A 70274-nucleotide genomic window follows, 5' to 3' on the forward strand; every position below is an offset into this window, starting at 1 on the left:
TTCTTGTGCACATACATTTGTGGGTCTTTCCAGTGAAGGGCCAGATCTCTTCCCCTTGAGTGAAATCTCCACATACTCTCCCTCTCTACATGTGAACTGTTTAATTATTCGGTGAAGCTCCTGTAAATCTTCACACTATGACCTTTCCCCTCAGCAATGCCTCCAACTCTCAGCAGGTAACCCATGTGCTCCCTCTGACTCCAAATCCCAGAGGATTTTTCTGTTTTCCTGATTTTACCAGTACCTGAAATGTGAGTGGAGGCAGTGAGCTCTGGTCTGGGATTAGGGCCAAGTCTGTTGACGGGGATTATGAGATCCTGCCCTAAAGGTCAGGGAGGAGCGAAGGAGGAAGAGAGAAGTTAGTTCTGGCAGACAGTGACTGGGGTAGCAGCATCATGAGCTCTCTGCTCTCCTTTGCCTGGTTCCCAGGCAATGCATCTTGGTTTGTCCACATCTCTTTTCTGCTGGTTTTGGGCCTGCTGGTGCTAAAGGTGGTCCAACTGTACATGCATAGACAGAGGCTGCTTCGAGAATTCCGGAGTTTCCCAGGGCCTCCTGCCCACTGGCTCTATGGGAATGTCTTGGAGGTAGGTGATGTCCTGGGAAGAGGGAGAGTGGCTATGATTAGGTGTAAGGTCTGTCTGCTCATCTATGGAAGGTCCAGAAGAGGCATGGTTGCTTGGACCAGTCCTCTGGAAAACTCCCTTGAAGTCTCAGCCACAGAGTCTGAGGTGGGAGGCCCCTCAGAGTCTAGCCAACCAAGTCTAGCCAATACTTCAGCAGTGTTGTCCTCCACAACTCCCCGGACCATGGTCATTGAGCCCCCACCAGAAAAGGAATAGATATGGCTAAAATCCTATACTTGGGAGCCCAATAGGAGAGGGATCTGCACTCCGCAGCCTTCTAGGTCACTTTCAGTTCCAGTTTTGTGATTTTAGTATCTAGTGTGGGGAACCTGCAGCCTTGAGACCACACGTGGCCTTCTAGGTCCTTGGGTGTGGCCTTTTGACTGAGTCCAAGTTTTGCAGAACAATAGTTTTATTAAGGGGGTTTGTTCTGTGCAGTTTGGATTCAGTCAAAGGGCAGCATCTGAGGAACTAGAGGACCACATGTGGCCTTGAGGTTGCAAATTCTCCACCCTTGATAGTCCAATTTCTCCATCTGATAGATGAAGACAACAAGGACCATATCTGCCAATCAGTCAAAGAGCATTTCTCAAGCAGCTACTGTGCTGGGCGTTGGTAAAGCTGACTTTCTCAAATCATACAACTCTACAGACAGAACTAGGGTTAGAATCCAGATGATCTGTTTCCTAGTGAAATGTTGGGAAAGAACATTTGCCCTACAGTTGCACTGTCTTTAAATACTTCTAGTGATGGGGAGCTCACTACCTTCCAGGTAATGTAGTACCTTGTCACCTCTCATAGTTATAATGCTTGACCAGACATTGAACCAGAAAAGGACTCTTTGTAATTAAAGTCCTGATTGTCCCTCTGGGGCCACATAGTCCCTCTCCTATATGATAGCCCTCTAAGTATTGGAAGAGACCAGTCATGTGTCCCCTGAGTCTTGTTTTCTTAGTGAGATGTCATCTTTTCTTTCACCAAATTCTCAGGCTTCGTTGTCTGTACCTCCCCTGAGGTCCTGATCTCATCAGTCCTTTGGACTATAACTCCCTTGGTGATTGTCTTATCTCTACCATCAGAACACTGAGATCCACAAGGGAGCCAACTATATCTCTGTCATCTGTACTTTCTACCTTCTTCTGCCACCAGTTCCAAACACTAAGCTCTCATTAGTATCATAGGTTGCCAAAGTGGTTGATACCAACCTCTGGGGGCTGCTGGACCAATCCAGGGGGTGGTAGTAGCCTGAGGTGTAACTGGGGGGCATTGAATAAAAGTAAGGGGGTGGTGGAAGCATAAGGAAAGAAGACAAGAAAATTTTGAAAAAACATTTGTACATGTTTCATCTGTTATGTAACAGTTAAAGTCATAGTGATTACATTATTTTCCACATACACACTCGATGTACAAGTTATAAGTAATCTGTGGTTAAATCCATTTACAATTCTTAAGAAGCAAGTATTGTCTGGCAAGCATCTTGTACATTGTTGGGAAACTCAGCATATATCTACAGGAATCTGTAATGACTGTAATGTGCATGTAATGACTTTTTTACAATAATATATTATATGGTTATATGATACAATATTGCCCCATCAAAATTTCAATGCAGGAAAAACCCCACAAATTTACAATAAGTTATTAAATTTAAGATGAGCCATTAAAATGTATATTTTTTGAAATGATGCAAATAAAAAACATTAAAGGGTTAAAGAAAGTAAATTTCTGGGGGGCACTGAGTAATTTTTTTTTGAAAAGGGAGCAGAAGGCCAAATAAGTTTGGGAACCTCTGCACTAAGTGCTTAATGAATGTTGAGGGCTCACTCTGCTCCTCCTTCCAGGGGATAGGGTGGTCTTTCAAAGAGAAGTTTATAGAGGCTAATGTTCATCCAAAAGAAATAAGTCATGAATGATGAAGTTCCAAAGCCAAAGGGTAGGAATTTTCAGCTTGAGGGCCATCCAAATACCCTTCAGATTTCATAAACCACTCCCAAATCCTGGAAGAAAAGGCTGCCTATATTGCTGCCAGGTTGTTCCTACCTAACTGGACTTGGTTCCACTCTGTTGCCATAAACATTACCAACCTACTAAGGACAAGAATCCCAGATAGGCAGCTCTGTTTCCTGAAGCAATGAGAGAAGCTCTGCCAAGGATAAAGTACCAAGAATTGTCAGTCTGTCTGATACCAAAGGGATTTTGGTAGATATTCAGCAGACAGATTTTAATAGCCAAATGATTACTCCAAAGTATCTGGAAACAAGGTGCCAGGGAGTTGTTTTACCCTCAAGATGGAGACTTGAGATCAGTGAGATTTTTTTTGCTTTCACTAGACCTATGATTTCACCAGTGCAGAGAGCTCTCAATAAGAGCCTCCCTCTACCAAAAGAAATCAGTGCTTTCTCTATAACTCCTAGATTTATAAAATTGCCTGGGAAATGGTAAAAGAGGTACAAAAAGTCAATGAGGAGAAGAACCTTCTTAAAAAGTAAAATTGGCCAATTGGAAAAGGAGATCCAAAATACCACTTAAGAAAGTAATTCCTTACAAGTTAGAATTGAGCAAATGGAAGCCAATTACTTATGAGCAAACAAGAAACAAAACCAAAAGAATGAAAAAATAGAAGACAATGTGAAATATCTCATTGGAAAAATAACTGACCTGGAAAATAGATCCAGGAGAGATAGTTTAAAAATTATTGAACTACCTGAAAGCCACAATAAAAAGAGAGCCTAGACACCATCTTTCAAGAACTTATCAAGGAAAATTGCCTTGATATTCTAGAACCACAGAGTAAAATAGAAATGGAAAGAATCCACCAATTACCTCCTGAAAGAGATCTCAAAATGAAAACTCCCAGGAATGTCATAGCCCATTTCCAGTGCTCCCAAGTCAAGGAGAAAATATTGTAAGCAGTCAGAAAGAAACAATTCAAGTATTGTGAAACCACAATCAGGAAAACACAAGATTTAGTAGCTTCTTCATCAAAGAATCAGAGGGCTTGGAATGTAATATTCCAGAGGTCAAAAGAGCTAGGATTACAACTAAGAATCATCTACCCAGAAAAACTAAGTATAATCCTTCAGGGGAAAAATGGATATTCAACAAAATAGAGGAATTTTAAATATTCTCAATGAATAGACCAGAGTTGAATAAAAAAATTTGACTTTCAAATATAAGACTCAAGAGAAGCGTAAAAAGGTCAACAAGAAAGAAAAATCATAAGGGACTTAATAAGGTGAAACTGTTGATATTCCTACATAGGATTATGATACTTGAAACTCATAAGAACTTTCTCATTATTAAGATGGTTAGAAAGAGTGGGCACAGAGGGCACAGGTGTGAGTTGAATAGGAAGTGATGATATCTAAAAAAATGAAATTAAAGGGTGAGAGAGGAATGTACTGGGAGAAAGGGAAAGGGAGAGGTAGAATGGTGCAAAAAAGAGGCAAGAACAAGCTTTTACAGTGGAGGAGAAGAGGGGGAGGTGAGGGAGAATGAGTGAATAACATACACACTCAATTTGGTATAGACATTTATCTTACCCCATAGGAAATGAGGAAGGGAAGGAGACAAAAGAAGGGGGTGGGGTGATAGAAGGAAGAGAAAATTATGGCAGGGGGTAGTCAGAAGCAAAACACTTTTGAGGAGGAACACGGTGAAAGGAGAGAGAGAATAGAATAAACAGGTCAGGGGAAATGGAGTGAAGGAAAATACAGCTAGCAGTAGTAACTGTGAAAAAATTTTAAAGTAATTTTCACTGATGAAGACCTCATTTCTCAAACATATAAAGAATTGAGTCAGATTTATAAAAATAAGAACCATTCCCCAAAAGATAAATGATCAAAAGATATGATCAGTTTTTAAACGAAATAATCAAAGCTATCTATAGCTATATAAAAAAATGCCCTAAATCACTATTGATTGGAGAAATGCAAATTAAAACAATTCTGAGGTGCTACCTCATACCTATTAGGTTAGCTAATAGGAAAGAAAAGGAAAATGTCAAATGTTGGAGAAGTTGTGGGAAAAAATGAGACATTAACACATTATTGGTGGAATTGTGAACTGATTCAAATTCTGTAGAGCAATTTTTAGGTAATACTACTGCTAGGTCTGTATCCCAAAAGAGATAAAAAGCAAAAGGAAAAGGATCTATGTGTACAAAAATATTTATAGCAGCTCTTTTCCAGTGGCAAAGAATTGGCAATTGAGGGGATGCCCATCAATTAGGGAATGACTGAACAAATTGTGGTATATGATTATGATGGAATACTCTTATGCTATGAGAAATGATAAGCTGGATGCTCTAGAAAAATCTGGAAAGACTTGCATAAGCTGGTGCAAAGTGAAGTGTACTGTATACAAAGTAATAGCAATATTTACAATCAGCTGTGAATGAGCTGACTAGTCTTGACAATACAATGATCCAAGACAACCCTGAAGGACTTATGAAAAAATGCTGTCTCCAGACAAAGAACTGATGATGTCTGAATACTGATTGAAGCCTACTTTTAAAAAACTTTATTTTTCTTGAGTTTTTTGTTTACGTTTTCTTTCACAACACCACTAATAGGGAAATGTATTGCATTTCTACACATGGATAACCTATACTGAATTGCTTGCCTTCTCACTGTGGGGAGACAGGAAGGGAGAGAATTTGGAACTCAAAGTTTTAAAACAAATGTTAAAAGTTGTTTTTACTTTTAATTGGGGAAAAATAAAATAATAAATAAATTTTAAGAAAAAGAAAAAAAGAAAATTGTTTGGGAGCCTTAAGAAATGAAGGGAGTTCTCCAGGGTCAGTCAACATGGATTGTGATGATAGAAAGACCAACATCCAAGTATTCCTGTCTCTAAGACCAGTTTTCCAACTATAAAGTCACATTAGCTGTCAGAGAGGTTTTAAGAGACTAACTGCCCAGTCTCTGAACTGTATCCAAAGAATATCCCAATACAAGTGACTCAAACTTAACCACACTTAAAGTTCTTGGTTTACAACACTCTGTTGCAGATGGCAGGGCAGGTAGGTGGCACAGTGGATAGAATACCTGACCTGGAGTCAGAAAGACTCATCTTCATGGGTTCAAATCCAGCCCCTGTGCAACCTTGGGCAAGTCACTTTACCCTTTTTGCTTCAGTTTCCTCATCTGTAAAATGAATTAGAAGAGGAAATGGAAAAGCACTCCAGTATCTTTGCCAAGAAAACACCAAATGGGGTCACAGAGAGTCAGACATGATTAAGACAATTGAACAAGAAGTTGCAGATGACATCTCATTTCATGATCATGAAGATGCTCAGGCCATATCAGGGCAGGAATGATTATTTCCATTTTACAAATAAGACAGTTGAGGTTTACAGATGAGATAATTGAAAGTCAAGTTACTTACTCAGCCCTTAAAATCATAGAATTTCAGAATTGGAAGTCATCATTTTCTAAAATTAATTTTTTTTAAAACAAATGTCTGCCTTCTCTCTCCTTCACCTTTCTTTCCTTCTCCCTTTTCTTGAGAAAGTAGTAAACATGCATAGTCAAGAAAAACGAATTCCTATATTGGCCACATACCAAAAAAGTTTCAGTTTGTAACCTGAGTCTATCAACTCTTCATCAGGAGGTGATGTCTCATCATAGGTCTCTGGAATTGTGTTTGGTCATTGTGCTGACAAGAGTTCCTCAGACTTTCAAAATTAGTTGTGTTTGCAATGTTGTTGCTATCCACTGTTCTCCTATTTCTCTTCACTTTGCTTTGTATCAGTTCATCCATATCTTCCCAGGTGTTCCTGAGATAATCTCTTTCTTGTTTCTTGTATTCCGATAGTATAATTGAACATCATCTAATCCAGCCTCTATATGAAATATGAATAACTTGTGTAATCATCTGTGCTCAGCAACTGATCAGCCTCTGCTTAAATTCTTTCAGGGATGGGGAACTTACTATGCAATTTTCAGGAGGCATTAATTTCTGTACCTCCCTCTGCTTGGTTCTCTAGGACTTCTCTACGTAGTCACACAGAACAAACCTGATTCTTCTTCCACATGACGTGTGTCAATTCTCTGAAGTATCTCTAATTTCACCAGTAGGCCTCTAACAATGCCAACTCAGCATGATAGGGGAGCCACAGGATGGCTTGGGCTTCAGGATTTCTTGGCCCTAAAGTGGGGCCTGAGTTAGACATGACAATGTCCAAAGAAGCAGGGGCCTGGCTCCACAGGTGACACATTGTTCAGAGAAGACTGAGAAGAAACTAGGTTAGGTCAATGGTCCCCATGGTCTCTCCCCCCTCCCCCCATATCTCTGGAGTGCACTCTCCCACAAATGCATGCAGAATCCAAGGGAGGTGGAGTTATTCAACAAACATTATTCCTTTCCAAATAGTCCATGATCTCAAGGACCTCACCATTTAATGGGGGAGACAAATGTGTACAAAATGTAAATAGGGCAGATGGAAGTCATCTCAGAGGGAAAGGTACCAGCATCTGGAGGATGATAGAAGGCGTGATGTGAGCTGAGACTTGAAGGAAGAGAGGGAATCTAGAGCCAAGATGAGGAGGGAGAATATTTCATTTCAGGTACAGATGGCAGACATGACAAAGATATGGAAATAGGGAAGGGAGTTTTGGGTATGAGAAACAGCAAGTAGTTGAATATGACTGTGTCTTGGAATTTGTGGAGAGAAATAAAGTCCAAGAAGTTTGGAGAGGTGGTAGAGGCCAAAATAGAGGGGAAAGAGGTTGGAAAGGATCTAGGACAGGACCCTGAAGGACACCTACAGTTAGAGGGGATGATCTGGATGAAGGTTCAGCCAAGGAGACATAGATGGAGTGGTCAGAGGGGTAGGAGGAGAATCAGGAGAGAGAGGGGGTGCTGTCCTGAAAATCTAGAAAGAGAGAGTATTAAGTTGGAGAAAGTGATCAATAGTGTTGAAGTTTTCAGAGAGGTCAAGAAGGATGACAATTGAGAAAAGGCCATTGGATCTGGCAACTAAGAGATTGCTGGTAATTTTAGAGAGAGAAGTTTTGGTGGAATGATGAGTCAGATTGAGGAGGCTTAAAAATATATTGACAGAATAGGGACTAGAGCTGATCACAATACTTCAGAGGAGGTCTGGCAAGGGAATGGGATGGTAGGACCACCACTTCCTTATTTTTGGAAGCTGTGCCCTTCCTAATGGAATTGAAGATCACATTAACACTTTTGGCTGCCAAATCATACTGATGACTCATGTTGGCTTGACTTCCATATGAAATTATTAGAGCTAGTTTTGGTGTCATTTTTGTTGTCCCTGTCTCATTTTTAGATTTGCATGTTTGATTTTCAATTGCTTATTTAAATAGTTTAGGTTTAAGTTGAAGGAAGGGAAGATACCAAAGGTATAGGGGAAAAAAAATCTCACATGCCTTATTAATACCAAAAAATGGCTAATGGGAGAACAACAGTGAGGAAGATCTCCAGCATATTGGGTATTTCCTTTAATGGGGAACTTTTGGAGGACCCATGAGTTACACAAGATGGGTAATGGCTTGTATTGTTGAAGACACTCCTGAGTAGTAGATGAGATCCTTTTGAGAATTTGAGAGTATCTCTCCTTCCCTTTCCTCTCTCTCTCTCTCTCTCTCTCTCTCTCTCTCTCTCTCTCTCTCTCTCTCTCTCTCTCTCTCTCTCTCTCTCTCCTCCTCCTCCTCCTCCTCCTCCTCCTCTCTCTCTCTCCCCCACCTCCCTTTACCTCCACTCCTCTAAGGAGCTGGGACCTAGCCTAACTTTGCCACCGTGGGACCTTAGATTTCCGTGTCTTATTAGGTGATGTCTGAAGTCAGTTTCTGCATAAATGTTCCATGTCTCTATGAGCCAATTATTTGGACACACTCCTTGAGGAGTTCATGTTTCTTTCAGGGTCTGGGACAAATATTAGGAATCTAAAATGTTGTTGTAGCAGAATGCTGTGGTTGGATGTAAGCCTAGGCTGAAGGCTCCCTCCCTGCTCAGTGGCTGCTTCAAAGGAGTCCCGAACCTGGAGCCAAGTCCCACCTCACACAAACCCCTGCTCTTCATGCTCCTTCAAGCCTCATCTCCTCTCTCTCCATTTGTTTATTTGCCTCTTGCTTTCAGTTTCCAGTGGAAGAGGAGCTCCGTAAAACGGTTTCTTTGGCAGAGAAATTCCCATGTGCCTTTCCCAGGTGGTTCTCAGGCTCCTGGAATATTCTCCAAGTCTATGACCCCGACTACATGAAGATAATATTGAGCAAGAGAGGTAAGAAAGCCCTCAGTGGTTTTGGGGCTGGAAGATAGCCCCTTCCCCTATTGAATCCCACCCCCCCCACCTTAGTCAATAAACCAGCCCCCAGAATTTAAACAATGACTGGTCAGCTATTCGCCAACAATTTAGCCAGTAGGGTAGAGGACGGGGCAGCCAGAAGCCAGACCAATAATGCCACAAAAAGTCTACAAGTCAGACAACAGGCTGGCCCAAGGTGTGCAGAAGCGGGCCAAAGGAGAGGCCAGGGTGTAATCAGGCCTGTCCTAAAACTTGCCATCTCGGTCAGGAATTGAGATGACACTGTGCACATTAGCTCAGCACCCTTGGTGCTGTGGAGCTGAGCAGTCAGGGCATCTAGGGAAAGGACTGGATCTGGTGCTGGCACGTGCTTGTTTACTGGCCTGGCTTTGGTTCAGCATCTCCCACTCACCTGGCTCCCAGAGAATGAAGCAAGGGGAGGGGAACTTCTGGCAGTGTTGGCCTTTGACCTGATGTTTTAAAACTCTTTTTTCTTAACTGATTTCTTTGCCTTATGTTATGATGCTCAGATCAACATTACTAGGAATGCAGGATTTAGAATCAGAAGGGAGTCTAGATATTATCTAATAATAGCAATAGTTAACATGTACATAGGACTTTCAAAACACTTAACATATGTTATTTCATTGGATCTTCACAACCCTGAGAGGTAGGTGCTCTTATCATGCCCATTTTATGAATGAGGAAACTGAGGCAGAGGTTAAGTGACTTGCTTAAGGTCACATAGTTAGAAAGTGTCCGAAGCCAGATTTGAACTCACACCTTCCTTACTCTATGCTTAGTGCTCTATCCATTGAGCCACTTAACAAGTTTGAGCCCTCTCATTTTACAAGGAAGGAAATAGCCCCAGAAAGAAGGGATTTGCTAAGGTCACACAGCTATTAAGGGGCAGACCCTGGGTTCCAGCCCAGGTTTCCTGACTTTTGCTATCCCAAGTTAGTCTTTACTGAGTTTGTACCAATTGCCAGTCAGCATGTGTCCTGGAGACAGAGGCCCTGAGGCCCATCTGGTGCAGGGGTGGAGCCATGGCATTGGGTCACTAGGCACACTGTGGCTATTCAGAAATGTACATGCATCTGACAGCCCAGAGCAGGTGCTTTTGGGGTCACTGAAAATTTATGGATCACAGTCTGGCTTCTCAGAAAAGATCTGGGCTTTTTGGGGGACCACAAACTTATTATATGTTGAAAGTGTGAGGTAGCTGCCAAAAAAGCTACTGAGAGCTTGGGCTACATTGAGAAGGGAAGAACTTATAGGACCAGGGATAGTCCTGCTGTCCTTTGTCCTCATCTGGCCTCATTTGGAGGACTGTGGTCAGTTTTGGACACTATGATCTAAGAACATTGCCAAGCTGGAGAGGGAAACCAGGCTGGTGAAGGGATGAGTCCATGTCACATGAGGATAAACTGATAGATGCGTAGGGATGTTTAGGGAGTTAGAGAAGAGAACATGCTGCTGGAGGGAGTGGAGAATGGGGAGGAGATCAGTACCTTGAACTCTCCTATGATAGTCTCTCTAGAGCTGGTTGGCCTGCGCAAGGCTGAGGGGTGCAGGGGCCCAGGTCTTCTCTAGGTCACTATCCTTCTGCCCTCCCACTCCTGTGTCATCCTCACCAGGCTTCCCTATGGACTTCCTTGGAGAGATGGCAGAAAAAAGCTGCAAGGAGCTTGGGTCTGGCATCTCAGAGCCTCCTAGTCCCACAGACACACACAAAAAAACCCTCTCCCCCCCACCATGGGCAGCGCCCACATTGATGCTGAGGGAGGGATGGAGAAACATCATCAGACTCTGCCCCAGTGAGGCTCCGTCTAGAGGGGCTGGGCTATGAACTGGTAGAGCTCTTTATCTCTTGGCTCAATCAATACATCAAGGAAGGCAGGTTCAGAGCTGAGAGAGGTGGGGGTGGGGGTGGGGTCATCTTTGTAAGTGGGGCTGCATCCTCACTCTGCTCCCAATCTATTTGGCTAATCTGGGTCCAGACCCCTCCTCTCTCTGGGCCTCAATAACCTCTGTCAAATGAGGGGATTGCACTAGATGGGCTCCAAAGCCCCTCTCAGCTCTGATAACCCTTTGTGTTTCTTCAGGTCTTCCCATTAGATTTATCTTTGTGCTTCCAATGAAACCTCATCTGCCCCCAGGGAACCTTGTGTGAGTGTGTGTGTGTGTGTAATGTGCAATGTGTGGTATGTGTGTGATATGTGTACATGTATGCTTGTGTGTGCGAACATGGTATATGTGAGAGTGTGGGTGTGTATTATATGTGTATGTGTGTATGTGAGTATGTATATAGTGTGTATGTGAGTATGTATATGTGTAAGTATGTTGTATGTGTATGTGTGAGTGTGTGCATGTGCAAGTGGTATGTGTATATGTAGTGTGTATGAGTTTTTGTTGTATGTATATGTGTGAGTATGAATGTGTGCATGTATATAAGGTGTGTGTGTGTGTGTGTGTGTGTGTGTGTGTGTGTGTGTGTGTGTGTGTGTGTAGGATGTAGGCTGGTGGAGATGGGAAATCTCTCTGTTCCCTTTGGTAACCGGCTCTTTCCTGGCTCTCATTTCAGATTCAAAGTCACATGATGTCTACAAATTTCTTATCCCCTGGATTGGTACGTCTTTCTCACCTCGGCTTAGGCCCTTAGAAGCTCAGAAAATGCAGGATGAATGAAGGGATGCAGGGTGAATGAAGGAATGCAGGGTGAATGAAGGAATGCAGGGTGAATGAAGGGATGCAGGGTGAATGAAGGGCTGCAGGGTGAATGAAGGGATGCAGGATGAATGAAGGGATGCAGGGTGAATGAAGGGATGCAGGGTGAATGAAGGGATGCAGGGTGAATGAAGGGATGCAGGGTGAATGAAGGGATGCAGGATGAATGAAGGGATGCAGGATGCCTGGCACACTGGGGAGGCTTGCAGCTTCCCACATGTAGGCTGATGGGTAGATATGCCCAGGAAAGGAGGCTGACACTCCTAGACCAGCTAGCTAAGGCTGATCTCTGAGCTCCTATAGAGGTATAGATTTAGAGGCACCCAGTGTGCTCTCTTACTCAGTCCTTCTGTGCCCAGGACCACTATTTACCCAGGGATATAGAACCCCCTACGGGTACAGTGAGGTTCCCTCTTTAGTGTAGACAGAGAGCACAGGACTATCTCAAGTGACTTTCCCTTGGCTTCACATGTCCAAGGTTAAGGTAAGTAATAGCTGCTGTCTAGTTGTACAACCACCTCCTGAACTTGACCCATCAAAGGCCCCGTCAGACAGGCTTCTTATCCCACAGACCCAGGTCTGGGGCCCTCTGTGCCCCTTCCTACCCTCCTAACTCTGATTGTCTAATTCTTGGGGCTCAGGGAAAGGGCTACTGGTCCTTAATGGGTCAGTCTGGTTCCAGCACCGGCGGCTGCTGACACCTGCCTTCCACAATGACATCCTGAAGCCTTATGTGGGGCTGATGGCTGACTCTGCCCGAGTGATGCTGGTAAGTTTCATACATGAGTGCTCACACGGACACATGTGTTCACTCACATGATACATGCATGTGCCTATATATTCCACTGTGTATGCAAACTTATACACACACACATAAGTACCCACTGATGTATATCCACACACAGATTTGTGGACACACATATTAACAGCTAGCATTTACATCACTCTTAAAGGTTTGAAAGTACTTTGTAAATATCTCATTTTGATCCTCACAACCTCACTTGAAGGTAGGTGCTATTGTCATCCCCATTTTATGGATGAGAAAACGAGAAAAGCAAGCAGGGTACGTGACTTGCCTAGGGTCTCACAGCTAGTTAACGTCCAGTACTGGATTAGAACTCAAGTCTTCCTTACCCCAGGCCCACTTTGTCACCTAGTTGCTAAATTACAAGCAATATAATTTACACAGACACACATGCGTGCTCATGGACACACACATACATGCGCTCACACACTGATATACAGAGGCAAGATGAGGACAAAACCTTAGGCACAGATGCACATTTTTGTGGACACAGGGACAGACTCCTCATGGGGAGGGTTTCCGGGCTTCCTGGGTCTGTTTCAAGTTTTTCCCCACTGGCGACCTTCATTGTAGGGAGATGATCTCCTTCTATTTAAGGATTTGACCAGGAGAGTCTCACTTTGGGATGATTTTGTAGAGCAGGAGAACAAGGGAAGATGAAGGGAAGGGAGCAATTATTTATTAAGCACCTACTACATGCCTGTTTCATAACTGTTATCTCATTAGATCCTCACAACAACCCTGAAAGGTAGATATTGTTATGATCCCCATTTTACAGATGAGGAAACTGAGGCAATCCAAGTGAAGTGACTTGCCCAGGGTCATGCAACTACTAAGTGTCTGAAGGAGAATCTGAACTCAGATCTTCCTGACTCTAGGACTTCCTGACTTTCTTTTCTAGCTGAGTGACTAGATTGTTAGATGAAGGCAAAGCTGTTGAAATGGTTTCCTTTAATTTAAGGAAAGCATTTGATGAAGTTTGTTTCCATCCTCATTTTATATTACCTCCTCTCCCACATTTGATGATCCAGCCAAATTAGTTTTCTCTATGTACCACAACTGCTGTTCTCCACCTCCCATTTCTGTGCCTTGTCATTTCTCTCCCCTCTCCCCCATGCTGGGAATGCACTCCCTCTTCACATCTACCTCACAGAATTCCTTTCTTCTCTTAAGATGCAGACCAAGTACCACCTTCTACCACCTGAAGCTCTTCCCAATTGCCTCATCTTTGAGCGCCCTTCATAGTTAACCACTTTGTATTTATGTAGGGATGGTTCTGGACTCATGGCAAGACACATCTTCCCTTAGGGCTTTAGGGATACCTTTGGCGGGCTAGGGTGATTTTCTCTTATGCGATTGTCCCCATTCTGATGTTTCCTCCACTATTAGCTACCAGTGATTAGCATCAGTTCCATCTAACCATTAATATCAATCGGATTGCACAAAGCAATATTTACTCTGAAGATACAACAAGCACAGGAGCATGAATATTTCCCAACCCCATCTCCTAGGGGGGCACAGTCTCCCATGTACCCCCTTAGTCCCTGGAGAGAGTGGGCTTAGAAAAAGTTTCCACAGAGCATTTGTTCCCTCAGTTCACTTCCAATGTGGCAGAGTCAATGCATGAACAAGTTGACATCTCTATGATGGCTGGTCTGGGCAGGGCAGGTTGTTCAGAACTTTGTTGTTCATTAACTAGCTTTGATCAAATCCTGCCATGGACTCTACTCCCAGAATTCTGAGCTTTCTTCTCACTCTCCTGGCCTTTCACAGCTCACAAGGTGTTCATGACCCCCAACCAACCTCCTTCACCTAAAATCAAGAAAGAAAAGACGACAGAGACAGAAACAATGGGAAGGCCATATGTGTGGTCCTGGCGCCAAGACTTAGTCCTTGTCTCCTCCACTGAACACATTAATCAGGAAAAAGCCAGAGGCAAGAGTCTGGCCCTAGATGACTGGTGCCTTGGGAAAGTACCCCTGTTCTGGCTCCAGAACCAGCTCTGGAACTTATGCCTATGTTCCCAATTATGGAGCAGAAGATGCCCATCATGCGTTCTTACACCTAGCCAGAAACAACCTCCCCAGGCTCTTCCAAATGGGTCACTGCACTGGCCACTTTCCCTTGTTAAATTCACTTATGTTTATTTAGCGATTATGTAGAGTTGTCTTTGCTGTCTTTCCCATTAGAATGGCAGCCTTTGTTTCACTCTCTGTATTTATGTCTCCAGAGTGTAGTCATGTGCCTGGCATGTTGTATGGGCTTAATAATGGCTTATTGATTCATTAGAAAAGATGAAGAAATGTGAACTAGATAATACACTTACATAAATTAGCAGCTACTTGAAAGGCTTAGCTCTAAGAAAGGCCATCAATGGTTCATCAATGTCAACCTGCAGGAAGACCTCTTGTGGGTGCAAGGGGGTATCTATCCTGAGTTCTGTGTTGTTTAAAGGATGGAGGCCTAGATGATGCAAAGCTGTCGGGGATGGCTCCCAATAGCCTCCTGGATAAAACACAAAATTGTGTTTGACATTCAACATCCTAACCTCCCTCTCTCACTTTTTCTGTCTTCTTCTTCTTATACCTTATATGTCCCATACTCTGGTCCAGGGACACTAACCTCTTTTCTCTTCCTTGAATAAGATACTCCCTCTCCTAACTGGGCATTTCTCCTGGTTGTGTGCCATGCCCGCAGCTTTTTCACTACCCATCTCCACTTCCTGGCTAGTTCCTAGTTAAAATTCCACCTCCTAGGAATCCTTTCCAAATCTCTGCTAGTGCTTTCTCTCTGAGGTTATCTCCCATTTATCCTGTCTACACCTTATTGGTACATAGTTGTTCGCATGGTTTCTTCCCATTAGATGCTGAGCCCCCTGAAAGCAGAGATTTTTGTCTTTCTTTGTGTCTCCAGCACAGTTCCAGCAAACAATAAATGTTTGTTGACTAATATATTGGAGGACAGTCAGAATGCAAAAAGATCTTGAAATGTATGTCCATGTATTCCGTATCTATCACCGTGTCTGTAGACCAAGTCAACAGATAAATAAATAGAAGGTCTATACAAAATTAATGCAGAATGATTTTGGTGGTGGTGGCTAAACTGGTGAAATCTCGAGAGAAGCGATATTTGAGCTGAGCCTTGAAGGGAACAAGAGATGCCAAGAGAGGGCATTGAGGATTAGGGTGTTCCAGGGGTGGGAGACAGGGGATGTCCTTTAGAGAGACAGGAATGGAACGTCATCTACAAAGAGGATCAAGTAGTTTAGTTTGGCCAGAGTGTAGAGACCAGGAAGGGGAGCAGTGCACAGTTTGGAAAGATGCTGGGGCTCTGGATAGGGAAGGGTTTAAGCACTAAACAGAGGACTGGCATTTTCTCCTAAAAGCAAGGGGGTGATTTACAGGGCGGAGGGTCCACTGCTCACACAAAGCTGGTGGACAATTTCTGGGTTATGTGGCAAAAGGAGATTATCCCTGAGAAGTTCAAGGGGAATCTGTCTTGTCCATCTTGCCAGAGTCCTCCTTAATAGGCTGGTCTTTCTTTCACCTGGAAGATGATCTACCTGAGAGTCCATATGGCTTCAGAAAGGGCTGAAGAATGTTGATACAGAGCACAACAACTCCAGGAGAAATGTCGGAAACTGTACAGATTGTACATTGTACGCAACGTTTGTTGATCTGACCTAGGCATTTGATACTGTCAGTCATGACGGCTTGTGGAAAATTATGGCAAAATTTGTGGTCCAGAGAAGTTCATCAGTATTGTACATCATACAATATTGCATATGATGGCATGCTGGCACAGATTCTGGATTCTGGATGATGGTCTCACGCTTCCCTAGTCACCAGTGGATTGAAGCAGGGTTGTGTGTTTGCTCCCATGCTTTTTAGCATAATGTTTTCAGCCATGTTGTCAGATGCCTTCAGTGAGGATGAAAACAGCATTAAGGTTATCTAGTGCACTGATGGTAAATGATTTAACTTGAAAAGGCTACAAGTCAAGATTAAAGTGGAGGGAGAGTTGGTGCATGACTTCTTGTTTTCAGTTAATAGTATACTCAATGTAGCTTCTGAGGCCAAGGTGCAACAAGGAGTGGATTGATTCTCTGCTGCTTGTGCTAATTTTGGTCCAACAAGTAATACCAAGAAAACAGAGATTCTTCATCAGCTCACTCCACACCACCCATACATGGAACCATCAGTTACAGCAAATGGAGAAATATTGAATATTATGGGTAAGTTCACTTACCTTGTCAGTATACTTTCCAGAGATGTATGTTTAGCTGATGATGCCAACACATGAATTGCCAGAGCTAACTCAGTATTTGGGAGACTCTGAAGGAAATTATGAGAGTGAAGTATAAGGCTACCTACCAAACTGAAGGTCTGCAGGGCCATTATGCTGATCTTGTCGTATGCTTATGAAACCTGGACAGTCTCCCAGCACCATGCCAGGAAACTGAATTGTTTTCATCTGAATTGCCTTAGGAAGATTCTGCAGATCACCTGGCAAGATAAGGTACCAGACTCTGAGGTCCTTTCTCAAGCTGACCTGTCAAGAATTGAAACTCTACCATGGAGAGTGCAACTCCAATAGGCTGGTCACATTGTTTGAATGCCAAACACACACTTACCTAAAGAACTATTTTATGGAGAACTTATACAAGACAAGCACTCACACAGAGATCAGAAGAAGCAATACAGGACATTCTCAAGGTCTCTCTGAAGAACTTTGGAATCAATTGCACAACAAAGAAGACACTGGCAAAGGACCAATCAGCACGGCATGCCTGCATCAAAGAAGGTGCTGTGTTCTGTCATAGAAACAGTTGCAGTAGCTCCAAAGAAATGTGGGATGTGCAAATTTAAAGATAACTTCATTGCAATTGCTCAAGTGGACTTTTTGTGCCCAACCTGTGATAGGCATTCCAAGCTCATCTTGGTCTGATCAGCCACAGTTAAATATCATTTTGGTCCTTTTCAGGAGCAAAGGACAATAACCGCTATGTGTCAGTCATTGTGATAAGAGCTTTTACAAATATTATCTCAGTGCATAGAAGGTTAAATATAAACCAATAGGTCATAACCTTGTTATCCTCTGTCTGGGTCAGAACATGTCAGGAATACAGTGTTCAGTTCTAAAGAACATATTCTACGGAAGACATTGAAGACCTGAAGAGGGTCTAAGGGGACGTTAGATAGAGTGGCAAGGAAACTTTCTGAATCTATGTCACAAGGATCGGTTGAAGGAGCTCAATGCTGAGCCTGGAGAGAAGACTCAAGGTGGGGGGCAGGAGAACTGCCATCAAGTATCTAGAGGGCTGTTACATAGAAAAAGGATTAGTCTTGTTCTGTTTGTCTCCTGAGAGAAGAATCAGGGTCAATGAGGGAAATCTGTAAAGAAGCAGATTTAGTCTGGATGTCAGGAAGACATCTAATAATGAAAACCATCCCAAAATGGAGAAGATTGTCCCAGGGACCGATGGAGTTGCACTCAGTGGCTGTTCTGCTCAGTTCCAAGCAGAGGCTGCATGACCACTAATCAGTAATATTGCAGAGGGGACTTTTTCTGGAATCTTCCTCATATTTTGGGCCAGGCTCAGACCATTCAGTCTCTGTGACTTGATCTGAAGGGTTACAGTTGAACTCATGAGTCTGAAGTCTAATAGAATAAGACTCATTGATATTTCTGGGACTCTTACAAGTTAATGTGTCACCCACGGGATCTCATTTGATCTGTGCAACAATCCTGTGAGGTAGGGGCCACTATACCTCATGATATAGAAGACAAAATGGAGTTTCAGGGAGGTGAAGGGACTGATTTACCTAGGCAACACACTGATTCTGTGTCAGAGGTGGAGATCTGAATCTAGGTTTCCTTGACTCCAAGTTCAACTCTTTGTCCTCTATACCAGCCCTCTTTTCAGTTTGTTGCCCTTTTGGGTATTCAGGTAACATTTAGTCACCCTCATCTCCTTAGCACTGAAGGGCTTCCTGGAAGAGGAGGTTTTGATTGGGATTATCATTCTTTTTCTATTTTAGGACAAATTGGAGAAGCTCAGTCACCAGGGCTCAAGTCTGGAGATCTTTGAGCATGTCAGTCTAATGACCTTAGACTCCCTCATGAAATGTGCCTTCAGCCATCAGAGTAACTGCCAGATGGATAGGTTAGTGGATGCACCTTTGAGAGAACTGTCCATTCTAAAGAGTTGGCAAAATGTGCTGGTAATAATGCCAGGTATTCTGAGACCTTGCTACGGCCCCAGACTGAGGCCTGATCCCCATAACAGACTAAGTCCTGATTCTAAGTGGAAACTGTGAAGTCTGACCCAAAACTGGTCCCTATCCCTGGGCAATCTCATCCTTATGCCTGTCCCATGACCTTGCAAAAGCAAGTGAAGTTGAAACCAAGTAAGTGTGTTGATAGAGCAGAGCAGCTCATTTCTTCTCCTGAGGATATAGCTCTGAGCCCAAGTCTGGTCTTTCCAGGGATAGAAACATGATCTTGATATGCAGGATGTCCCAAAAGTCTTAGTGTAGGCATAAGCTTCAACAACTTGTCATAGCCTAGTATAATCATCATTCATTCATTCATTCATTCAACAAGTAAACCCACTCAGAAGGAGTTCACAAACTAGCAGGCAGGCAAGAAATAAACATAAATAACTGCCCTCAAGCAGCAGAATAGAATATTCTTATTGCCTGAGTGGATATGAGGTTGAAAAAAAGTGCTGATGTTGTCTGATCACTATACTAGCAAATGACAAGAGCAGGGAGCATAACACCCTGAGTACATCACTCAAGGGCTCCCCCAGCCCTTGCATATTCCCCAACTTTATCTGCAAAGAGAATACTGTTCCTTTTTGAATTTTAAGTTAGTTTCCCTTTAGAAATGGGTTGGGTCTTTGGCAAAGGGGACGTGGGATTTAGTGCTGTTTTGGACTGGATAGTTAGGGAAAGACTGATAATAGTTTCTCATTCAGATTAGACCAACGACTTTAGATTAAAGTGTTGTCCTATTATTGTTTTGTAATATGGAACCTGAAGAAGGAAGGGTTAGAAAGGGGTTATGTCAGTATACAAAGAAAACAGGGGGCAAATTGTCTGACTGAACGAGCTAGCCAAGGGAGAATATGGAGAGGAGAGAAAAAGGCCAAGGAAAACTCACATGGAGGGACCAGGAAAAAGGCAGAGAAATAGGAGAATATTGACTACAAGCTATGCAAAGCAAGGGCTCATTTCATTTTTGTTTACGGCCAGCACCATCATACTACATGGAATGCAGAAAGCACGTAATGTTTGTTGAATGGGAAGGAGAACCAGGAGAAGATGGTGTCTCTGAAAGCAAGGGAGGAGATTGTGTTTGTGTGTGTGTGTGTTTGTGTGTGTGTGCGTGTATGTGTGTGTGAGCAGACACTGCACAAAGGTCTAAGAAAATGAGGACTTAAAAAGAAAACTAGTTATAGTTGAGAGGGCGTTTTCAGCAGATGTGGAGACAGAAGCCAGATCTGCAGGTTGTGGGTGGAGGGGAACAAAGGATGGAGAGTGTAGATGGCTTTTTAAATTTGGAAGTGAAGAGGTGGAAGGTGATGGGAAGGTTGAAGAGCTGACAGGGCTGAGGGAAAGCTTTTATGTGACAGGGGATCTTAGCATGCTTCTAAGGATAAGGGGAAGAGTGAATGGATAGTGAAAGAAGAGAGATATATAGAGAGAGAAATGGAAAGAGATAGAGATAGACAAAGAGATAGTGAGAAAAACACACACATACAAAGACAGAGAGAGACAGACAGAGAGAGGCAGAAAGGCAGAGAGGAAAGGAAAGACGCACACAGAGACAGAGACACAGAAAGAGACAGAGACATAGAGAGGGAGAGAGAGACACACAGAGACAGAGAAAGGCAGAAAGACAGGGGGAAGGAGAGACACACAGAGAGACATAGAGAGATGGAGAGAGATAAAAATGAGACAGAGGGAGAGACAAAAAGATGCAGAGAGATAGAGAGGGAGAGAGACAGAGAAAGCAAGAGAGACAGAGAAAGAAGAAGTAGGGGAAATAAGGGAGGGAGGAAAGGATACCGGAAGATGGAGAGGTATAAGAGACAATGAGTGACAGAGTGAAAGGAGAGATAGGAGATAGGAGAGAGAGGAAGGGAGACATGGGAAAGGAAGAAGGGAGAGAGAGAGAGAAAAGAGATAATGCTAGAGCACAACACTGAAGGATATAGGAGGTGCCATGAGAGCAAAGATTTCAGGTGGGAAGGTACTTTATAGTATGTAGCCTAATCTTCTCATTTTGATAGATGCGGAAACTGCGACACAGAGTCACACAGTTAATAGGTATCAGAGCCAGAACTTGGGCTGAGCTCCTCAGATTCCCAAGCCAGGACTTTCCATTTCCTAGTTGGGTGCCTTGAGAACCAACTGAGTAGTGGGTCCCTAGAAGATGGTGATGAGTCAGTTAGCCATCCATGCAAGAAATACTGCTGTTAACTTTGTCTCTTTCCCCTCTCATACTATTCAAAATCAGTCACCAGGCTCTGCTGACTCCTCTTGAGTCATAGGCCTGTAGTCACTAGACTTTTTTCTATGGGGTTGTGATGCCCACCTCTGAGAGGTCTGTGGTGGAATACTCTAGCGATGTGCCCTTGGCCTCATTCAGTTCAAGACATACAGATTAGGACCTATGACTCCAGAGTTGATGGAGTGAGGCCTGAAGAAGACAGTCAGGAGGGAAGGAGGAAACAGGAGGAAGGTATGCAGGGGACTCCAGGTGTGGAGGGAGCTCACTTCTCCTGAGTGAAGGTGGAGGCCACTTCCTTTCTTCTCTGTGTGAAGGTGGAGGCCACTTCCTTTCTCCTCTGTCTCTCTTTCCCTTCAGGCACTCAAACTCCTACATCCAAGCTGTTCATGACCTAACCTACTTGTTGACTTCTCGTATACGGAATGTCTTACACCACAATGCTGTCATCTACTGGTTCAGCTCTGCGGGCCGCAGAACACGTCAGGCTGCACAAAGGGCCCATCAGTACACAGGTATTGCCTACCTGGATAGGTCTGTCTTGGTGATCTCAGCACATTATCAATACCCCAGGAGTCCATAGACTCCCAGAAGGAAGGTTTGTCAGACCTAGGATAATAGAACAGGTCTTAGACATCACTGAGTCCTTTGGAGATCAAAGAAGTGATTTTCCCAAGTTCATACCAATGGTAGGTAGTAGAGTCAGGATTTATGACCAGATCTTCTGACTCCAAATCCAGTGCTCTATCCAGTATACTGTGACACACTCACACATTCCTTCTATCTCTTTTCCTTCCCATCCATTTTATCTCCCCATATCATACAGTTCATTCCCTTTATCCCCTTTGTATATCCCAACCACTCCCTTCACATCCTCCACTCCATTCTTTGATCTCTTCCTTCCTATTCCCTCAAATTCCTCTTTCTCCATCCCTTCCTCATTCTCTCATTCCCCCTTCACTCTCTCCATCCCCTTTAGCATACTCTCCACCCCATCCCCCACCTTGAGTCAGACTCATTCATTCACACAGGAGTTTTACAAAAAATTTGAAGCTAAGTCAACACAAGGAATCCACCCCCAGTTTTCACCCTCTCACCTAAACACACACGCTGTGAGATACCCAGAGATAACACTGGAGCTGGGGTGTTGAGGAGGACCTCCCTCATACCAAAGCACAGAGAAATATATATCTCCGTACAAACTGAAGCAGGCATATAGGTGTGGTCAGGCTTTCCCATGTATTCATAGACATGCGTGTGCAGCTCAGGGGATGGGATAGGAAGCAGCAGACATTTAGGATCTTCATTTCTGGTACAAGGAGTCCCTCATCCACCAAGGAGTAAGACAGCACTTCCTGAAAACGAATGCAGTCCATGGCTTCTACCAAGGATTTCCCCATACTCTACCCAGGCAACTCCCCTTTCTGCTGCTGAGGTCAGGGCTTTGGGTCATCATTCTCACCCCCAGGCAATATAAAAGGGCACAGGAAGAAAAGAAAGGAGGCAGAAAGGAAGGAAGGGAGGAAGAAAACTAAAACTTAAGCATGCATTATGTGCCAAGGACTGTACTAAGTGCTGGGGATATAAATACAAGCAAAGAGAAAGATAGCTCTTGAACTCGAGAAATTTACATTTTTATGGGGAAAGACAATACACAAAAGGTAGCTGAACAGCTGGGGAAGGAGGAGGAGGGGGTGATGAAGGTACTTGGTGTGGGAGCATGATTTTAAAGTCTGGAAAGTGAGGAACAGAAGAGGAATGAAGGCTAGGCAGCCTGGGCCTTTCCATAAAATGAATGTGTCAGAAGAAACTAACCATTGGGAGAACAGGGCAAACTTGGTGGAGGGATATTCCACTATGAGAAGGCCACAGGGGAGGGTAGATGTTCCAGGATAAGGAGGTCCTAAGTGCTAAGGGAAGTTCCAGGAGAATATAGCTGCAGAGACATGGGTTTGAAGTCTGGAAAGCTAAGGGCTATGAAGGATTTTTGAGGGCTTCTAGTCAACCCACCCATTTTATGTAGCAATCTTTGTTTCTTCAGGGAGGATAATCCAGGCTCTACTTAAACATATCTAGGAATAGGGGTATTGTTCCAACTTAGCACCCTGCTTGCTCTCTAGGGATTTCTCCTGCTGATTTCAGTTTTAGTTCTCTGATGCTCCAAGGAGCAGTTGCCCTATTCTTCTGTCAGGCAGCTTGGGGCACAGCAAAGATCCTTGGACAGTCATGGCTGTCTCCCAGGGGTTTGAGGATTCCTGCTCCATGACTACCGTCTGTTTTCCTGGAGCAGATCAGGTAATTCAGAGGAGAAGGCTGCAACTGGAGGAGGAAGGAGGGTTGGAGGCCATCTCCAAAAAGAGACACTTGGATTTCCTGGACATTCTCCTCTGTGCCAGGGTGAGCATTACAGGGCCTTAGGGCTCATCCCGTGGGGAGGGTGGATAGGTGCAGAACTTGTTTGTGCCTTATTAACATAATTATGAACATTTATCTCTAGTTTTTATAGCATCTCAGAATTGGAAGGAACCTGAGAGAGCACCTGCCCTACCCTCATTCGCAATGTACCAACTTCCTCTAGAGCAAGACTTCTTAATCTGGGGTCTTAACTTATTGGGGAAAAATGACTTCTTTATTTTCACTCATATTTGGTTTCCTTTAGAACCTCTCTATTTTATTTTGCCCATTCTGAGAAGGGGTCTATAGGTTTCACCAGACTGTCAAAGGAATCATGACACAAAGACAGATTCAAGATCCCTGTTCTTCAGTCTTCCAGACAAGTTGTAATTTTACCCTCTATACTAAAACCTTTTAATGGGGGGGGGGTCCTTCCTCAAACAGCCTGTTCCATTGTTGGACAGCTCTTATTGTTAGGAGTTTTATTCTTTTCTCAAGTCAAAATGTTTCTCTGTGACCCCCACCCACTGGTCCTTGTTCTGGCCTCTGAGGCTAAACAGAGTGATTTATATTCTCCTGCATGATAACCTTTCAAATATTAGAAGAAGGTGACCACACTCCTAGTCTTCTCAGGGGTGAACATTCCTAGCTCCTTTAAACCTGATATTGTGTATTTCAGGTCCCCCAAGTCTCCTGATTGCTCTTCTTTGAACTTTCTCTAGGTAACCGGTGATACCCATAACTGAATACAGTACTCTAGATGGAGTTTTATCAGGGCAGAAGCAATAGGACAATGGTGTCTCTTGCTCTGCATGTTAGACTTCCAGAGATGTCCTTAGACTGGACATACCCATTTAATCCTATTAGGTAGCAGGTCACCTTGAGGCTCTCAAAGATGACTGACAAGAATGGCTTTTCTTTATCCAGACAGAGAGTGGGGACAGCTTATCAGATGAGGAGCTGAGAGCCGAGGTAGACACATTCATGTTTGAGGGCCATGACACCACAGCCAGTGGCATTTCCTGGATCCTGTATGCCTTGGCCACACATCCTGAGGATCAGCAGAAATGTCGGGAGGAGATCAGGGGAGTCCTGGGAGATGGGGTCTCCATCACCTGGTAAGTACTCAGGAAAGAGAAGGAAAGGGGTCTCTTCTTTTTTTCTAACTTTAACTAAATATATTTATTTTCAGTTTTCAACATTCACTTCCACAAAATTTTGAGTTTCAAATTTTCTCCCTATTTCTCCCCTTCCCTAATCCCAGGACAGCATCTATTCTGATTATCCCTTCCTCCAATCTCCCCTCCCTTCTATCACCCCTCCCATCCCCTTCCCTTCTATTTTTTATAGGGCAAGATAAATTTCTATACCCTATTGCTTATATATCTTATTTCCCAGTTGCATATAAAAACAATTTTTAACAATATTTTCAAAGCCTTGAGTTCCATATTCTCTTTCTTCCCTCCTCCCCACCCACTGTCACTGAGAAGGCAAACAATTCAATATAGGTTATACATGTGTAGTAATGCAAAACACTTCAATAACAGTTATGTTGTGAAAGACTAACTATATTTCCCTGTATCCTGTCCCTCCCTCCATTTATTCTATTCTTTCCTTTGACCTATCCCTCCACAAAAGTGTTTACTTCAGATTACCCAAAGAGGTTCTTTCTTACAGAACCTCCTCTGTCTGCCCATTGACTCCATACCAAAAAAACTTGGCTTTTGTGACTGTTGTGGGACAGGACAAAAACCTGGTATGTTGGATTTCGCTGACTTTTGAGATGATTGGAATGCTACCTGCTCCTGTCTGCATTTCCTTGATTCTCCCCTGGGATGAATCAATCAGTCAATTAACATGTTTTTATTACCAACCTCCCATGTACCAGGCATTGTTCTAAGTACTGTGGATAAAAAATCAAAAATTAGGACAGTCCCTGACCTCAAGGAGCTTACATTGTAAATAATAATGAAAAAGAGTAGGTGGGAATATAGTCTTTCCTCTCACATAGCTACCACCCCACCCTGGTTCAGAGTCTTGTCACCTCTGTCCTGGACTACTACAATGGCTTTCTAATTGATCCCACCTATCCTCTGCTATTGTCTTCCACTAAGCTACCAAAGTAATCTTTCTGAAGCAGGGATATGACCATGCTACCCCCTCCCCAGTCTCAATAAATTCTAGTAGTTCTCTATTATTTTCATGATCAAATATAAAATTTTCTGGTATTTCAAGCCTTTCACAACATTACCTTTCTTACCTTTCCAGATTTTTTATGTCTTAATCCTCTCCATGTATTCTATGACCAAGCTATACTGTGGGGAATTATAATAACTGAGGAGACAGATTCTGAGCTATGCAATTTATTAGCAGATAAACATAACAAACTGGGTCAAAGGACCCTCAGCAGGAACAAAGACTCTGAATATAGATTTTGCACAGATTTTTATACATTAAAAGAAAACAATACACAAGATACAAAACATGATATAGAACTAGCTATTCTGATTTTGTATTGGAGGAAAGATTAGAGTGAGTAGAATTTCCCCAAATCAGGTGATTTTCAGGAAAACAACAAAATGGAGGCTGTTCACAAAATGGGGTCAGTGTTTGTTCTCCCAATTCTCCCCTTTGATACTCCAGTCCATGGATCAATGTCTGTGAGTCAAATTTAAAAAGTCTTTTTTTATATGTTCCTTTATCAGTATTATACACCAAGAAAACAACACTGGGAAGGCCCCTTTCAAATAGTTTAGAATAACAACTGACATAGAGTATAAGAACCATAATGATGTATAAAACAAAGACAGCCTATTTTCTTTTTCTTTCTTTTTTTTAAAATTTATTTATTTAACTTTTAACACTCATTTCCACAAAACTTTGGGTTCCAAATTTTCTCCCCGTTTTGTCCCCTCCCCCCACCCCCAAAAACCAAGCATTCTAATTGCCCCTATCACCAATCTGCTCTCTCTTCTATCATCCCTCCCTTCCCTTGTCCCCATCTTCTCTTTTGTCCTGTAGGGCCAGATAACTTTCTATACCCCATTACCTGTATTTCTTATTTCCTAGTAGCAAGAACAGTACTCTACAGTTGTTCCTAAAACTTTGAGTTCCAACTTCTCTTCATCCCTCCCTCCCCATCCATTCCCTTTGGAAGGCAAGCAATTCAATACAGGCCATATCTGTGTAGTTTTGCAAATGACTTCCATAATAGTCCTGTTGTATAAGACTAACTATATTTATTTCCCTCCATCCTATCCTGCCCTCCATTTCTTCTGTTCTCTCTTTTGACCTTGTCCCTGCCCAAGAGTGTTGACTTCTAATTGCTCCCTACTTGCATTGTCCTCCCTTCCATCATCCCCCCTCTCCCTGCTTATCCCCTTCTCCCCCACTTTCTTGTATTGTAAAATAGGTTTTCATACCAAAATGAGTGTGCATTTTATTCCTTCCTTTAGTGGAATGTGATGAGAGTAAACTTCATGTTTTTCTCTCACTTCCCCTCTTTTTCCTTCTACTAAAAAGTCTTTTGCTTGCCTCTTTTATGAAAGATAATTTCCCCCATTTCATTTCTCCCTTTCTCCTCCCAATATATTTCTCTCTCACCGCTTAATTTCATTTTTTTAAGATATGATCCCATCTTATTCAATTCACTCTGTGCTCTCTGTCTCTGTCTCTGTCTCTGTCTCTGTCTCTCTCTCTCTCTCTCTCTCTCTCTCTCTCTCTCTCTCTCTCTCTCTGTGTGTGTGTGTGTGTAATCCCACCCAGTACCCAGATACTGAAAAGTTTCAAGAGTTACAAATATTGTCTTTCCATGTAGGAATGTAAGCAGTTCAACTTTAGTAAGTCCCTTATGATTTCTCTTTCCTGTTTACCTTTTCATGCTTCTCTTCATTCTTGTGTTTGAAAGTCAAATTTTCTTTTCAGCTATAGTCTTTTCATCAAGAATGCTTGAAAGTCCTCTATTTCATTGAAAGACCATTTTTTCCCCTGAAGTATTATACTCAGTTTTGCTGGGTAGGTGATTCTTGGTTTTAGTCCTAGTTCCTTTGACTTCTGGAATATGATATTCCACTCCCTTTGATCCCTTAATGTAGAAGCTGCTGGATCTTGTATTATCCTGATTATATTTCCACAATACTTGAATTGTTTCTTTCTAGCTACTTGCAATATTTTCTCCTTGACCTGGGAACTCTGGAATTTGGCCACAATGTTCCTAGGAGTTTCTCTTTTTGGATCTCTTTCAGGAGATGATTTGTGGATTCTTTCAATATTTATTTTGCCCTCTGGTTCTAGAATCTCAGGGCAGTTTTCTTTGATAATTTCATGAAAGATGATATCTAGGCTCTTTTTTTGATCATGGCTTTCAGGTAGTCCTATAATTTTTAAATTTTCTCTCCTGGATCTATTTTCCAGGTCAGTTGTTTTTCTAATAAGATGTTTCACATTATCTTCCATTTTTTCATTCTTTTGGTTTTGTTTTGTGATTTCTTGGTTTCTCATGAAGTCATTAGCCTCCATCTGTTCCATTCTAATTTTGAAAGAACTATTTTCTTCAGTGAGCTTTTGAACCTCCTTTTCCATTTGGCTAATTCTGCTTTTGAAAGCATTCTTCTCCTCATTGGCTTTTTGAACCTCTTTTGCCAATTGAGTTAGCTTATTTTTCAAGGTATTATTTTCTTCAGCATATTTTGGGTCTCCTTTAGCAAAGTGTTGACCCGCTTTTCATGCTTTTCTTGCATCTCTTTCATTTCTCTTCCCTGTTTTTCCTCCACCTCTCTAACTTGATTTTCAAAATCCTTTTTGAGCTCTTCCATGGCCTGAGCCCATTGAATATTTATTTTGGATGTTTGGGATACAGAAGCCTTGATTTCTGTGTCTTTCCCTGATGGTAAGCATTGTTCTTCCTCATCCTAAAGGAAGGGAGGAGATATCTGTTCACCAAGAAAGTAACCTTCTATGATCTTATTTTTTTTCCCTTTTCTGGGCATTTCCCAGCTAGTTACTTGACTTCTGAGTGTCCTCTCCACACCCACCTTGCCTGCAGTTCTTCCCAGCCAGCCCTTGGGGTCTGAGATTCAAATGCTCCTTCCCAGCCTTAGGGCTTTTGGTGGAGGCAGGACTGCTATTCAGTGTGAGATTAAGTTCAGGTGGTCAGGTGGGGGCAGGGCCACCTCATGGGGCTCAGTTCCCTCCGGGGGTTTATGCAGAGACCTTTAACAATGGATCTGAGCTCCTGCCTGCTTTGGGAGCCCCTGTCTACTGCTGCCTCCGCCGCTGCTCCCCCCCCAGGGGGTCTGAGCCAGGGGACACCTTGCTCCCCTCTCAGGGAGCCAAAAAGACCCTGTCACTGACCCCCGGCACCCGTGGGCAGAGCGACCTGTGTGCCTGCTGGAGATTCTGTCCCTGAAGCCTGCTCGGATTTGCTCCTCTCAGTGCCACGCAGCCAAGACACGGCTGGGCTCTGCTCTGGGTCTGGGGTGCGACAAATCTTTTGGGTCAGTTTTTCAGGTCTCTCTGGAACAGAAATCTCCTCTGCTCCATTGTTCTGTGGCTTCTGCTGTTCCTGAATTCGTTGGGAGCTCTTCCCCACAGGCATTTTATGGGCTGTGGGTTCAGAGCTTGCATATGCGTATCTTTCTACTCTGCCATCTTGGCTCCTCCGACAGCCTGTTTTCTAATGGTGACTAATATACCATTCCCCTACAACCAAGTGAACCATGAGGAAGGATTCCACCAGGGGTCACTTGGTTTAGGCAGTTGTATTTCTGCTAGAACCTGCTGGATTTTATGAAGGCTTGTCATGATTTTTTCTGATCAGTTAATGTAGGAACAAGAAGATTGATTGATCATAACACAGGCCCCTCCCTGTAAGACCATACGATTTTGTAAGACCATTTGTGCTCAGGAATTGACTTCTATTTGGAGGGTGAAGATGGACATACTTTTGAGTTTCTCAGTGTCAAGTGAGAGGTTTCTACTAGCCTACTCTAGGGCTGTAATCCCTTTAAATGGAAATAGGGACCAGGAGATCTTCATCCCAAGCCCATATTCTTTCACAGTGTTTTGGATTGTATTCACATCTCCATTAGCTAAGGTCTCTTCTCTTTTTTGTTATTTGAACCACCATGCTCCCAAGTTTCTTGTAGTTATCCTTGCCACCAGTATTATGGTATGATTAAAGACTAAGACTGGTGGGGTAAAATAGGCAATTCCACACATCCCAAATAAACATCACTGCCACAAACAAGGAATTGTTCAGGGGCTACTAGTCCCCAAGGAACTTGAGAAGGGGGGATATTTAATTCCTCCAAAAGTTCAATTATTCTTGTAGTATAAATTTGTAGTGAAGGTTGCATCATTCTTGCTCCAGATAGAGTCATTATAAGCAAGGCTGGTCAAAGAAATACATTGAGGTTTCTTGTCTTTAATGCCATCAAAAAGGCAGGTTTTAGCACAAGTAAAGGGGTCTCATTTTGGTAATATCAAGAAAAGCAAAAGTCAGTCTTCATATCTCCTGAATCTACACCTGGCTTCTTGGAGACACAGAAATGAAAACTCAGAAGGGGAGTGGCAGTCCTAAGTGATACAGATTTACATTTGATGGGTCCCATCAAATTTAAAAATAGCTTGTTTGCTATAAAGATGGGTCAATGATATTGGTCTTGACTTGTTATCGTCCATTTTCCTTCCTGGGGCATAAATACCACACGTGGCTAAAATAAAACATGCAAAAACCCCTTTCAAAGATGGTATTTTAGGATGTTCAGAGTCAATGGGTATGGGAGAATTTCATTTTCAGTAACAAGGGATACTATCCATCCATCATCTATAGGGCCTAGTTGCTCTAAGATGATGCAAAGCATGTTCTCCATCATCATAAAATTTACTAAGAGTATTGAGTCTTTTCCAATCCTCTTAGGAGGAATGGATTTTGAAAAAGCAATCAGTAAGAACGCTGGAATTAAATAATAACAAGGAAATGAGAAAGAGGTAAAGCATATGAGTACAACTGTAAGGCATCAAGCAGATGGGATTGTAAAAAGTATTCATTTTCCCATAGTTGACAATTTTTTTATTTTCTAGATGATCTGGGGAAGGAGAAACACTAGGTGTTACTATTAAGATAAAGCTAGACAAAAAAGATTTTTTGATACATTCCTCTCAGACAGTAAGGAGCAGATTTTATGTGAGTACAATGTATCCAAGAGTGTTTTTCTCTGATCTTGATTGCATTTGGGATGGTCAGTGATACTTTGAATGGGCCTGTTCAGGCAGATTGAGTGCCACTAATCCTCTGGAAATTCTAGATGTAGACCTTAACTTTAGGGTGGAAATCATGTAGTGCAAAGTCCAAGGGTCCAGTCTGTACCACAACTCCCAAGCCGTGAAGTTCTCTCAGTCTGTTTTGTAATTGCTGTATGTAAGAAGCAAGAGAAGTATGTCTCCTTGGTAAAGATGAATATACCAAGGAGAAAGATTTGGCCTTTATAGGGGGATGACCAAAAACATTTCAAAAGGAAAACAATATAATGCTCCCCTTGGTCTGCTTCACAGATGACCCAGAGCAAGGGGGATTGCTGGTGTTCAGTTAGTTGTATGACCCCATTTGGGCTTTTCTTGGCAAAGATACTGGAGTGATTTGCCATTTCATTCTCCAGCTCATTTAACGGATGAGAAAACTGAGGCAAACCAGGTTAAGTGATGTGCCTAGGGTCACGTAGTAAGTGTCTGAGGCTGGATTTGAACTCAGGTGTTCTTAACTCCAGGTCTGGTGCTCTATCCACTGTGCTACCTAGCTGCCCCCAAAGGCAGTACTTTGGGTCATGTAAGTGCACACTTTGCAAGTTATGATGATAAGCTCTTTATTCATATGTTTAATGTGACCAGAACTCTGGGGGAGATAAAGGTACAAAACCTAGGAGTTATTTCAAGACAAGAATAAATTTGGGAGAGAATTGTGTCAGTGAATAGAGACCCTCTCTCTGCATCAGTCTGTGCAGGAGGGCCAAAGCAGGACACAATCTTTTTTAGAACAATTTTAGCAATGAAGTTGGCTGTGGCCTTGGAACCAGGAAATGCTTTGACTCAAAGCACTGACTCAAAGAATGAGCTAATCAATGACAACAAAGCAGATCTTATTTCATATACTTGAAAGAAATATATGGTAGGGGCAGCTGCTGAAAGTGATGACATAGAATACATGTCGATTAAATGCCAGGATGTCAGAAAGGGCATTGTAAGTTCTCGTGGCTATGCCAACCACAGAGGAACAATCATGAAGAGGTTCTCCCGAAGCAGGTATATCAGGCGGTAATGTGAACAGTGCTTTAGAGTCACATATCTTTTTCTTTGCCCAATGAAGTCATTTCATATCTAGAAAGTCTTTGATCAGAGAAAACTTGAGTGCAGTGTGTCAACAAGAGATATTCAACCTCATGAGATCACTGTATTGCAACTGGGGCCCCTAAAACCAAATTACATGGCTTTTCAACTAAAAGAATGGTGGCAATTTTAGCTTACAAGTAGAGCAGAGCCCCTGTAGCCACTGAATCTAGCTGACTGGAGTAACGTACTACAGGGTGAAGAGGGTCTGAGGGGACCCCTGAAGCCACCCCCATTTGTGGACAGAAAGAGAAAAAGTTTACTCTACCTGGAAGTCCCAGTGGTGGAGCTGATAACAGGGCCCTCTTGAAGTCTACAAGGGCAGTAAGATGTTTTGATTCAAGTTGCAAATGTTTTGAAATGGTATCTTTGGTTCGAAGAACCAGAGGTTTAGTGATCTCACCCAAGGATAGAATCCAGCGATGGCAACTCCTCAGATAGTATGTAGCTGTCTTTTGGTTATGGAAACTGCCAATTGTTGAGGAACCTGCGTGCACTTTTAGGAAACAGAGAAGTGTCAGAAGACAGGATGACACCAAGGAACACAACCAGGGGAAGCACCGCTGCTCCTTGGATTTATAAACTTCTGGAACCCTCCAATGTAGCTGGAGAAGAAGATGGCAGCTGTTGTTTCAAGAGATCCCAACACTGGCTGCTGTTGGCAGGAGAACCTCAACACACTGAATCAGAGAGGAGCCTGGGAAAATGATGGAAACCTAGTCTAGTAGCAAGATTTGAGAGAACAAGGTGGGACTTTCTATAAACCCTTGAGGCAAACAAGTCTATATCCATTGTGTATTCTTCCATGTGAAGGCAAACAGGTACTGAGCATCTAGGTGAATGAAAATACTAATAAAAAACTGGCAAAGATCTGTCACAGTAAAACAGGTAGACTCACAAGGAGTTGAGGAAACAATGGTAGCAGGATTGGACACTACTGAGTGCCTGGATATAACATAAGCATGAAGAGTGCACAAGTCTTGTACAAAGTGATAAACCAATTTACCATTAGGCCCTGGCTTGGATTTTTTTTTTTATCATGGAGGATTGAAATGTTACAAGGGATTTTTTTTCTCCTCCAGATTTATTTATTTGTTTTCAATTTTCAACAATCACTTCTATAAGTTTTAAATTTTCTCCCCCTCCTTCCCCAAGATGGCATGCAATCTTTTATGGGTTCTACACATACATTCTTATTAAACATATTTTCACATTAGTCATGTTGAATAGAAGAATTAAAATGATGGGAGAAAGTATGAGAAAAACTAAACAAAACCAAACACAACACAAGAGAAAATAGTCTGCTTCATTTTGCATTCCGACTCCATAGTTCTTTCTCTGGATGTGGATGGCATTTTCATCAACAGTCCTTTGGAAATGTTTTAGGTGTACAAGGGAATTTATTTGAAACAATAATACCTTGACCCATCAGAGAGTCAATAATGTAATGGGTATAAAACCTTCAATAGCCTCCCTGTAGAAAGGGTACTGAGGAAAGGATGGCGGGGTCAAAGACTCTCCCTTGGTCTGGATGGTGGCAGAGGCAGTGGATTTTCACAACCCTACATCTAAGGGTGAAATTACCCTCAGGGATGTCAGATGGAATCCCTGAATCAACACAGGGGAGAAAAAGAGAGAGAAAGAGAGAGAGAGAGAGAGAGAGAGAGAGAGAGAGAGAGAGAGAGAGAGAGAGAGAGAGAGAGAGGAAAAGAAGAAGAAAAAGAAGAAGAAGAAGAAGGAGAAGAAGAAGGAGAAGAAGAAGAAGGAGAAGAAGAAGATGACTACGAAAAAAGAAGAAGAAGAAGGAGGAGGGAGGGAGAGAGTCCGCAGAAGTTGCAAGGACAGAGATTCATTGTGGGAGCAGGAAATAGTGATTCTAATTTTACAAAGGACATCATAGCCTAACAGGTTGAGAGGAGAATTGGACATGAGGAGAAAAGAATACTCTGTTGAGAAAAAACCCAACAGTTACCATAAGGGGAGATAGTGTGGGAATGCTTTGAGGCTTCCCTGAGATCCCAGGAACATTTAGAGATCCAATAGAAGTACACTCAGAATCTGATTTGCTTCTCAAAAATGCATGAGAAGCTAAGCAATCATAAATCATGTCATCACCTTTGAAGGAAACCATTCACTGGTGTGGGGAGAGGAAGACTGGGATAGTTAGGGCAAAGACATCAATACCAGGAAAAAATGAAAAGATCCTCATCAGAATCTATGGTTCTTGCCCCTCCCCTGCACTCTCATGCCAAAGACACTCCAAGAATCCTTCCAGGGCCCCCACTAATTTTTTTTTATAACACCGGTATTGGAGGACAGTACTATCACAGTACAATGGATAGAATGCTGGTCCTGGAGTCAGAAAGATGTGAGTTCAAATCCAACTTCAGATATTTACTAGCTGGGTGATTGGGCAAGTCACCTACCTTCTGTTTGCCTTCATTTCCTTAACTGTAAAATGGTGATAATAACAGTATCTCCCTCACAGAGCTGTTGTGAAGATCAGATTAGATATTTGTAAAGCACTAGCACAGTGCCTGACACATAGTAGTTGCTATATAAATGCTTATCCCTTTCTCTACCTTCTGTTTGATTTCAGGCACCACCTGGACCAGCTTCCATATACCACGATGTGCATCAAGGAAGCCCTGCGTCTCTATCCTCCTGTGCCATCCATTGGCAGGGATGTCAAAGAGACCATCACCTTTCCGGATGGACGCTTCTTAAGAGCAGGTACCAAGTCTCTTGCCTTTACTCATACAGGATATTTGTGGGTCACCTGCTGGAAGGGTGGAAGGTTGGAGTAGATGACTTCTGAGCTCCTGCCCTCTTCTGAGAAGAGATCATTTGAGGGCTAAGATTATAAAATTATCTGTTTTTCTGCTCAACCTTGAGATATATGCTCCACTGTAGTTTCAAATGAGAATATATCCTATGCAAGACTTTATTTTTAAATCCTGCCAGGCAGGCTAGTTTCCCTCTTGCTCTTGAGAAGGGACCAGTCATCTGTCTTGTTTTCTGCTTAGACCTGTCACACTTGGGTCAGTGATGTTCTGTTTACTCTTCACTTCAAACGGTATCTCGAGGTCAAAGGGAGTTCCCAGAGAGGTTATTTGTACTGCACAGGGTTCAATCAAAGTACAGAAAAAAAGGATTGTAGTATTCAAGAAAATGACACTCACTAGCTGTGTGACCTTGAGCAAGTCACTTAACCCCAACTGCCTCATCCTGGGTCATCTCCAGTCATCCTGATGAATATCTGGTCACTGGATTCAGATGGCTCTGGAGGAGAAGTGAGGCTGGTGACCTGCACAGCCCTGCCTCCCTCAAAACAAAGTCAAGTGCAAGTCATGTCATTATTTCTCTGATGGCATGGTCTTCTTTGGCAACAAAGGATGAACACACAACAGTCAAAGTGAGAACTCAGAAAGACCTTGGCTCCACTGCATCTGGGGCCATCTTCAGTTGTGCTTATCTACATCTGGACATTGGACCCAGATGGCTCTGGAGGAAAAAGTGAGGTTGGTGACTTTGCACAGCCCTCCCTCACTCAAATCCAATTCAATCACAAGTCATGGCATCCTGATATCATGGTCTTCAAGAACAAAGGACAAACCACACAGCCTCACAGTCAAAATGACTCTGAAAGCTGAAGCTTCAGAGCTGGAAGTGACTATAAAAATTATCTTGTTGGATCTTCCTATTTTTTAGGTAGGGAAAAAGGGGAAGGGAATTGTTCAAGGGACTGGTCCATGTCACAAACATGTCCCACAGTTATCCCCCCAGTCCCTCTTAGCTCTTTATGCTTCTTCCTTTCTAATCCAGAGATTAAACTTCATGGCAGAGAAAATAAAAGTGAAATAAGAGTTGAAATCCATTACAGCCAACCATCTGAAGTCTTTTTTTCTTTTCCTCAATAGAAAGACCTTTTAGGGTATGGGAAGGACTTGGATCTCCTTCCCCTCCTCCCAACTCCCCGACTCAATTGTTTATGGCTCCTTCTGAAAGCCCCAGAGCAACCATGACCAGTAAGACAATGGAAAGAAGGCTGGACTTGCTGTCCAGAGACCTGGGTTCTAATCATGCTTCAGTGGTTTGTTAAAGTGCAAACCTCTCTTTCCTTCTCTGTGGGATGGAGATGATACTGTGGTACTTGCTTCGCAGGGCTGTTAACAGTTAAGTAATACAGTGTGTACAATAACATTTGTGAATCTCAAAGCCCTGCACTGATAGCAATGATTCTTATTTCCCTCTGCCATGCTGGGGCCCTCAGTGAGGGAGCTAAGGGGGCTGGTGGAACAGTGGATAGATCACTGTCCTGGAATCAGGAAGACATGAGTTCAAATTTGGCCTTAGACATTTACTAGCTGTGTGAACTTGGGCAAATAATCTCTGCCTCAGTTTCCTCAACTGTAAAAGTTACTGTGAGAATCTAATGATTTGATATTTGTAAACAAACAAACAAACAAAAGCATTCAGCACAAAGCTAGCAAATAGGAGGTGTTACGTAAATACTTATTTCCTTCCCTTCCCCTAACCCCCAAAACTTCACTTGTTCCGTCTGTAGGTAGCATGAGTCTCACCAGATTCTAGGAGTCCTACCCACCCCAGGCTCAGTGGGGTGTTTGTGGGTAAAAAATCATGCAAATACTAATCGAACCCCTGTCCAGTGCATCCTTAGGACTAAACTGGGCAGGAACAACCTGCTAGAGCTGTAACCCACAATTCTTCGTCTTGTGGAGGTGCTGGAGGAGGTATCAGTATTCGCACTCTCTTTTGGGTCTTCCTGCTCAGTCACGATTTGGAGACTAATAGACATCTTTTAGCTCTCTTGTTAGCAAGCTGGAGAAAGAAATGACCAACCACTCCAGTATCTTGGCCAAGAAAATCCCAAACGGGGTCATGAAATGTCAGACATGACTGAAAGACGACTGAACTGCAAAAGTTCTGGGTCAGGTCAATTGTCTTGAACTTTCAATTAGTCTCACGGAGGCACTTGATAATCCTGAAAAGGCAATGGCAGAGCTGGCAACCTCTGCCTTCTATTCCTGCCCTCTGCTGCCATTCCCGAGGTCACTGTTTACCTTACAAAGTTTTTTTTTCTTTTTCTCTCTCTAGGAAACACAGTTTCACTGAACATATATACTCTTCACCACAACCCCAGGGTGTGGGCAGATCCAGAAGTATGTTGGCCCCATGATGGTGATGGGGCCCAGGGTGGGTGGTGTGGATGTGTGTGGACTTTTTAGGGAACTGGGGGAGCAACCTCCAAAGCCTGAGAGATGAAGCCTATCTGGCACTGTTAGCTCCTGAATCCTGTCTTTATTGGTTGCTATCCTAAGAGTTGACCAGTTAAAGACAGTATGAATCAGTGTGGTGTGTGTGTGTGTGTGTGTGTGTGTGTGTGTGTGTGTGTGTGTGTGTGTGATGAACAGCTCCCAGACCAACTCCACTGGTCTGGGGAGAACAGTGAAGAGCCCCTAGCTGTAACACCAATGTGATACCCATAGCAGCAACTATGACATTTCTCCCTGTCAAGTTCTAGGCAAATTCTTCCCTCTGCCTGTTTCTCTTTCTGCCTGTTTCTCTGTCTGTTTTTCTCTCTGCCTGTTTCTCTGTCTGTCTGCCTCTCTCTCCATCTACACATTTCCCTCTGAGCAATACAATGTATACTGTTTCCAATCAAAGACTTAGCACTTGATTGGCTTAGAGCCCAGAAGCTTGGAAATCAGCACTTAATTGGAAAGGTGTGGTAATTCCTGTGGCCCAGAGCCTAATTGGCTCTGTAGCAGGGCCCCATGTGAGACCTATTAATGGGTAGGGAAGTCTTATATCCCATTAACCTTACTTTAGTCCAACTCCACTGATGGGGGATGGTGGAGATGCTGTACATAGCTCCCAGCTAGATTGGAGTGTATGTGAACAGCCCCCAGCCCAATCCACTGACCCAGGGGTCCTCTTTGCAGGTGTTCAATCCTCTCCGCTTCTCCCCTGAGAACTTGTCCCTCCAGCATTCCCATGCCTTCCTGCCCTTCTCTGCAGGACCCAGGTGAGTCAATGTTACCAGCATGAGTTCCTTCTGAGTAAATAAGTGTTGAATGAATAAACGAGCAATGAATGAATGAAGTAAATGAATGAATGAAATAGTCAATAAATGACCCTTAGAGCCAGACACAGAAGGTAGGGGTTAGTGTAGGTTACCTTCCAGATCCTTCATGGAAGAGGAACCAGTAAGGGAAGCTATACCAAGTCTGCAAAGACTAAGATTGTACAGTAGATAGAATTCTGAACCTGGAGTTAGGAAGACCTGAGTTCAAGGCAGGTTTCAGACACTTAATATTTATGTGACTTCTGTCTACCTCACTTTTCTCAATTGTAAAATTGGGATAATATTAGTACCTATCTCATAAGGTTGTTGTGAAGATCAAATGAGATGCTATTTTTAAAACACTTAGCACAGTGTCCAGCCCATAGTAGGTGCTTAATAAAGGCTTGTTACCTTTGTACCAGTTTGTTTCTGTCAGAGCTCATCTGAACAGGAGTCATGGATAATTGGTAGGTTTCATCCAGTCTTTCTTAGTCTAGAGAGGACCTGGCCATGAATGTTTTCACCCCTCCATCCTTTCACACCCCAAAACCCAAAGCAAAAGGCTGGTGTTTCACCCCCCCCCCCCAAATTAATGTTTCTTTGAGGAGCTTGTTCTCAATATCTGCTATGGTTACAGTGGATTGGATCCTAGTGGGGAATCCATGCTCTGAGCAGCCCCTTTCCCACAACATATTAGCTTCTCTTCAACACAGATGCTTCTCATTCCTGGTTGGATTTGCTTGCATGTCTCTGGTGAAATGATCTTTTGTTTCTAATGTATATGATTGATATTTTTACTCTCTCTTTCCAGAGCTCAGCTCTAAAGGCTGACTAAGGCTTAAAGCATTTCTTTGATTATACTGAGTGCCACTCACTTCTTAGTGATGTCTTGAACCAGGAAAATTGGCTTCTTTGTTAATTCCAGGGGCCTTTCTTGACCTATCCAATGAAAGTCTCCATAAAGTACTTTTATAGTCATAGAATAATATGCATCCATTAGCATCACCAGCTTCCAGGTACCATGCATGTGATTCCATTGAGTGACTCCAAAGCCTACTATTTTCTCAACAGGAGAGTGCCTGCTTCGGAATGAAACATGAGTCTTTTGGCAGCATGGTTTTGTTTCTTAGATCACTTCTCATAGTCTTTCACTAGTTATTTGTCATCTACAGACAACTCAGGTAGTGAAGGTCGCTTCAGTGAAACAAAACAAAGTTCACTCTCACTGATGACATAGTCTGGTGGAAATCTCCATCTCTCAGTTACACTTTCATTTGTTTGTGACTCGCTTGCCTGGGTGTCGCATAGAACTTTATTTTTTTCTTTTTAAAAAAATTATATATTAATTTATTTTTAGTTTTCAACATTCACTTCCATAAGATTTTGAGTTTTAAATTTTCTCCCACTTCTCCTCCCCCCTCCCCAGATGCAATCTGATATAGGCTTTACTTATACATTCATATTAAAAATATTTTCACATTAAGGCAATTAGAGTGTAGGATGTGTTTAGGGAGGACCAATATCTTTGGTGTGATGGCTGCTGAGCCCTTTTTGGGGATCTTTCCACCTTTGGTGTCTACCTGTTCCACCTAACTCTCACCTGTGGATCCAAGAAGCTCCAGCATGTGCGGTGGCCACACCCTAGTAAACCATTTTGGTAGACGGGCCAAACCAGGAGGGGTAACCAAGAGTTCTCAGACCCATTGGTGAGTTAGGGGGGTGTCTACCCCAAGCATGTGAAGACTTCATCTGGTAGGGAATGAGCAGATGAGAACAATTTGTTCCAACAGCCATGAAGGCAGATGAAGCAGGCAATGTAGAGCTCTTAGAGCTTGGTTATACACTGAAGATGCCAAAGTTATCCACTGCATCCTGAGCCATTGCCAGCTGCCTTGACTCTGTCTTGCCACTGGACTATGATGACTCTGGAGGAAAGAGTGAGGCTGACAACTTTATGCAACTCTGCCTCACCTAAATCCAATTTACGCAGGAATTAAAAGACATCACCCATACCATTTCACTATTATACCTCAAAGTCCTGTGGTGACAGGCAAGAGATGAAGCAGCAGGTATGGCTACACTGGGAGCTGTAGTCACAACCCTGCACACAGGTGGCCCAAGCCATAGGGTTGTTTCTTACTGGAAGTAGCAGTGGGACTCAGCAGCCCCCTGGGTGTCTGAGTAACCTTTTAAGGATTTCACTACTCACCTCCTGGTGTGAGGAAAGGGGTTAGAAAAGGTGCCCTAAACATCGTCTGCTTACCCAACCCTGGCCTGATTACTGCGTCAGGCAGGAAATCCCACTATGTGGTCGAAACACAAAACAATGTACAAAATGTACGAAAACATCTGCAAAGATGATTGCATTCACCATCGGCCCATGGAATGTGTGCACACTAATGGACAACACAAAATCCAGTAGACCTGACAGAAGAACTGCTCTTGTTGCAAGAGAACTCAACAGGTATCGCATCCAAATAGCAGCCCTGAATGAAACAAGGTTGGCAAATGAAGGCAAGCTTACTGAAGGTGGATCTGGATGAAGCTTTTTCTGGAGTGGACACAGTGAAGGAGAGCACTGTGAAGCTGGCATGGGTTTTGCAATAAAAACTAATCTAATCAGCAAGCTGGTATGCCTGCCAAAAGGAATGAATGACAGGCTCATGACAATGCTATTGCCACTCGCAGGAAAATGCCATGCCATCATCATGAATGCCTATGCTCCTACCATGACAAACCCTGATGAAATCAAAGAAAAATTTTATGAAGACCTAGAAACCCTTATTATCAATGTTCCAGAAGAGGATAAGCTTATAATCTGGGTGATTTTAATGCTAGAGTAGGCTCAGACTACCAGATTTAGCAGGGAGTCCTAAGGAGGAATGGAGTTGGAAACAAGAATAGCAATGGTCATTTTCTGCTGAAGACTTGTGGATTGCATCACATTCTCATCACCAACACTGTCTTCCATTTACCTAAATGCAATAAAACTTCGTGGATGCATCCTCACAGCAAACACTGGCATCTAATAGACTGTGTGACTGTAAGGAGAAGAGACAGACAAGATGTGAGAGTGACAAAGGCAATGTGTGGTGCAGAGTGCAGGATTGATCTAAATATCTAAGCTAAATATTCAAATTCATCAAAAGAGCTGCCCTCAAGGCAAAATGACTACCAAAAGAATTAATGTCAACAAATTAGAGCTCTTCTCTGACCGTGAAGAGTTTGTTGCTGACTTGGAGGGAAAGTTGAACCAACACACAGTTGGTAACAGTGGAGTAGAAAAGGAGTGGGCAGCTTTCAGAGATTTGGTGTACAGCACTGCATTTGCTCATCTGTGGCAGAACACTAGCAAATACCAAGACTGGTTTGATGAAAATCATGGGGAAATTCAGAAGGTGCTAAATGAAAAATGAGAACTCCACAGGATTTAGCAGCAGGATAGTTCATCTACCTCTAAGATAGCAGCATTTAATTCCATCAAAAGCAAAGTACAAGCAAAACTTAGAGAGATGCAGGATTCCTGGCTCAGTAAGAAGGCAGATGAAATTTAGTTTATGCTGATAGTAACAATCCAAAGCTCTTTTATGATTCCCTGAAAGCTATTTGTGGACCAAAAACCTATGGTGCATCACAACTACTCAGTGTTGATGGAGCCACATTGATTAGTGACAAAGACATGATCCTAGAGAGATGGGCTGAATACTTCCTTAGAGTTCTCAACAGACTGTCATCAATCAATGCTGAGACCATTGACTATTTACCTCAGGTTGAAGTCAATCCGTCCTTAGCTGAACTTCCAACTGAAGAAGAGGTTTTGAGGGCCATTAGGCTCCTTTCATGTGGCAAAGCACCTACTGCTGATTCTATTCCAGCTGAGATTTACAAGGTAGGGGGACCATTGCTCATACAAGAGCTGATTGAAATTTTCCAGGTTATATGGCAAGAACAGGGTATTCCCCCAGGTGTTTAAGAATGTTTCCATCTGTATAAGGGTAAAAAGAACAGATTGTCCTGTGACAATCACAGGGGGATCTCTCTCTTAGTCATTGCTGGCAAGATTCTTGCTAGAGTCCTCCTTAACAGACTGATCCTTCACTTGGAAGATGGTCATATACCTGAAAGCCAGTGTGGCTTCAGAAAGGGCCAAGGAATAGACAATACGGTGTTTGCTGCCCAACAACTCCAGGAGAAGTTTGAATTGTTTGAATGCAAAATGTATACTTGTCAAAAACACTTTTATGGAGAACTCACATGGGACAGGCGATCACATGGTGGTCAGAAGAAGCGATACAAGGACACTCTAGAAGTCTCTCTGAAGAACTTTGAATTTGACTGTGCAACATGTGAGACACTGGCACAGGAATGCTCAGCATGATGTGCCCACATCAGAAAGGGTGCTGTGCTCTTTGAGCAAAGCAGAATTGAGACAGCACAAAGTAAACGCAGGATGTGCAAATCCACTCCAAATATTCACATGGACTACCTGTGCCCAGCCTGTGGTAAAGCATTCTGAGCTTGTATTGGTCTGATCAGCCACAGTTGGTCACACTGAAATTTCACTTTACAATGGTGATGTCATTTTGGTTCTCTTTGAAGATGAAGGACAACAACCATTTTCACATTAGTCATGATGTAAAGAAGAATTAGAACTAATGGGAAGAACCATGAGAAACAAGAAACAAAACAAAACAACAAAAGAAAAAGAGAGCAAATAGTACGCTTTCATCTGCATTCAGTCCCCAAAATTCTTTCTCTGAATGTGGATAGCATTTTCTATTGTGAGTCTTTTGAAGTTGTTTTAGATCCTTGCATTGCTTTGAAAAGATAAGTGTATCAAAGTCAATCATTGCACAATGTGGATGTTACTGTGTGCTGTGTTCTCCTGGTTCTGCTCATTTCACTCAGCATCAGTTCATATAATTCTTTCCAGGTTTTTCTGAAGTCTACCTGCTCATCATTTCTTATAGCACAATAGTATTCCATTACATTCATATATCACAACTTGTTCTGCCATTGCCCAGTTGATGGACATCCCCTCAATTGCCAATTCTTGGCTACCACATAAAGAGCTACTATAAATATTTTTGTACATGTGGGTCCTTTTCCCATTTTTGTGATCTCTTTGGGATACAGACCTAGAAGTGGTATTGATGGGTCAAAGGGTGTGCAGTTTTATAGTCCTTTGGGCACAGTTCCAAATTGCTTTCCAGAATGCTTGGATCAGTTCACAACTCCACCAGCAATGCATTAGTGTTCCAGTTTTCCCACATGCTCTCCAACATTTATCACTTTCCTAGAACTTTTATCTTTTCTTTCAGTACCACCATCACATGACCTATGAGACAGAGCAATTGCATTCACATTAGTTATTCTTGGTTAGTACTATCTGTTGAATTCACAGGTGGCTATCCATCTGTGGCAAGCAGCATCTAATACAGTGTGGTCAAAATTCAGATCAGAGGTTTGTTGTAAGTTCACAATCATAACATTAATTCCAGACATAATGGCTTTGAACTTTTTGGTGATAACCTGCTTCTAAGCCAACAACTTCAGTTGTTGTGTGACATGGTGAGGATAAAAATTATTTAATCTTTTTAAAAATTTCATTTAATTCAGTTTAATCGTTTTTTATTAAATAAGAGAGAATGAGGCAGAGTTCTGAACCAATGGCACTTTATTAAATGGTTCACGGTCCCCTCTATGAAGTGAACTTCTGATCATTCTCAGAGATGCCCCCTCCTTCCAGGTCCTATTTTTATGGGGTTAGATATCTAGACCCTCATGAACAGCCATAAAAAATACAGAATAATTCCATTGGTTGACATGATCTGTCAGCAGGGTAACAAGTTGGTTGAAGCAAGAAATATCTCCACTGACTAGGTGATCACAAGATAGATGGGCTTCTCCTTAGATTAGGCAGGGGCTATACATATGCTCCCACAACATATGGTGGTGATGGGGTGAGACCTTCCATCCCATGTCACCACTCATGCTTGGTTTGGCCATGGAATTTGAGCAAAGCAGAATGGAGCTATCTTTTTTATTTTTTAAAATTATTTTATTTGTTTTCAGTTTTCTACAATCACTTTTATATATCTTAGATTTCCCCCCTCACTCCCCCTCTTTACTCCCTTTCTCCCCACTCCCTCTCCAAGATGGTGTGCAGTCTTATATAGATACTACACATACATTCCTATTAAATACATTTTCACCTTAGTCATGTTGCATAGAAGAATTAAAATGAATGGGAGAAACCACAAAACAAAACAAAACATAACACAAGAGAAAATGATCTGCTTCATTCTGTGATCTAATTCCATAATTCTTTCTCTGGATCTGGAAGATGTCTTGCCTCAAGAGTCCATTGGGAAATTTTCAGGTCCTTGCATTGCTGTGAAGGGCTAAGTCTACTAGAAAATTTCCTCACACACTGTGGTTGTTGCTGTGTACAAAGTTCTCCTAGTTCTGCTCCTTTCACTCAGCCTCAGTTCATATGAGTCCTTCCAGGCCTCTCTGAAGTCCTCCTGTTCATCATGTCTTATAGCACAATATTATGCCATTACATTCATATACCACAACTTGTTCAGATGTTCCCCAATTTATGGGCATCCCCTTGATTTACAGTTTTTGGCCACCACAAAGAGAACTGCTATAAATATTTTTGTACATGTGTGACCCTTTCCCATTTTTATGATTTCTTTGGGATACAGTCCTAAAAGCGATATTGCTGGGTCAAAGGATATGCACATTTTTGTAGTCCTTTGGGCATAATTCCACATTGCTCTCCAGAATGGTTGGATCAGCTCACAGCTTCACCAACAATGAATTAGTGTTCCAACTCTCCCACATCTTCTATAGCATTTACCACCTTCCTGTTTTGTTATGTTAGCCAGTTTGATAGGCGTGATGTGGTACCTCAGAGTTGTTTTGATTTGCATCTCTCTAATCAATAGGGATTTAGAACATTTTTTTATATGACTATAGATAGCTTTAATTTCTTCCTCTTAAAACTGCCTGTTCATATCCTTTGACAATTTATAAATTGGGGAATGAATTGTATTCTTGTACATTTGACTCAGTTCTCTATATATTTTAGAAACGAGGCCTTTAGCACAGACACTAGTTCAAAAATTCTTTCCCAGTTTTCTGCACCCCTCCTAATCTTGGTTGCAATGGCTTTGTTTGTGCAAACTCTTCAATTTAATGTAATCAAAATTATCCATTTTGCATTTCATAATGTTCTCTATCTCTTGTTTGGTCAAAAATTTCTCCATTCTCCATAAATCTGACAAATACACTATTGCTTGCTCCCCCAATTTGTTTACAGTATTAGTCTTTATACCTAGATCATGTATCCATTTGGACTTTATTCTTGTGTACTGTGTCAGGCATTGATCTATGTCCAGTTTCTGCCACACTGTTATCCAGTTTTCCCAGCAATTTTTGTCAAAGAGTGAGTTCTTATCTCAGAAGCTGAGATCAATGGCTTTATCAGACAGTAGATTGCTATATTCATTGACTACTTTGTCTTGAGTACCTAACCTATTCCACTAGTCTACCCCTCTATTTCTTAGCCAGTACCAAGTGATTTTGATGATCGCTGTTTTTTAATACATTTTGAGGTTTGGTAGGGTTAGGCCAGAATGGAGATATCTTTGTCAGCATTCTTACGGTTGTGTAAGTGAATTCCACAGCTGATAAATAAGTAATGAACATTACTTTAAAGTTTGAGGACTATTATAGGGCCCTTGTATTATTCCTATGACATACAAAATATGGATTAATACAGTGCTTATTCTTACCCAGATATGCAAAACAGGCATAGCAAAATACAGAATCTCATTGGTTGATAGACTTTGCTTTTGAGGGCTCAAAATGACATATTAGCAGGAGGGTGGGTCATAGATTGAATGAAGTATGGGGCACCTCCACTAAGTGGTTATAAAATGTTCACTTGCTTGTGTTGGACAAAGTGACAAGAGAAGCAAAAAAAAAAATTTGGGAGACTTTCCATGTAGTTGAGTCACCTCCACCACACTGTATTTGGTCATCATGACAAGGAAAAACAAGGTTAGAGGGCCTCTAGTTAACTTCCTACGATTAAGCAAGTGAACTTACAATCTGTAGCTCACAGCTCTGTGACCAGATATGAAGAACTATATATATAATCATTACTCCTCTAGAATCATACCAAATTGATTAATACTGAGCAGAATAGAGGAGGCATCCTCAATGAATCAACTTTCTAAGGGTACTATGTCTCACTGAGCTCTCTTTTAGGAAAAACAATTAATTACTGGCAGAATTAATTTGGAAGATTTGGGAGAGAACTGTTTTCATGTCCAACAGATTGGTATCCAGATGCTGGATGAAAGGCTTGATTGGATCTGTACAGGCTAACACCTAGCCAAGTCTTTGAAAGAATGTTCGCATTTATCTATCCATTGGCCTCCAAAGGGTTTTAGAGGTTTTATAGTGATTTGCCCTCTCTGCTCATAATGCTCTTCAATCATGTATGGATAAGTACGGTTTGTCAGTGGAACCTTAGGTCTTAACATATTTGTAGCACTAACCACCAAATCCTAGAACATTCTTAGACCTTGGAGCTCTGGGGACATGACCAATTCAGAAGTTTCTCCATCTCTTCTGGGTCAGTGCTCATGTCTTACTATGATATTATGTGACCTACATAACTGATAGAGGGGTTATGGAGTGGGCACTTGTCAACTGATGACTTCCAATCAACTTTTTTTTTTTGTAAGACAATGCAACATTTTAATCCACCTTTTTCTGGTGTCTTAGAAAGCTAGATAGGTAGCTAGATGGAGAGGAAGATGACAGAACATTTATGAAGCACTCACTCTGTGCCAAGCACTGGAAATATACATGCAAGCAAAAAGAAACACAGTTCTTATCCTTGAGGAAGTTACATATGAATGGGGATAGACAGCACATGGAAAGGAGCTGAAAAGCAGGCTTGGAGTGAGGGAGAACTGTATGAGGGAGCAAGGTCAAGCACTTCAGGGATCATGGGCTGCTCTGGGTTTGAGAAGCACATGAATGAGAAATCAATCAGCATGTGAAGAAGGCAGCTGGGGGGGGGTGTGTGTGGAGAGGTCATCCATGAAGTGATAGGCTGGTCTTTCCAGTGACAATGAAGTCTCTAGATACACTAGGAGTTTGGGGGTAATTCATGTTTGACTACCTTTCCCAGCACCAGTTGGAAAGTGGCAGGTGCCGCTTGGGGGCACACTTTCAAATGGCTACATTATACTTTTATAACAGGTAAACAAGCTGTCCTTATTGAGTCCCTTGTAATTAGTCTTTGGTATGTACCTTATATTTCTCTTGACTTTTGTATGTCGAATCTTCTAAGTTCAGGTTTTATAAAAAACAAAATCCTAAAAGTCTGACAGTTTATTAAATGTCCATTTTCCCATTCAGGATTACACTTAGCTTTGCAGGGTATGATATTTTTGGCTGGAACCCCAGCTCTTCTGCTTTTTGATGTATAATGTTCCTGTGGGCTTTTAGTGTTGCTGCTGTCAGGTCTTGTGCGGTTGTAATTTTGGCACTGTCATATTTAAACTTTTTTTCTTGCAGCTTGTAAAATTTCATCCTTGAGGTGGGGGTTTCAGAATCTAATTATGATATTCCTGTGGGTTTTCCTCATAGGATCTCTCTCAGGTGCTGATCGGTGGATTTTATCTACTTCTACTTTCTCCTTTTGTTTTAATACTTCACAATTTTCTTTAATTATTTCTTGTATTATTGTATCAAGATTTTTTTTGATCGTTTTCTCTTCCTGATCTGTTCTCCAGATCTGTTGTTTTTCTTGAGATGTTTTATATTCTCTTCTATTTTTCATTCTTTATATTTTGTTTTATTATTTCTTGATCTCTTATAACTTTGCTATGAAAATCAAATGAGCCATCACCATGATCCAGTTTTTCCTTAAATTTTCACTCAGCAATGTGGTTGGGATGAACCTGGTTCAGAATTATGAAATTCTGAACTTGGACAAAAAAACCTGAAATGTTAAAAACAGATGGAAATTCTTAACCCTTAATATCAACTCTAGCAATATCTTATGGATGTTTTGATTCTAACCTTGAGAGAGTACTTTTTATTTGAACTAAAAAAGAATAATTCTTGTCTGTCATAAGCTCATATTATACTGAGGGAAGGCAACATATAAGAGGGAGCTGAAAAGCAGTCTTTTCTTAACCCTTATTCTTATCTCTAGGACTGGATGATTTTCTTCACCCTGAGATACACTGAATTGCTCTTGAATTAATATGCATCCATTACACTAAAACAACCTTTGATTACACCCCTGACTCCTCTATCTGTTTAGGAGAAATGTGAGACTTGAATCATGGTGCTTGAGCAGGAAACATTAGTTTTGATATCTAGTTTCTCCTCTTCCCTCAGAATTCTAATTCTGGAATTAGAAACAAGAAATCCACAATTAAACAGGTAAAGAGAGAGACCAATAATCAAGAGTAGTATTTCCTAGTCAAGCTCCATGATTCAAGTCTCAGACTCTTCCTGATGGAAGCATTTTAGCTTAAAACATATAAATAGCACATATTTTTCAGTGTTCTCTCCCCTACCAGCTCCTTGAGAGTAGGAACTATTTTTTGCCCTTTCTTATATTCCTAACATTTAGCACAGTACATGGCACAGAGGAAATGTTTAACAAATGCTTGCTTAATGATCAGCTATTTAAATGTCAGTAATTATTTTGCTTACTGGGAGTATAGAGGATATAAAGTTGCAGTGGTGGGAGCTCAGTGTTTCTGCCATAAGAAATGTAGTTCAGTGCAGCTGTGGGAGTGAGAAGAAAAAATCTATTGCTGAAAGGCCTGAGGATACCAGTCCCCCGTCTCTCTTTAATGTCGAAGCTGCCTGAAACCAGCTCATGAAAATAGAAGATCAAGGTTTTTTGCTGGTTTTGTTATGCTGGTTCATTTTACTGCTGTTACTTTTTAGAAAGGAAGAAAATAAATAGAGCTAATCAAGAATCCTCTGTCATAAAGAAATATGGTTGTGAGGGGGCAAGGACTTTTCTAATCATCTGTGTTGTGTTTTTCTGTGTTGTGTGTATCACTGGGGACATCTTGGCCACACCAAGAGTTGTCTGAGATCTTGGGCAAAGAATATATGGAAATGCTTGGTGGTGATAAGACTTGGACACAAGGTTAATGTCAGATGTATGACTGATAACATTTGTTGGTCTTTCCCCTTAGTCTTGGACATGCCTGTCCAGGACCAAGGGCCCTAGCCATGAATCTAGAAATGTAGTTGGGACCAGGCTGTGGGAAGTCTTGAATGCTACAATGGGTGATTGAGATTGAATGAATCTCTGCTAGGTCTTGGGTTAAAAGAACCTGAAACATCTCTTCCCTTCTCTCTTCCACATCTCTAGGAACTGCATTGGGCAGAAGTTTGCCATGAATGAAATGAAGGTGGTCATTGCTCTGACCCTGCTCTTCTTTGAGCTGAAGCCAGATACCACAAAACCTCCCCTGCCTATTTCAAAGCTGGTTCTCAAGTCCCTAACTGGGATCCACCTCTGGATGAAAAGACTCCATTAATACTGCCCCAGAGAACAGAAAATGAGGAGTCCTTCCTTTCTATCAGTCATCTGTCTGACTCTTTACCTGCCCAACTAGGACTTTCCCCTGCTTTTCTCTTTCACGCTTGTCTATAATAAAGATCCCACAGAACAGAATCTAGAGCACCAGGGGTCATTCTTTCTCCTGGAAATGTGGAGAGGAAAAAGAATAAGGGTGGTGAGGGAATGATGGGAGAGAAGAGGAGTAAGAGAGAAAGGATGGAAGAAAGAAGGAGGGAGGAAGAGAAAGTCAAAAGTCATCTGAAGGTTTGGGTTCCATTTTAGGGCTAACTTTGGGATGGATGTTGAACATTCAATGGAGGGTAACAGGAGACCATGACTTGAATGAACTGGGCGTGATCAGCTGGAACAAGAGAAGATGTAGTGGGGGGACATGGGAAACATTTTCAAGAACTTGAAGAACTCTCATACATAGAAGAGGGATTGTTTTTGGTCTTCTTGGCCCTAAAGGACAGAACTAGGAACAGTGTGTGTGTGTGTGTGTGTGTGTGTGTGTGTGTGTGTGTGTGTGTGGGTGTGTGTGTGTGTGTGTGGGTGTGTGTGTGGGTGTGGGTGTGCATGTGTGTGTGTGCATGCGCGCCTTGCCTTGCCTTTGTCTTGGTATCCCAGACTGGCACAGAATAGGATTGGATTCTAAATCTCCTGGGAACTGCCTGCTATCCCAAGGCAGTAATGCCTTAGTCAGTCAATTGACAAACTTTTTTTTTTTTTAAAGCACTCATGTGCCCATGAATCCCTGGGCTAAGCACTGGGTATAAATGAAAGGTTAAAAAGTCCCTGCCCTTAAGAATCTTTCATCCTAATCATAGGATACCAGCCACACACCAGAAAGTCCAGAAGCTGCTACCCTCTCACAAAGACCCCCCCCTGTACAACCTAGCATTTGCACTGAGTTTTGAAGGAAGCCAAGGGTTTTCAGAGGTGGATGTGAGTAGGGGGAACATTTTCGGAGTGCTTAAGAAACTGGATCCATTCTTTTCTCGATATGCTTCAAATGACCATTAAATACTTACTGTGAGCATGCCCTGGGCTGGCACTGGAGGAGATCCCAATTTTAAATTAGATACAATAGCTACCCTCAGGGAACTCACAGTTGAGGAGGGGATCTGATAGCAATGAAAAGTCATAATACAATGCAGAGCTAGAATATAATAATAAGAGCTATAATAAATCTAATCTTTGAATTCTACCATTCCCCTCCCTCCCAACCTCAGCCTCCTTCTTTATAATGCCTTTGCTTATGCAGCAGCTGGAAGTGACCTCTTCATCCTCTGAGCCTGCAAGATCACTTGGGTTGTACCTGTCTGATGGTCCTTATGATGTTCTGATCTGATTGTTGGTGGGAGTTTTTTAATCTCTTTGTATGATTTTATTGATGTACAGATCTCCTGGTATGAGAACTTCTGTTGTTGCAGACAAACAAGGGGTCTTTGTAACTTTTAACCCGGGTTCCTTGGGCCAATCGATGAAGTGACTTGCTCTGGGTCACAGAGCCAGGATATCAGAGGGAGAACTGAGCCCCCCAGATCATCCTGCCTCCACAGCTGCCTTGTGTCCACTATACCACCCTCCTTTTTGATAGTTTATGATTTTCTCCATTCTAAGCCTCAGGTTATTAATCTATAAAATGAGAATCATAATACTATCCTTACTTTGCAGGGTAGATGTTGCAGAATTTGTGGATGAGTCACCAAACGTTTAAAAAATACCCCCTGGACTTCTTATACTGGAATTACCCTCCACCCCTCGGGCCCATTCCTCTGATTGGTTGGTTCCTTTCATAACCTCCAGGTCTTTAAGCCAGCCAGGTCTTCATCCTTTCCAGGCTCCCCTTCAGACCTTCCAGAAATTTTCTATCATGTTCCTGCTCAGGTACCATATCCTCCATATGCATTCCCTGCTTTCTACATTCCTTTTTTGTATTGATTTCCCTCATTAAAAGTAAACTTCCAGAGGACCGGGATTGTCGTTGAATTTGAATTAGCTTGGTGTTCAGGGAGGACTAGTACTTCTGGTGGGAGGGGCTGCTTCTCCACTGTTGGTACCCACCTGTCACCCACCTCTTTACCTGTGGCTTCAAGAAACTGTAGCATGTGCAGTGGCCGCAGAGAAGGACAAATGAAATAAACACCCCAAGCCTCAGGGGCTAGAATGGGCGATCCTCCATCCCAGTTTAATTCATGACACCTTCATTGTAGGTGAAGTGTTTGTGATCTTCATCTTTTGGAAGCAGCAGGAAACAGTAATCCTGTGGTCGTTTTAAAATGTAGCCTATTCTGGCTCTGCCACCAGTTAAAGGAGACTACTCTTCTGCATGTGAAAGGGAGCGCAGGAGATCTCCATGTTAGGCATGCTCCATTACACAAACATAGTCAAGTGAAATATGTGACCACAATGGTCGCGTTCAAGAACCATAAGCCTTACTCTGCATCCTGAGCCCATCACCTCTCAGTCAAGAGGTAGGTGGAAAGCTTCATCATTCAAGAATCATGTCTGGCCATTGCATTGAATCAGTGTTCCCAAGTCTTTCAAAATTGTGTTTATCCAGTGTTGTTATTATTCCATAAATTGTTCTCCAGGCTCTGCTCACTTCACTGCATCAGTTCATACAAGTCTTCTCAGTTTGTTTCAGGTCTGTGCTTTAGGAGGATAACTGGTTCCCCAAGGAGTGGAAATTAGAAAGAAAGGAAAGTATCACCAGAGTGGGGGGGATGGCCTGAGAAAGTCCTAAGGGATAAAGGGATGAACAATCGTGGGAGAAAAGAATGGGGGTGGAAGAGAAAGGCTCAGAAAAAGATAGGAGGAGAAGAGACTGTGATCCGATGAAGAAACTTCAGTGTTCTTTATCACGGGAGCGGAGCATTTGTGAATGACAAGATCGAAAGGATGCCCATCCTAGGATACAGCTGAGGCAGAGTGGAGGAGCAGGTCATGGGAGTTTGGTAGCTCAAGAAAGTGAGAAGGGAGGCTGTTTGAGAGAGCAACGACATCTGCGTGGAAGTCTATGGAGGAGAATAGGGTTAGGGTGGAGAGAGGGAAACTTCTCCATAGGTGCTAGAGTAAGCAGTTTCTCTTTTATGGAGGTCTGAATTCTGCCTCCAGGTTCTTTCTAGGAAGGCTGGGTCTCAACTTTGAGAGAGGGAGGCAGCTCCTCATGTTCTACGGAAGGGTGAAAAAAGCTCTAAACAAGCCACTGCGGCCAAGGAGAAGAAAAGTCAGACGGTGGCCTTGCAGAAGAAACACACAGGAAGCAGACTGTCTCTGGAGGGACAGAGGGCATCCCAAGAGGCACCAGAGCTGAGGACGGCTACTCCCCCAAGGTCCTTTTAGCAGAATTAGGGTTAGTCCTCGGAGGAGACCAGCAAGCGTTGGGTAGGGAAGTCAAGGTTAGAGAAGTGGAGGTGGTTTGTCTCCTTCTGCTTAGGGGAGGCTGGGACTTTGGCGAAGGAGGAAGGATATAAGAAGCCAATATGAGAATAAACAGGAGGATGTGAATGGGCTGGAAAGCGGCGTGTGAGAGGGCTCTGGCTCTCTAGTCTGTGACGTAAGAAGGAAGGGCTTTTGGCCAGGAAGACTCTACCTGTCCGAGTACCGGCGGTTCTGATTAAAAAGAAGCTTAATGACAGGTCTGGAGGTTGGGGCGGGGCAGGAGAGAAGGAAGAAAAGGTATAGATTCCGATGCTTAGCAAGATCCTGGAGAAAACATCCGGCCAAAAAGCAGAAAAGAGGAATCCCGGGCCGCGCGCCGGGCGGGGGGACGGGAGGGAGGACGGGGCGCCGGGGGAGGGGGCGGTGCTACTCGCAACTTTGTTTCTAACTTTCAGGGGCTCCGCCAAGTACCGCCACTCTCGCAGTGCGCATGCGCCGGGTCCTCCACCCGCGCCCGCCCCTCCCGGAGTCTCCTCCACCTCTCCCCTCCCCTCCCATTCTGCCGCAGGCGCCCCCCTCCGCCCTCACCTCACCCTCCCCCAGACTCCGGGAGCTGCGGGGCGCGCTTCGCCGGGTACGCGCTCGGGGCCGCGGGCGGACGGTGGGGCCGGGCGCGCCTCGGGAGCGCGCGCGTGTGCACGACGGGCTCGACGCCCCAACCCCCTCCTCTCCCTCCCCTGCGCCTTCCTTCCGAGAGAGCGAGCGAGCGGCCGGGAGGGAGGGCAGTGGTAAGAGCCGGGCGGACCCCGAGACCGCCCCGGGGGAGCGGGGCAGGGAGGGGCGCTGCCGGCAGACTTAGGGGGATCCCCGGACCGGGGCGGGGCGGCGGGCCCCAGGGAGGCCGGCCAGGCCTGCGGCCCCTTCTTCTTCCCCGGGGGGAAACTGAGACCCCGGGGGGACGTAAGTGGGCCTTACCTCACTGCCTCTCTGACACCGGGGGAAACTGAGGCACGGGACCGAGTGGTCCTCACCTCGGTACCCCCTCTGACACCGGGGGAAACCGAGGCACGGGACCGAGTGGTCCTCACCTCGGTACCCCCTCTGACACCGGGGGAAACCGAGGCACGGGACCGAGTGGTCCTCACCTCGGTACCCCCTCTGACACCGGGGGAAACTGAGGCACGGGACCGAGTGGTCCTCACCTCGGTACCCTCTCTGATCATGAGTAACCTACAGGAGAATTTTTCTGTGAAAGGTAACTTTGGGGTAGATTTCATCCAAACTTCCTAACCAGGAGAGGTGGCCAAGAAGGAATAGGCTGCTTTGGATGGGCTTCCCTTTCATGTAAACCTTCAGGCAGAGCCTGGATGACCACTTGTTGTAGATGGTCTGGTTGGGGTCCTTTCTGGTGATATAGATGGGTTGGACTGGATGGTCTCAGAAATTCTCTCCAGTTCTCAAATCTTGCATTTCTGTGGCTGTATTGTTGATGCATCCTGCAAAGTATGGGGTGGGGAGGATCTCTAGGATTTGAGTGAGATGGTCTTCAGTAGGAAGAAGGGATGAATGACCTATTAAGAAGTGCTCTCCAGATTTGGCACTCAGGTTAAACAAGGCTTTTTTCCTTTGATCTAGTTTGTGGAGGACACCTAAGTCCCAACCCATACAATAGGGCAGCTCAGGAATGTGGAAGACAGCTATGAATTTTATAGGAAAAGGTAGCATCTCAAGCAAGCTCATCTAATTGGCTCCTGATTTCTGATGCCACAGGCAGGGAGCCCACAATTAGTGAGGGAGCTTAAAACATGGACATTTCTATTATGAGATGTTTCAGGCACAGAAACTCCTAGAAAAGAGAAGGTGTATTTTTACATCAGAGATAACCCATCCCAAGAAAGGTTAAATCCAGAAACCAGAGAAATACCACTCTCTCTCCTCAACTGACTGGTTATTCTCAGGACAATATGCCAGAACATATAGGCTTTCCAGTTGCAAGAAGTCCAACTCAGCAATCTCACAAGGTCATAGAGCAGGGAGGAAGGCTCCCAGTCAGGACACACCCTGGTAAATGATTTTGGGCTAAACCAGGGATAATTGACAGGTCTCAATCTTTTCAGCGAATTAGGGGTGTGTGAACCCCAAGCACGTGGGAATGGGTAGATGAGAACAATTTGTTCCAACAGCCATGAAGGCAGCTGAAACTGGCATCGTGGAGCTTGGTTTGATGTCAAGGACAACAAAGTCATCCACTGCATTCCACACCCTCACTAGTCACCTTGTCTTTTGTCTTGCCACAGAATTCTGATAACTATGGAAGAGAGAGTGAGTCCAATGACTTTGCACAGCTCTGCCTCACTTAAATCCAGTTTATGTATGAGTCAAAAGATGTCACCCATACCTTTTTTTTACCATTTTTTTACCTACCTCAAGTCCCGTGGCATTGGGCAAGTGACAAAGCAGAAGGTGGAAGATACACTGGGAGCTGTTGTCACAACCCTGCCCACAGGTGGCCCCGGCCATAGGATCATCTTTTCACTGGACTAAAGCAGCAGTGGGATTGGGCATTCCTCAGGGTGTCTTAGTAGCCTTTTTTAAAGGACTGCATTGCTTACCTCCTGGCATGAGCAAGGGGCTAAAAAGGTGCCCTAAAATTAATCAACAGTGAGCACTTCTTTATATAGCTCTTTAAGGTTTGCAAAATGATTTACAAATATTACCCTCTTTTATCTTTACAATAGCCCTGCTAGTATTATCCCCATTTTACCTATGAAGAAACTGAGGCAGACATATTTAAGTGACTTGTTCAGCGTGAGCATGGATTTGAAATTAGGTCTTCCCGACTCTAAATCCCACAATGTGCCACCTAGCTGCATCTTAGTTAGTTAATGGCAATACTTTTACAATAATACAGAGATTCCAGGTCAATATAACAGACTCCACACACTGCTCAGAAAGCCAGGTTGTTGGAACATCAGATGAAAAGCATCTAGGGTCTACAGGGTATTTGTCCTTTTTCCTCAAATGATCCATCCAAGATTGTTTGAACCCCTGCCCATCCCCCAAGTTGAGCCCTAATTTCTGCTCTGTGGGCACCTAAAGCTCACTTGGTGGAAGCCCATTTGCCTTTGTATAACTCCCGATCAAGCAGATGGTGAGAGTCAAAGATACCTCTCTTTCCTGTCTTGTACTGGGCTTCTCTCCAGGGCTAAGAAGTTTTGGATCTCCCACACCCTGGCTTCTATCCCCCCTAAGGTGTGATAATGGCTCTGTTGGAGCTTGGCCAACTATGTTCTCAGTAGGGAGGAGCAGGTGAGGACTTGGTTTACTTCTTACCTACCTGGCAAAAAGGACAAAGAAAATAATAGTCTTTCCAGCTGGCCAAGTGCCGGCAACCCAGGTTAGTTACTGACAGCTGAAAGGGTAGGTGGAGAAGCTCTTAAAACAGCTCTGGGGTTTCAGCGCAAACTTCTGGGAGCATTATACAATGTTACAGCTGGAGGGTTTGAGGCTTCTAGCCTCATACAAAGGGCTCCCAATTCAGTTTTCTTCCATTAATTGGTAAAGTGACACAGTAGTATGGGAAAAGAGAAAGGAAAGGAGAGGAGAGAGGAGTAGGAGGAGAAAAAGAGGAAGAAGGAGAAGGAAAAGGACAAGAAGAGAGAGAGTGGGGAGGAGGGAGAGGGAGAGATGAAGGATGGAGGAGAGGAGAAGGGGAAAGAAAGATGAGAGAGGGAGAGAGAGGAGGGCAAGAGAGAGGAGAGGAGACAAGAGGAAAGGAGAGAGAGGAAGAAAGGGAGATGAGGATAGGGAGGAATAGGGAGTGAAAGGAGAGGAGATACCAGTACAGGAGTCTCTAGATCAGCTGTTTGAGAGGAACTGAGAACAAAAGCAATTGATCCCGTGCTGAGGACAGTGCCTCACACATGACAGATGCTTCATAAATGTTTGATTAATAGCCTTACCACCTGTCTGATGCACTTCCTGGTTACTAGCCAGAATGTCAAACCTGGCCTGAATCATCATTGCTAATCCTAAAACCAAAAATTGCCCCAGGTTACTCATGAAGCAAAGACTTTGAGAAGGAAGGGGAGAGTAGGGAATAAGCATTTATATAATGTAGGGAAGACCCTAAGTGTAGTGAGGCCTGTGTGGCAAGGCCTCATGGTTGCAAGGACTGTCCTTGTGTGGCTTGGACTGGGAAAGAATAGACATCTCTACCCTCTTCTTTCCCCACCCTTCTCCAAGGGAGACTAAAGGAGCCAAGGTCTCCCAGTGCATCTTGGGTCATCGCCAGTCATCCTGATGAATATCTGGTCACTGGATTCAGATGGCTCTGGAGGAGAAGTGAGGCTGGTGACCTGCACAACCCTTCCTCACTCAAAACAAAGTCAAGTGCAAGTCATGTCATCATTTCTCTGATGGCATGGTCTTCTTCAGCGACGGAGAAACATAACCCAAGGAAAGCTAATTCCTGCCAGGAAGAGAATCAGGAATCTTCTGCTTTGAGACCTCAGAGAGGACACCAGGCTAGGATTATATCTATCTGCTCCCTTAAATATTAGTAGTGTAGGGAATGTGATCAGCTTCAATCTAATGTTAGTGAAAGAAATGGAGACTCCAAGCTTTTTATCTGACCCCTTCCCCACCTAATACCAGTTCCACACACATAGTGAATAGCAAAAACCAAACCAAACCCATTTATCCAAATTGTAGCAAAATGGAAATCAGAGATGGTCTATATAAGAGACTATATACCCGACAATGCAGAGTGAAAGAGCTTGTTCATTGGGAGTGAGCAAGATAGCTCAAATGAGAGAGAGAGAAGGAGGGAGGGAGGGACGGAGAGATAGAGAGGGAGACAGATATGACTGAACAACAACGATAACATCAACAAGTGTTTGGCCAGTGGAATGGTCATCTCGGGAAGTTCCAAAGCGATTGTCTTGCTGTGGTGAAGACCCATTTGAGATTAAGTAACATATATGTGTAGGTACAGATTCAATCAGTACTCTTTAGGCACTTGGAGTTCTGATAGAACTAGACAGTGCCCAGTAAATAGTGCTGAGTAGGGCATGTGAGAGATTCAGGGCAAAAGGGGCAAGGTTCTGACCAAGATGATGCATGCGTGCATGCGTGCGTGCATGCGTGTGTGCGTGTGTGTGCACACGTTCTCACATGTTTGAGCATGGCAGTCTGCCCTCTTCTCAGTGATAGTTCCCAGAGTGCCACACAAAACAAATATTGCTCTTAGCACATCATTACTTCAACAGAAGTCACCCCATAACACCACTCACAATAGGCCAATGTCCATTAAGAAGGAACTCACTGTATCCTGAGGAAAATCCCTTTCATTTGTCACTTTCTCTTGTTGTTAGGTCTTTGTCCTTCCTGATATCAAGCCTAAATCTGTCTTGTTGCAGTTCTCCCTCATTATTTTTGCCAGGTGCCAAGCCCTTTGGGATATAGGTCAGAAGCACGCCTAGTTACCTAGCACCTGACATATCACATCCTGACAGAGATAAAAAGCCAGTTCCCAGAAGCGGCTCTGAGGGGAAGGGGGAAAAACTGAAGAGGTTTTTCTTTTTTTCCTGGAAAGGGATTGCTATCAGTATGATAACAGTGCGGCCACTTTACAGAAAGAGATACGGAAAACCTTGGATCTTTTGCCCAAAAGAGCATGGCAGAGACCACTTTTCTCAGTAGGATGCACTCTATCTAAGCACGGACTCAAGCTGGAGCCAAAAACTGGAAGCAGAGAGATATTCCACAAACGCAGCAGAGCAATGGCCAATATAGGCTACACATGTGGTAGGGACGACATATCCAATGGATACCATGCATCCAGAATAACATGGGTGGACCGGCAGGATTAGAGCCATGCATTCCTTACCTCCACACCTTACCTCCACACATGTCCCCTACATGTACATACCTCTTTTTCACTGTATTGCTCCCCCTTCATGCAATTGCCCCGATCCCCTGTGTTCCTTACATGTGTACACTTTCCCCATTGATAGTGTGTATATTTGTGGGAGAATGGACTTCAGGAGTATTGGAGAAAGATTTTATTGTTACATTTCTTTGGATTCTATTTCTTTGAATGCCTTTGTTTCGATCTAATTGTGTCCTTTGGCTGACTAATAAAGGTAAACATTGGTGGGGGTCCATGCACTAAGATATTAAGTGGATGTGATTCTGCAGAGTACTATGACCCTGGGGCTGCCTCATCTGGGGGATCCAAGTGTGAAGTGGGAGATGACTCCAGCCTCAGCAAGGAATTGCGCAAATCATCGGCCATAATAGCAACAGCGTTCCTTAGCGCTGAAATGGGATATTTATTGTTTATGTTATTTTGTGTATTAACTTGAGAATGATCAAATAGCATACTTCCTACGCAGATGTGACAGAGGGTGCAACACCATGATGACAGATGTACAGAGAAAAAAAGAAAATCAACAAGGCAACTAGCATTTATGACATACCTACTATGTGCCAGGCACCGTGGTAAAGGCTGGGGATACAAAGAACAGTAAAAGACAACCTCTCCTCTTAAGGGGCTCCTTAATGAGCTAGAGGCAGGATAAATTGGAGGTAATACCAGAGGGAAGATACTGAGACTACGATGGACTGGGAAAGGCTTCTTGCAGAGGGGGAGGTTTTTGCAGAGATGTGTAGGAAGCCAGAAAGGCCCGGGGGTGGGGAGGGGGGGAGAGATGAGGAGAGAGAACATTCCAGGCATGGGGGCCAACTGGTGAAAATGAAAACAAAACGAAAACAATATCCAAAACAACGATAGAAATTCAACTGCTAATCTCAATGAGAAAGAAGAAAAACAGAGGCCACGAAAAGAAAACCAGTGTGCTTCAAAATGGACAAATTATATGTATATAAATAATCATAAAACCTAATGAGCGGTTTAAATTTTTAGGAATTCAATAAATAGTTATTTCCCAAAGATCAGAAATGGTGTACTATATTTAACTTCAAACTCGGAGCTATAAAGGAAAAAATGCTTTACATTAAAGTTACAATATTCTCCTCTTCCATTTGGCTGAACAGAACTTTTGGTGACCAGATCTTAAGCCCTGAACCTTTCTGAACTGCTCCTTAATGAAAGCCAGACTCTGTTCACCCCGATGCAGCTCTTTGGTTCACAATTTAGGCAGTCTCCAGATTAATAGCGGTTAGGGCAATCAGATTTATTTACCCAGCTCAGTACATGTAAGCTACACAGAAATTGGAAACTTTACAAAGCAGGATGAACTTGGGAATGACTGTCTGCCCTACTCAGAAAAAGAGAAGGTGGGGAAGGAAGGGGAGATTATGTCTCAAAGTTTGATACTTATTCTCTGAAATGTAAATTCATCAGTCATTAAACCCATTCTGACTGCTGAGAATGGAGGCAGATGCAGCACCCAGGGCTCAGGGAGGGATCCCAAAGGGTCAGGATGCAGCAGCAAAGGCAGGAAATGGAATGCCATGTCAAGGAATAATAGTAGGCCATTTTGATTGGAGTGAAGAATGCACTGAAATATGTTTCTAAAGTTGGGATCCCATAAATGGAGGAGGGGATGAGGAGCAGTGAGGGAGTACTTCCCAGCACAGGACCCTGAACAAGCATCGAATGAAGAGAGGGATTCTGAACAGTGCAGAGTAAGGCATGTTGCTGCTTTGTGGTGTTGAGAAGGGTAGGCTGAGGGATGCAGGGACAGCAAAGTCCAGCAGAGGGCAGCAGCATGGGGGTCCCAGATGAGGACAAAAGCAAAAAAAAAAAAAAAAAAAAAGGAAGGAGGAAGGGTGAAACAAAAACATTTTAAAGAAATCTTTGTCTTCGTTTCTTTGGCACAGGTCTACCACATGTTGTTTACTGAGCTAAACATTCTGAACACAAGCACTTTCAGTTCAAACAAGGTCATTTGGAATGTGTTGTCACCTGGGAGACCAAGAGGATGCTGACTCAGAGTCGGTGGCAAAAAACCAAGAGCAGGGCCTGTCACTGGCAGACCCATTAACCCAGGGGGGAGGGAGAGGATGTCAATAGGCATTGTCAGACCACTCCATATCACAGCTTCAGACCCAGCATTATGGTCTGTGAAGGCCAAATAGTCCTGCTCTCAGAGGGTTCCAGTAGCAAGGTCACGTAGACATGATCTGCCCTAAGAGACCCCTCCCTCCTCCCCATCTGTAGGGAAAATGCAGGGAGTAACTAATATGAGTAGTATTTTCTTCTTTCTTTCTCTTTTCTTTCCTTCCTTCCTTTCTCTTTCTTCTCTCTCTCTCTCTTTCTTTCTCATAGCATGACTTCCCTGCTTACCATTTCTGGGAATTTCTCTTCCATTAGCGCTCCAGGGCAGGAAACCATGCAGAGAGACTCCATTAGTGAGAATACCTCTCCTGGCTTTGTGTATTCATAATCATATGGTCACTGGACCAAGGGATTTTTCCTGATGAATTATCCAAGGCATCTCGCATGATTGCAGGGGGAGATGTAGGGCTGGAGAAGAACCTTCCAGGCAGCAGCTGATTGGAATAAATCAAATGTTTTTTTTTTTTTTTTTTTGCCACCAATTGAGAATGAGCCCCAGTGGGGTCTAGGATTCCCTGTAATTTGACATTAGTTGTATGACTGTTTATGGTTTAGATTTCTTTTAAGGACCATGTCTTAAACCCAAATAATTCTGGCTCTCGTTGATTGACCAACCATAGGTCCCAGCCCAAGCCTCATTTGGTCTGTGTTTGTTTGGGCTGAGATGGCTCAGAGTGAGTGTAAATAGCAATTGTTTCTGTTTTGCCCAGAAATCCCGAGGGTGTTCATCTCCCAGATTGGTTTTTTTTTTTTGACTAGGTAAAAAAGGCCATCCTTTGCCTCATTTTTACCTAGTCTTAACCACTGAATGGGCATTGTCCCAGTCAAACTGTGACCTGGGAAAGAGCTTAAAAAGGCCAAGGTCTCACATTGCAGTCAGGGCCATCTCCAGCTGTCTTGATCTATATCTTGCTCCTGGACCCAGATAGCTCTGGAAGAGAAAGTGAGGCTGGTGACTTTGCCCAGCCCTGCCTCACTTAAATCCAGTTCACTTGCAAGTCATGGCGTCACCTCCCTTATGTCATCGGTCCTATTTGAGAATGAAGAACAAACAGTAAACAAATGGCTGTGTAGAATTGAGAGTGGTCACAGAGTTTTGTTTGTGGAAGTATTGCCTTTAACCTTCTCCTGCTTTCATTAAATATCCCCTCAAAATATGTAAAGAAGTCACAAGAAGATTTATTCCCTTCAAGAGAGGGGAAAGTAGGCTTCTGGCTTGGAAGCTGTCCCTCTGTTTTGTTCTACAATAACAGTAATGATGCTTTTGATTTTTTCTCCCCAAACATAGGGTAGCTAGGCAACAAGGTAGTGCAGTGGATAGCGTGGAAGTCGTGGAGTTAGAAAAACATGAGCTCAAATTCAGCCCCAGAACCTTACTAGTTGTGTGACCCTGGGCAAGTTGCCCTCCCTCCCAGGCAGGGTTGTTGAGAGGGCAACATGAGATAATATCGATGAAACATTTTGCAAACTTTAATGTAACACAAGTGCTAGATATTATTATTGTTACTACTATTACTGTTCCTTTCTTTCAGATTTCTTTTCTTTTTTTAAAAAATATTTTGTTGATGCCCTTTGTCTTTACATCAGTTACACTGATAGCCTTCCTTCCAAGCTTGACCCTCCCTTATGACAAAGCAACAACATTCAATACGGCGAATAAAGCTACCAGTGTATATACTATTGTGTTCCAGTAGTCTGCCACTTTGTTGTGAAGGAAGAGGTGTGATTCGTTATCTGTTTCCCAGAACAAGCAGTGATGTTTCAGGGATTCAGACTTTCTTTTTGGTCATCTTTCATTCACATAGTTATAGTATTTTAGATGGATAGACAGATCAATAGATTGTAGACAGATTCAGCTAGATGGAAAGATAAATTGATTGAAATACAGATAGTGTGATTGATAATCAAATAGACAGACAGACAGATAGGTAGATAGATAGATAGATACACAGATAGAGAGCATTTATTGAGTGCTTACCAAGGACCAAGTCCTGTGCGTGATGTTCTTTTGGATCTGCTTACTCGGTTCTGCATCAGTTCATATGAATCTTCCCATGCATCTCTGAATTCTCAACATTTGTCCTTTCTTATTGTACTGTAACCCCTGTCCCAAAGTCCATGGGTATGAGATACGCTTTTTATTGGTGAAGATGAATACTCTGCCTTGTATGAGCGGCAGGACAAAGTTAGCAAGAGCTTCAATTCTTATTTAAGCTTCTTCAAGAGTCTTCAAGCTTCAAGTCACTTCAGGGGTTTCTGGCTTCCAGCTTCAAGAAGGAAGATGGAAGAGGACTTCAGGTTACTGAAAGAAAAGATTCAGGGAAGACATGAGAGGAGCCAGCAATCTTTACCACGTTCCTATCTTTAGCTTGCTGCACTAGAGACTTCAGGGAGTTTCCCCTTAGGTGAAACCTCAAGCTGAATTACCTTTCTCCCAATGGGAGCATTCCACTCTATGTTGTCTGATACATGTATTCTCTTATGTATACCTTCTCTGATTTCGCTTTTGCTACAATCTAGATAAATCTGTTTCTTTGCTATTCAATGTGTGTTTTCATTGTGGAACTGATATTAGATGAAATAGGGTCAGCCTTGGATATAGAACTTAGGGTGCTGCTTCCCCAGCAATAATGAAAAATGACAATCAGAAGATTGTATCAGATCACATCCCTTATACTAACAATAAGGGAGTAGATATACATAATTATAACCTGGTACTCCAGCTCTTTTTTTCCTTTAAAAATTTTTAAAAATTTTCATTTCCAAATTCTCTTTCCTTCCAGTCCCTCCTCCACCCATTAAGAAGGCAAGAAATACACCCATTGTGCATATCAAGTCATGCACCACATATTTCAATACTAGCTGTATTGCAAAAAAACTCCAAGAAAAATAAAGAAAGTAAAAGAAAATATGTTTCAATCTACATTTATTGTTGTGGATCATTTTACTAATCAGGGTATCCAAGTCTTTCACAGCTATTCATCATTACAATTGCTAGTATACACAGGATATCACATTGTTACTATACATAGGGTTCTTCTAGTTCTGCCTATTTCACTTTGTGTTAGTTCATATAAGTCTTCCCAGGTTTTTCTATAGCCATCTTGCTTTGTCTTTTTTAAAAAAATGTATATATATATATATTTCTTTTTAGTTTGAGTTTCAAATTCTCTCCCTTCTTTTCACCCCTCCCTCACCCACTGAGAAGGTAAGCAAAATGATACAAATTATACATGGGAAATAATGTAAAACATATTTCCACATTAGCCATATCATTAAAAAAGCAAAAAAGTGAGAAAATTATATTTCAATTTGCACTGAGTTCATCAGTTCTCTCTTTGAAGGTGGATAGCATTTTTTCATCATGAATCCTTTGGAATCATCTTGGATCACTGTATTGAATAGAGTAGGCAAGCCTTTCACAGTTGATCATCATTACAACATTGTTATTACAGTGCACAATGATCTCTCAGTTCTTCTCACTTCATTTTGCATCAGTTCATATGGGTCTTGTCATGTGTTTTTTTTCCTGAAAACCCCACACCCCCATTTATAGCACAACAATACCCCATCATAATCATATGCCACGACTTGTTCAGCTATTCACAAATTGATGAGCAGCCCCTCAATTTCTAATTCTTTCACTCCACAAAAAAAGCTTCTATAATTTTTTTTAATGTATAGGACCTTTTCCTTTTTTCTTTGATCTTCTTGAGTTACAGATCTATTGCTGGGTCACGGGGTATGTACAGTTTTATAGCCCTTGGACAAAGTTCCAAATTGTTCTCCAGAACAGTTGGACCAGTTCACAACTCCACCACCAGTTTATTAGTCTACCTATTCCCCCTCATCACCTCCAGCATTTGTCATTTTTGATAGATGTAAGGTGGTACCTCAGGATTGTTTTAATTTGCCTTTCTCTAATTTTCATATGACTATAAATAGCTTTGATTTATTATTTTGAAAACTCATATTCATGTCATTTTGTCACTTATCAATTGTGGAATGGCTGTTATTTTTATAAATTTGGCTCAGTCCCCTATATATTTGAGAAAGGAGACCTTTATCAGAGAAGCTTACTGTAAAAATTTCCCCCCAATTTCCTGTTTTCCCTCTAACTTTGTCTGCATTTGGCTGGTTTGTACAAACTGTTTAAATTTAATGTAATTATCATTTTACCTTCCATGACCCTCTCTGTCTTTTGTTTCATCATGAACTCTTCCCTTATCCATAGATCTGATAGGTAATATTTTTCTGTGTTCTCCTAATTTGCCTATCATATCACCTTTCATATTTAAATCATATATCTATTCTAACCCTAATCTTCCATTTGAACTGTCTTAGGAAGATTCTGAGGATCACCTGGCAGGATAAGGTACCAGACACTGAAGTCCTTGCTCGAGCTGAACTGCCAAGCATTCAGACTGTGCTTCAGAGAGTGCAACTCCGATGGGCTGGCCATGTTGTTCGAATGCAAAATGTATGCTTGCCAAAAAAGACTATTTTATGGCTAACTCACATGAGGCAGGAGATCACATGGTGGTCAGAAGAAGCAATACAAAGACACCCTAAAGGTCTCTCTCAAGAACTTTGGATTTGACTGTGCAACATGTGAGACACTGGCACAACATCACACAGCATGGCATGTCGACATCAGAAAGGGTGCTGTGCTCTATGAGCAAAGCATAATTGAGACAGCATAAATTGTAGGATGCACAAATTTGGAGTATCCACCCCAAATATTCACACAGATTATCTGTGTCCAACCTGTGGTAGAGCATTCCAAGCTCATATTGGTCTGATCAGCCACAGTCAGACACACTGAAATTTTGCTTTATCATGGTGATGTTATTTTGGTCCTCTTCAAGAACGAAAGACAACAATCAACCAACCAATCCTGGATTACAATGTAAAATGTTAGTCTGTGCCTAAACCTGCTTTTCAGGTTTCCCAGTAGTTTTTTTTTTTGTTGTTGTTGAATAGTGACTTCTTGCCCCAATAACTTGGATCCTTGTGTTTATCAAACATTATATTATTATGGTCATTATTGTGTAGCTAACCATTCCACTGATCCACCAGTCTGTTTCTTATCCAGTACTGAATTGCTTTGACGATTACTGCTTCATAATTTAATTGGAGATCTGCTACTGTCAGTCCTCCTTCCTTCACTTTTTTTCATTGATTCCCTTGATATGATTGACCTTTAGTTTCTTTAGATGAATTTTGCTATTATTTTTTCTAGATTTATAAAAATTTTTTTGATATCCACTGAATAAATAAATTTGGGAAGCATTCTAATTTTTATTATATTGGTTTGACCTACCCATGAGCTATTAATATTTCTCCAGTTGTTTAAATCAGTCTTCATTTATGTGAAAAGTGTTTTGTAATTTTCTTACAGTTCCTGGGTGTATGATGGCAGGTAGACTCCCCCAAGTATTTTATATTATCTGCAGTTACTTTAAATGGACTTCTTCTGAGTTCTGTTGGTAATATAAGGATATGCTGATGGTTTGTGTGGCTTTATTTTATATTCTGCAACTTTGCTAAAGTCCTTAATTGCTTCAGCTTAATTAATTGACTCTGTAGGGTTCTGTAAGTATACGATCAGATCATCTCCAAAAAGTGACAGTAATTTTTTCTTATTGCCTCTGCTTATTCTTTCAATTTCTTTTTCTTCACATTGCTATAGCTAACATTTCTAGTACAATATTGAATAGTAATGGTGATAATGAATAGTCTTACTCCCCCTCCCTCACCCTCTCCCCACAATCTCATTAAAAAGACTTCTAATTTGTCCCCATTACAGATAATGCTTGCTTTTGATTTTAGCTAAGTAATACTTATCACTTTATCCTTTTGTTCCTATGCTTTTTAGTGTTTTTAATAAGAGACTCCCTCTCTCTGAGGAGAGCAGAGTGAACTCTGGCCCTGACTTTCATCTCTTCTGATAGGAATTAAAGCTTCCCTTGGAGAAGGTTGGGGAGGGTGGAGGCTAAAGATGCCTATTCTGCTTCCCTTGGAGCCATAAGACAGCCCCTTGCACACATAAGCCTTGCCTTTGTGGTACAAGAATATTCCATGACTTTCATATACCACAAATTAATTTACTCATTTTTTTCCAGTGCATATGTATTTGTGTTTTAGAGGGAGTGCATATGTATTTAAGCTCTCATTAGAGTGAGGAGCAAATATTAACTTGGCAATAAATTGCAGTTCTGTAATTGATGATGGCTCAGGCTTAGTGGTCCCAGGTATGGAGACTAATGTGGAGATGGGCAAGATGCCTGATGGGCAAGCAGTGGATATTAACTCTTGGCCAGTAAGTTTCACAGGCATTGTATGTTTATCCCATCTGCCTTCATGGATGGGGACCTTTTGGTACCACTGGCCCTTTGGTAAGGTATGAGTTCCTTGTCTTATTTTTCAGGTCAACATTATGTGTGAAGATAATAGATAGATTCCAAGGTACTTCCATAGTACTTAGTCTTTTAAAAGTGAGGCTAGTGATAAGAGATGTACATAAAGTGAGGACCAAACCTGGATGGCAGGACAGAGAGACCAATGTGTCCAAAAAGACTTGGTTCTTTGGAGGAAAACCTGGGAAAGTTGGGAGGGGGGAAGTTTTAGATTAGATCTAGTCTCCATCTTCATGGAACCTAGTGGAGAATGTTGGTGTTTACCAACAAAGCTGCCTATTATGTACATTTTATGATCAGTGCATTAGAGAAGAGCAAACATAATTCAGTGTGAAGTCTGAAGGTAAAGACTACAGGAAACAAGGAAGATTTCCTGGAGCAGGTGGCATTTGAGTTGAGCTTTGAAGGATGATTAGAAATTCAAGTGGCAAAGAGATAACCTCACTTGAACTTATCCTGAATCCACCTGCTTCCCTGAGTTCAGACAGTCAGATGTCATGTCCTTGTATACCTGATGGAAAGTGTTCACCCAAAGCAACGTAGTGTTTTCATGACATGGATAATTCAATTCAACAAGATCAATTTTCAAGTTCCCAGCCATTTTGTGTACAGTCTCTATGCACTAAGGCATACATGTTATCATCTCTCACATTAGAACATAAACTCCTTGAGACCAGAGGCTGTTTCATTTTTGTCTTTGTATGCCCAGCACTTGACCTGATGCCTGGCACATAGTAGGTGCTTAATAAATACTTATTGATTGAGTGATTCTTTTTCCTTGGTGGGATCTGTCAGTGGTTATTCTAAACTTTCTTTATCTCCTCCAGCCCCCTATGCCATTTCTGCCCTCCTTCTCTCTCTCACAGAGAACTTGACTTCTTACTTTCCTGATAAAACAGATACTACTCCGTATGAAACTCCTCTTCTCCCAGTCCCATGCCTCAAAACCCTTTGGTACTATCCATTCTCTCTACTTTTGCTTCAGTCTCTGAGGAAGAGGTCATTATTTCCAAGGTCAGTTTCTCCACTTTTGCTGTTGATCTTAGCCCCTTTCACCTCTTACAGAACTCAGCCATTCCTTCTCTTTGGTTTTCTATCTTTTGTCTAACTGATATATTTTTTGATGCTTAGACATGTTCCTCTCTCTCTTTAAGAAAACTTCACTGACCCTGTTGTCCTTATGCTAATACGCTATCTGATTTCCCATTCAGAGCCACATTCCTAGAGAGGAACATTTGTACTTATGGGTTCTACTACTCCATCATCCACTGATTTCTCAATCCTTTGCATTCTTGTTTCTCCCCCCATTACTTAATAGTGACTGACTTTTCCAAAGGTTATTAATGATTTAAACTGCTAAATCCACTGACCTCCTCCCAGTTCTCAATCTACTTGACCTCTACATTTTTGATACTAACACCCCTTTCTCATGGATACTTTCTCTTTCCTTGACTTCCTTCACATTGTTCATTACTAATTTTCTTCTTACTTGTCAAAAACCTCCTTCTCAGTCCCTTTTTTGAAATGATCATTCATCTTCTGTCCATTGTATTGTGTCTCCTGTTTCTGTCCTGGGTCCTTTCCTGTTCTCTCTCCCTAAACTCTCTCTTGATGATCTCATCAGCTCCCATGGGTTTAATGATTATCTCCACTGATGACTCCCAAACCCATACATTAGGCCTTAATCTATTCTGAATTTCAGTCCCAAATTTCTTATCCTCTTGAGAATTTCTTCACATTGATTGATGTCTCAGACTCAATATATTCAAAACTGAAGTCAGGTGTTCCCCACTCACCTCTCTCCAAACTTACCTATTTCATTCTCTCAACAAGTTACTGAGGATAAAAAACTAACTGCTTTCTTGATGTCTCTCTCTCTCTCTCTCTCTCTCTCTCTCTCTCTCTCTCTCTCTCTCTCTCTCTCTCTCTCTCTCTCTGTGTCTGTCTCTCATCTCTCCCATCACCCTTTATTCTCCATTTATAGACTCTTACTGTTGTTTAAGGCTTCATCACTTATCAACTGGAAGTGTCCACCTTTACAGTGTGTGTGTGTGTGTGTGTGTGTGTATGTGTGAGTGTGAGTGAGTGAGAGAGAGAAAGAGAAAGAGAGAGAGAGAGAGAGAGAGAGAGAGAGAGAGAGAGAGAGAGAGAGAGAGAGAGAGAGAGAGAATGTCATGAGTGGTTGGGGGAAATATTTGTATGTTTGTTCTTGCAATATCTGTAAATATCACTTTGTAAAAGCTACCCAGTGTTAAGAGGTTAAATGGAACTGAGATGCTAATTTCTGGCCCCCTTAAAGAAGAAGAGCAGGACTTGTTGGGACTTGAGTAGACTGCAGAGAAAAGAGACACATACGAAGTCCGTAGGGTATCTTGGAACGCTGAGGGAAGTGGTGATTGACCTATGCCAGAACAATCTCCCTTATGCAATGTACACTGTTAGGGCAGGGACTGTCTTAGGTTTTGAATTTATATCCAAAGTGATTATCATAGTGCTTGATAAATAAATAAATATTCATTCATTCATTCTCCTGGTAGAGACAGAGAAGGTAAAAGAACAGGTTACTGGACAAGGTCTTTTTCGTTATGCAGGGACTAGAGATCCCCTGCTCTGCTCTTCTAGTTGGTTTATAGTTATAGTAAAGGATCACTTCATCCTTCGTCTCTGTGATCTGGACATTTCCATCCTTTCTTCTCTAAGGCCTGACCATTGTGGCTTGTCTTTCAATGACTGGTCCTTATAGCCCTTCTTAGGTATCTTCCTGCTTGCAATACTTTCTGTTTCTTCCCACACTTTCCCCTTCTTCCCCCCACTCCCCCCATTTCAAGGTTAGGTGCATAACTCTTGTGATTCAGCAAATCCAGGGTGGAGATTGGCTCACCCATCTCACTGGTATCTGAGTGACTTCAATCACTGTCTCTGTGGGTGGGGTCAACAGTGGACTA

At 42.6% G+C, this 70274-nt stretch overlaps 1 protein-coding gene across 2 annotated transcripts; it reads left to right on the forward strand.

Moving 5' to 3' along the window:
• The first annotated feature begins 276 nt into the window (after positions 1 to 276).
• Positions 277 to 49551, forward strand: LOC140530092 (cytochrome P450 4A11-like). Of its 2 annotated transcripts, XM_072649334.1 has the most exons (12): positions 287 to 587; positions 8733 to 8874; positions 11483 to 11527; positions 12267 to 12394; positions 18472 to 18596; positions 21308 to 21462; positions 23238 to 23344; positions 24269 to 24459; positions 34323 to 34456; positions 36842 to 36906; positions 37690 to 37772; positions 49246 to 49551. In XM_072649334.1, exons 1-12 carry the CDS (start codon positions 396 to 398, stop codon positions 49412 to 49414), a joined length of 1536 nt encoding a protein of 511 aa, XP_072505435.1. In that variant the 5' UTR covers positions 287 to 395; the 3' UTR covers positions 49415 to 49551. The 2 variants fall into 2 exon arrangements, with proteins under 2 accessions (XP_072505436.1, XP_072505435.1); XM_072649335.1 differs by lacking the exons at positions 36842 to 36906; positions 37690 to 37772 and having other exon boundaries at positions 277 to 587; positions 49246 to 49385.
• Positions 49552 to 70274: the final 20723 nt, after the last annotated feature.

The sequence above is a fragment of the Notamacropus eugenii genome, chromosome 2 (genome assembly GCF_028372415.1).
Source record: "Notamacropus eugenii isolate mMacEug1 chromosome 2, mMacEug1.pri_v2, whole genome shotgun sequence".
In the NCBI taxonomy this organism is placed as follows: domain Eukaryota; kingdom Metazoa; phylum Chordata; class Mammalia; order Diprotodontia; family Macropodidae; genus Notamacropus; species Notamacropus eugenii.

Coding starts and splice junctions, on each gene's coding strand:
- LOC140530092 (XM_072649334.1), top strand. CDS start 396: ATGAGCTCTCTGCTCTCCTTTGCCTGGTTCCCAGGCAATGCATCTTGG. Junction 12,395..18,471: donor ACTCTGCCCGAGTGATGCTG/GTAAGTTTCATA, acceptor TTTCTATTTTAG/GACAAATTGGAGAAGCTCAG. Junction 34,457..36,841: donor TGGACGCTTCTTAAGAGCAG/GTACCAAGTCTC, acceptor TTCTCTCTCTAG/GAAACACAGTTTCACTGAAC.